Source organism: Zea mays, chromosome 5 (assembly GCF_902167145.1).
Source record: "Zea mays cultivar B73 chromosome 5, Zm-B73-REFERENCE-NAM-5.0, whole genome shotgun sequence".
NCBI lineage: Eukaryota > Viridiplantae > Streptophyta > Magnoliopsida > Poales > Poaceae > Zea > Zea mays.
Window position 1 is genome coordinate 9,121,887 of NC_050100.1, and position 58,109 is coordinate 9,179,995.

The window sequence follows — 58,109 nt, forward strand, 5'->3', positions numbered from 1 at the left end:
TCTTGTAATTGTGGATGATTATTCTCGCTTCACTTGGGTATTCTTTTTGCAGGAAAAATCTCATACCCAAGAAACCTTAAAGGGATTCTTGAGACGGGCTCAAAACGAGTTCGGCTTAAGGATCAAGAAAATTAGAAGCGACAACGGGACGGAGTTCAAGAACTCTCAAATTAAAGGCTTCCTTGAGGAGGAGGGCATCAAGCATGAGTTCTCTTCTCCCTACACCCCACAACAAAATGGTGTAGTGGAGAGGAAGAATAGAACTCTATTGGACATGGCAAGGACCATGCTTGATGAGTACAAGACTTCAGATCGGTTTTGGGCCGAGGCGGTCAACACCGCCTGTTACGCCATCAACCGGTTATATCTACACCGAATCCTCAAGAAGACATCTTATGAACTCCTAACCGGTAAAAAGCCCAACATTTCATACTTTAGAGTCTTTGGTAGCAAATGCTTTATTCTTGTTAAAAGAGGTAGAAAATCCAAATTTGCTCCTAAGACTGTAGAAGGCTTTTTACTAGGATATGATTCAAACACAAGGGCATATAGAGTCTTTAACAAGTCCTCTGGACAAGTTGAAGTTTCTTGTGACGTTGTGTTTGATGAGACTAACGGCTCTCAAGTAGAGCAAGTTTATCTTGATGAGATAGGTATTGAAGAGGCTCCGTGCATCGCGCTAAGGAACATGTCCATTGGGGATGTATGTCCTAAGGAATTCGAAGAGCCTCCAAATGCACAAGATCAACCATCCTCCTCCACGCAAGCATCTCCACCGACTCAAAATGAGGATGAAGCTCAAGTTGATGAAGTAGAAGATCAAGCAAATGAGCCACCTCAAGATAATGGCATCAATCAAGGGGGAGATGCAAATGATCAAGACAAGGAGGATGAAGAACAAAGGCCGCCACACCCAAGAGTCCACCAAGCAATCCAACGAGATCACCCCGTCGACACCATCCTAGGCGACATTCATAAGGGGGTAACTACTAGATCTCGTGTTGCCCATATTTGTGAGCATTACTCTTTTGTTTCCTCTATTGAGCCACACAGGGTAGAGGAAGCACTACAAGATTCGGATTGGGTGGTGGCGATGCAAGAGGAGCTCAACAACTTCACTAGGAATGAGGTATGACATTTAGTTCCACGTCCTAATCAAAATGTTGTAGGAACCAAATGGGTCTTCCGCAACAAGCAAGACAAGCATGGTGTGGTGACAAGGAACAAAGCTCGACTTGTGGCCAAGGGATACTCCCAAGTCGAAGGTTTGGATTTCGGTGAAACCTATGCACCCGTAACTAGGCTTGAGTCAATTCGCATATTATTGGCCTATGCTACTTACCATGGCTTTAAGCTTTACCAAATGGACGTGAAAAGTGCCTTCCTCAATGGACCAATCAAGGAAGAGTTCTATGTTGAGCAACCTCCCGGCTTTGAAGATAGTGAGTACCCTAACCATGTGTATAAACTCTCTAAGGCGCTTTATGGGCTTAAGAAAGCCCCAAGAGCATGGTATGAATGCCTTAGAGATTTTCTTATGGCAAATGGATTCAAAGTCGGAAAGGCCGATCCTACACTCTTCACTAAAACTCTTGAAAAAGACTTGTTCGTATGCCAAATTTATGTTGATGATATTATATTTGGGTCTACTAATGAGTCTACATGTGAAGAATTTAGTAGGATCATGACACAAAAGTTCGAGATGTCTATGATGGGGGAGTTTAAGTATTTCTTAGGATTTCAAGTAAAGCAACTCCAAGAGGGCACCTTCCTAAGCCAAACGAAGTATACTCAAGATATTCTAAGCAAGTTTGGAATGAAGGATGCCAAACCCATCAAGACACCCATGGGAACCAATGGGCATCTCGACCTCGACGAGGGAGGTAAATCCGTCGATCAAAAGGTATACCGGTCGATGATAGGTTCTTTACTCTACTTATGTGCATCCCGACCGGATATTATGCTTTCCGTATGCATGTGTGCAAGATTCCAAGCCGACCCTAAGGAAGCTCACCTTACGGTCGTAAAACAAATCTTGAGATATTTGGTTTATACTCCTAAGTTTGGGCTTTGGTATCCTAGGGGATCCACCTTTGATTTAATTGGCTATTCGGATGCCGATTGGGCGGGTTGTAAAATTAATAGAAAGAGCACATCGGGGACTTGTCAGTTCTTGGGAAGATCCTTGGTGTCTTGGGCTTCAAAGCAAAATTCGGTAGCTCTTTCTACCGCCGAAGCCGAGTACATTGCCGCAGGCCATTGTTGCGCGCAACTACTTTGGATGAGGCAAACCCTTAGGGACTACGGTTACAAATTAACCAAAGTCCCTCTTCTATGTGATAATGAGAGTGCAATCCGCATGGCGGATAATCCCGTTGAGCATAGCCGCACTAAACACATAGCCATTCAGTATCACTTTTTAAGGGATCACCAACAAAAGGGAGATATCGAGATTTCTTACATTAATACTAAAGATCAATTAGCCGATATCTTTACCAAGCCTCTTGATGAACAAACTTTTAACAAACTTAGGCATGAGCTAAATATTCTTGATTCTAGGAACTTCTTTTGTTGATTTGCACACATAGCTCTTCTATATACCTTTGATCATGTCTCTTTCATATGCTATGACTAATGTGTTTTTAAGTCTATTTCAAACCAAGTCATAGGTATATTGAAAGGGAATTGGAGTCTTCGGCGAAGACAAAAGGCTTCCACTCCGTAACTCATCCCTCGCTGTTGCTCCGCGCATCTCTCCATCTTTAGGGGGAGAGTTCAAAGCAAAAGGACTTCGTCTTTGGTACAATCCTCACTCATTTATTTATGACCAAAGGGGAAGAAAGTAATGTTAGGGCTCTAATGACTCCGTTTTTGGTGATTCATGCCAAAGGGGGAGAGAGTATGAGCCCAAAGCAAAAGGACCGCACCACCACCAATTGTAAAATTTAGTTTTTCAAAGAATATTTTTCAAATTGGTATCTTACTTGTGATATAATTTCAAATTGGTATACCCTCTTCAAAATTAATATCAAAACCCTCTTGATCACTAAGAGGAGGATTTCATTAAGGGGGAGTTTTGTTTAGTCAAAGGAAAAGCATTTGAAACAGGGGGAGAAAATTTCAAATCTTGAAAATGCTTTGCAAAATCTTATTCATTTACCTTTGACTATTTGCAAAAGGATTTACAAAAGAATTTGCAAAAACAAAACATGTGGTGCAAGCGTGGTCCAAAATGTTAAAAATTGAAGAAACAATCCATGCATATCTTATAAAGTATTTATATTGGCTCAATTCCAAGCAACCTTTGCACTTACATTATGCAAACTAGTTTAATTATGCACTTCTATACTTGCTTTGGTTTGTGTTGGCATCAATCACCAAAAAAGGGGAGATTGAAAGGGAATTAGGCTTACACCTAGCTCCTAATTAATTTTGGTGGTTGAATTGCCCAACACAAATAACTGGACTAACTAGTTTGCTCTAGTGTACACGTTATACAGGTACCAAAGGTTCACACTTAGCCAATAAAAAGATCAAGTATGGGGTTCAACAAAGAGAGCAAGGGATAACCGAAGGCACCTCTGGTCTGGCGCACCGGACAGTGTCCGGTGCACCAGAGGCCTCCAAGTCGAACTCGTCACCTTCGGGAAAATCCAGAGGCGCTCTGCTATAATTCACCGGACTGTCCGGTGTACACCGGATAGTGTCCGGTGCTCCAAGGAAGAGCGGCTCTGGAACTCGCCAGCTTCGGGAATTCGCAACGGCTAGTCCGCTATAATTCACCGGACATGTCCGGTGTACACCGGACTATCCGGTGTGACAACGAAGCAACGGATACTTCGGCGTCAACGGCTACCTACAGCGCATTAAATGCGCGCCAGAGCGCGCAGAAGTCAGGCACGCGCGCGCTGGCACACCGGACACTCTACAGTACATGTCTGGTGTGCCACCGAACATCCAGGCGGGCCCAGAAGACAGAGCTCCAACGGTCGGAACACAACGGCTTTGGTGACGTGGCTGGCGCACCGGACATGTCCGGTGTGCACCGGACTGTCCGGTGCACCATACAACAGACAGCCCCACCAAACGGCTAGTTTGGTGGTTGGGGCTATAAATACCCCCAACCACCCCACATTCAAGTCATCCAAGTTTTCCCACTTCAACTACTTACAAGAGCTATAGCATTCAATTCTAGACACATCCAAGTGATCAAATCCTCTCCAAACTCCACACAACGCTCTAGTGATTAGAGAGAGAGATTTGCTTGTGTTCTTTCGAGCTCTTGCGCTTGGATTGCTTTCTTCTTTCTTGATTCTTTATTGCGATCAAACTCACTTGTAATTGAGGCAAGAGACACCAATTGTGTGGTGGTCCTTGCGGGAAGTTTGATTCCCAAGTGATTTGAGAAGAGAAGCTCACTCGGTCCGAGGGATCGTTTGAGAGAGGGAAGGGGTTGAAAAAGACTCGGCCTTTGTGGCCTCCTCAACGGGGAGTAGGTTTGCGAGAATCGAACCTCAGTAAAACAAATCCGGGTGTCACACTCTTTATTTGCTTGCGATTTGTTTTGCACCCTCTCTCGCGGACTCGATTATATTTCTAACGCTAACCCGGCTTGTAGTTGTGATTATTTTTGAGAATTTCAGTTTCGTCCTATTCACCCCCCCCCCTCTAGGCGACTTTCAGCTAGCGGTGCGGCCCTGGGTCCTGCTGACGTTTCTTTGCCTTCGTAGAGAACTTAGAACAATCGACGTCATGGACGCATGCAGGGAACCATCATTACCTGTTGCCGGAGTAATCTAGATGTGACACCGGTCTTGTTCCTTCGTAGCCTGAGATGGCTAGCTAGAGGTAGGGTAATGATGTATCCCCTGTAGCGTAGTCGGTCCGAGGCCGAGGTCGGGCGAGGCGGTGACTTCTCCTGAGGCCGAGGCTGAGGTCGGGCGAGGCGGGGACCTTCTCCCGAGGCCGAGACTGAGGCCGAGGCCTGGAGTCGGGCGAGGCGGAGACCTTCTCCCGAGGCTGAGGCCGAGGCCTGGGGTCGGGCGAGGTGGAGTTCCCTGTTGCGCCCGAGGCTGAACTCGGGAGAGGCCGTGACTTACTGTTGTTAGTCTTACCCTGGTGGTTGGCACATTAGTCCGAACGGGGTGAATAGTGTTGTTTTCCTGTCAGAACGATCAGTAAAGGGGCGAAGTGACCGCGGTCATTTCGACCTTGCCGACTGAGGCGCGCGTGTCAGGATAAGGTGTCAGGCGATCCTCGCATTAAATGCGCATGCGATACGGTCGGTTGGTAAGGCGATTTGGCCGAGGTTGCTATACGACAAAGTTTGCCCGAGCTTAGCCTCGGGCGAGCCGGGGGTGCGCCCGTCGCCTGAGGATGCCCTCGGGCGAATCGTGAATCCGTCCGGGACTACTTGTTCTTACTCGAGGCCGGGCTCGGGCGAGACGAGATCGCGTCCCTTGGCAGACGAGGCTTTAACTTTGAACCACGCTTACCGGTCTTTACGGTCTGTTTTGAAGATGTTTTCCGGCCATGCTTAGGAGAATTGGGGGTACCCCTAATTACGGTACCGGACAGAGGAGATTAAATCTTTTAGGACATATACAATCTAGAGCCCTTGGAACGGGTTTCTAGATACAAAAGACATCTAAGAGATTGGACGATACAACACCAGGCCCTTAAATCATTAATATACTTACAGACAATATGTCACGTCTTTCGATTTTTTACTTAATTCTTTAAAAATTCCTTATTTAATGAGGATGTACATGCCCTTGAGCATCTCCAAGAGCTCCCTAGAAAATAACTCCTAAAAATATGTTTTAAGGGACATCTAAAAAAAGGGGGTAGATTTTAAGTCTTTCTCCAACAATTCCTTTAAAAGTGGTTCAAAAGTATTTTAAAATAGGCATGGTAAGTCTTAGGCCCACGTTTTAATATGTTTTATGAATGTATTTTTTTTTTCTTCCGTAGCTTCGATATTTGCCATCAAAGGTAGCTGGTGGTACACGGGCGACCATAACCGTCAACAGAGGAACAACGGTGAAGCCGAGCAACAACATAGGCATGACCGACAATGGAGGTTCAAAAGCCGGTCGTGCAACGGTAGATAGCAGAGGCATGCTGCCGGCAACGGACGACGAGGTTGTGCGGGCGATAGAGATGTCCAAACGGGCGGCCCGGTCCGGGCCCGGTGAAGCCCGGCCCGTTTTGGGCCCGGCCTGCCAGACATGATTAAAAAATCGGGCCGGTCCGGCTAAGCACGCGGGCTCAATTTCTTGTCCGAGCCCGGCCCGCAACGGGCCTAAACGGGCCGGGCCGGCCCGTTTAGCACGAAAAAAGCGGGCTATGCGGGCCGAAAAGCACGTTTTAGTGTAAAAAAAGCGGGCTTAACGGACTTAGAGCTAAACGGGTCATGTCGGGCTAGCCCACCGTGCCTAATTTCCTGTCCGAGCTCGGCCCGCTTATTCGTGCCGGGCTGGCCCGGGCCCGCATTTAACCGGACCGTGCCGGGCTCGGATCGGGCCCAAAAAACGGGCTTCGTGCCGGGCTCGCGGGCCTCGTGCTTATTGGACATCTATAGCGGGCGACGACGGATTGTGTTTCTAGGGAGCCAAAAAATCTCTTTTGAAGCTATAAATGAGTTTTAAGGGCTATAAAAAAATTAGAAGCACTTTAGAAAAACGGTTGGAGACATATTTTCATGTTTTTCTAAAAAACTTGATTTAGAGAAAACTATTAGATAGTTTATACTTTATAGAGACACTCTTTACTATTTTAAAATAAATTGAAGGAGATAGTTAGTCCTCCCCTCCAATCTGTACAAGCAAACATGGGTGTAGACTTTTCCGACCCGTGAGTAGGACTAGGCATTCGGTTCTTCGTTTCGGTTCGGTTCATTTTATCGATTCTGGTAGAAATTCGGTTCTTAAAAAACTAGAACCGAAATAGCAAGATAAAAAAACCAGAGCTGACTAGTTCGGTTCTTGGTTCTTCGGTTCGGTTCTCCGGTTCTAACCGAACTGTAACAGACACTCTAAAATTCTGAATAATGATAACTTTTGTTAGAAATTTCAGCAGCATCTCCCCATAAACAACCATAAGTGCACAATGCTCAGCATTTCATAGATAATACATGGATGATTAGAGATTCAACATAAGTCGATAAAACAATATCCGAAGTTATAAACACATGTAACAAATTGAATTAGTTACTTTTGATTCTTTCGGGTTTTTTAGTTTTTTGGAGTGTAGAACCGAAAATATCTTATTTACTAGGTCAGTACCCGTGCGTTGCAACGGGAACATATAATACCATGATAACTTATATACAAAATGTGTCTTATATTGTTATAAGAAAATATTTCATAATCCATTTGTGATCCTAGCCATACATAAATTTTGTTATTTTAATTTAGTTGGTTCACTACTACATTGCAACCATCAGTATCATGCAGACTTCGATATATGTCATGATTTGCATGGTCTCATTATTGGAGAGCACGTGCCACACCTGCCGGTAGAAGTTCCGTCGTACATCGTTAGTCATCAGGCACGCACCACCATACACGCTTGCTTAAACAAAAAATGCAAGTGTGTGTTTGCGAAGAGAATTAAAGGCAGGCCGGCACAAAAGGTACCCCGACGATGGCGAGTGGTCATTGTTGTCGGTCCACCTCTGCTCACCTCCGGTGTCGAGATGACGCCACAATCCTTGATATAATAGTCGTCGAACGCGCGCGATATGGTGAGTACCGATCACTCTTAGCTGGGCTGCCAAATGAAGTGCACCCCGGGCTCATCAGCGAGGTAGTACACCTGGTCGTTGCACCACCGGATGTGCTACTCCTCTACATACATCTTGTTCGAGGACACTCACACAACAACAACAATGGTCGTCATTCCAGCGCACAAGAATTCATGGCCGGTCAGTAGCGACTTACGTGGCAGGTTAGGCTTCAGGTGGATGATGAGCTAGACGGCGTGATGATGTCGTCGTAGGTTGCGATGCCCAGAACAACCCGAGAGTCGTCGACATTGGCGACGACCATGAGGTCCCCATGTTTGACGATGGACAGCGCGGTGCAGCCGCTCTGGACCACGTCCAAGCGGCGGCTGCGCCGGAGCTTGCCGTACACAGCGGCGCATGGGCCATGTAGGACTGCTTCCAGAGGTCGAACTGGCAGTCGCCAAGTTTCTTCTCGTCGTCGGTGAGCGACGCCAACGCGAGCGCCTCGTGCTAGTGGTGTTTGTTCGGGGTTTCCAAGTAAGAAACATGGATACATCTTTGGCATTGGTTTATGAAAATGATTTATAAGTTAGATCCATGGAAAAATATTACGGAGAATAAATGTTACACATGCAAAAAAAGTATTTAAGTTGAAAACATTATTCAAACAAAAGAAATTGCATGCAAGGCTCTTCTTTAAATACTACTCCCTCAATCCAAAAATATAATTTAATAATCTCAGTGATACTTATCTACTACTACACATTGTGCAAGGGTAGCAGGTGGGCTTCGGGAGAGATGTATTATATGTTTTTACTATAATAGATGTAGACATAAACATACATGTGGTGTAGTGGTAGCTACAAACACATTTATTTGAGAGGTCGGGGTTCGAATTCCCTTGGAGCCTATTTTTTTAATTTAATTTTAGCTAGGCGTGAGATGCACGTGGGAATGGGAATAGGCTTTGTGGGAGGGGGAATGAGAAAGACACGTGGAGGGAGAATGAGAAAGATAGACAGATGGGAATGACAGAACACGGAATGGGGCAGTCTATCTCTTATCGTCTTAATAGGTAGTAGAGATTTCGGTTCTAAAAAACAGAACCGAATTTTATAATGATTTCTTCAATCATTTAGTTTAGTTTCGGTTCTCGGTTATTTCTGTTTGGCTCATCGGATCCGGTTCATTTTGCCGTGAGGCCGTGACTGTTACTGTGACGCCGTGAGTCCCCGACTCCACAACAGCGGCCGGCACTCTTCCCCAACTCTGCCCAAAAATTTGAAATCCTTTTCGCTTCCATCTTCACCGACCCCCGAGCACCCTATCTAGATGGCGGATCCACCGCCTGTGCTCACGCTCCTGGTGAAGAAGGGACCCTGCGAGGGGAAGACCGTGCATCGCCGCGCCGGCGCCACGGCGCTCCGTGTCGGCCGCGTTGCCAAGGGCAACGACCTCTCCGTGGGCGACGCTGGCGCGTCGCAGAGGCATCTCTCCGTCAAGTTCCTCCCGCCGCCTGCGGCCCGGTGGTCCGTCACCGATTTATGCTCCTCCAACGGCACCCTCCTCAACGGTACGCCTCTCGTGGCCACTATCCCCGCCCCGCTCTCCGACGGGGACCTCATCAAGATCGGGGAGGCCACCGTGCTCGCCGTCTCCATATCGACCGAGGCAGGCCCGGTACCGGGCGCCGCCGCGACTAGGCGTTCCGCGCGCAACGCAGCAGCCGTGGCGACGGCGGCGGAGGAACAGGTGGCCGCTGTTTCTCGCAGGGTCGGACGGAGGAAGGCCGTTTCGGCTGAAGCCCCCGAAGCTGGGAATGAAGTGGAGGAGGAAGCTGCACTCCCGACTCGCCGAGGCGGGCGGAGGAAGGCCGTTGAGCCCGCTGGGGTGGAGACGGAAGAGGAAGACGAAGAGGAGGAAGCGGCAATACCGCGCCGTAGCAGGCCGAGGAAGGCTGCAGCGACGGTTGTCCTTCCGCCACAGCCGCAAAATATGAGGTCTACGAGGGCTGCTGCAAGGAGAGTTGAGGTTTTGGGGTGCGAAAACGATGAGGGAGAAGTGGTGAGGACCGGGTCCGGGAGGGGTCGAGGACGGGTTACAAGGGCAAATGCAAGGAATGGTACGGGTGTTACTCCCGGGGAGGAGGAAGACGAGAGTGAGGTGGCTCTGGCCAGAGATCGGGAAGGGACAGCTGCCGAGCGCAAGGGTGAAGTGGTGCCGGCGGCTGGGAGAGGACGATCAAAGAGGAGCAGAGGAGGCCGAGGCCGAGGAAGGGCTACGAGGGCAAGTACAAGGAAGCCTGAGGGTGCTATTGTTGGGAACGATGAAAATGAGCAAGAGGAAACGGATATAGTTGATGGCAGAGAACGATTGAGTGTGTTGACCGTAAATGATGGTTCTCAAGAAGATAAAGTGGCAAATGAGGTTGATAAGTTGGATGGAAACTCAAAGACACCCTTAGAGGATGAGAAGATGGTGGATGTGGAGCATGCGACATTGACAGAGAGGACGATAGAGGGGAGGGTCAATGCTCAGCATTCTCCTGCTGACAGTGGTGGTCTGGAAGAAGAGGAGGTGAAGAATTTGACCAAGGGAGGGGAAATCGAAGTAGAAAAGGAATTGAGGGAAAGAGTGTCACCAGAGTCAAAGCTGGATGGTGTTGGAGAAGTGGAAAAGAATGACAAGAGGGAAGTTATTGGTGCCGGTGGAGAGAAAGGCCATGTGTGGGAGCGCAAAGGAAGACACAGATTAGAGAATATGACATTGGGGGAGTGGTTTGTTCAAATCGAGAAATACCTTCTAGCAAAGAATGAAGAGGCTGCTGAAATGGCGATATCTGAAGTGCAAGAGAAACACCGGCGGTTTTGTGAACATGTTAAAACGTTCGAGCTCAAAAAGGGTACTGCTCCTTGAGATTCCATGGTACATTCAGCTATAACTAAAACATTATCCTATTATACTTTGGTTTATTTTTTAAGAATCAATTGCAATTTTGCAAGTGTCGCTAATATATTTGTTAAGCATGAATTTTGCTATACTGCGATGAAATGTTCTTGTGAGATGTTGAAATCTTGTGGTTAAGTCTTTCAAGTTTTTGTCTTATGGTGAATGTTGATTATAATTAGAATTTTTCTTGTAGCAAATAACATGTTTGCGAGTGGCAAGGGGTAGTGGTAGTATAGGCCTTGTTTGGCACAACTTGTAATTGTGCAGAATTTTATTTTTATGAGAAGCTGGTAAAAAGTGTATTTTGATTATTCAGTTAATTAGTCTGATTATTGACAAGCTGCTGCAAAGTCATGTTGTTTGGCACAGTTTCTGCTTAATCTGTGAAAAACTAAGAAACAAGTCCTGTCAAACAGGGCCATAGTTCTTGAGGGACCTTTTTCTGTTTGTCCATGCCTAGTTTTTCTTTCTCTTATTATACCACATACTTGAGCTATGCCATTGTGTTGCTGATAAATCTTATGGTCCTGTGTGCTGTGATTTCATGAAAGTCATGGTGCACAGTTCACCTGCAATATTTGCTTATGTCTAACCCTTTGCTACATTGAATATGTAACCAACAAGAATCATTTGCCTACAAGAATTTGGCGGGTTCTTTTAGGATATTAACCACTGTTTTATCACCTTTGATTCTCTGAATGAATCAATAAGGGCGCTTGATATTCTTTTTTTAGCTTTGTCAATTGCTTAAAGGGAAATTAAGATAAAATCTATTGCTTCAAAGTTTTATTTCAGTAACCCTGCCCAACTGAATTAGACTTTGTTACTTTTAATAACTAATAGATTACTCATTTGACTATTTTCCGCAAGTTGCAGGATAATCTGGAAATATTTTGGACAGCCTAGTGTTGGATAATTTGACACCATCAGATATCACAATGAAGACAATAACACTGAAGCGTTGCAAACTGTAGGTTTGTGATATAACCATCATTAGCAGGGTGGTGACATTGGAAATTGTTTATTCCAGACTTAGGCCTTGTTTGATAATCTTGCTATGGACATATGTATTGGAAACTGGATACATATGCTGTACAAGAAAATGTAGAGGTCAAAACTGTTTGTGAAAAGAATAGGGCACCATGAAAACCGGGCGGCTTTTTTTTGCATTATAGGCCCGTTCGGCTTTCACGGATTCATGGCCCGGAACGATGGCTAGTTCTTACTTCATAGACAGATTGATTATCTAATTTATATAAGATTTTTTATTAGATGTCAGAATGATTCCTGGAGTCCAGTCCTGAACAAACGAACAAGGTCGCTGAGCTGCCGGGGTGAGGCCACTGTTCAAGCCACTGGGGTGAAGACACTATGATCTTATCGCTGGAGATATAGCAGGGTGCTACATTTCACTAGCATTACCGTTTGTAATTTGATTCACCCTCCTTTGTACATAAGAATTCGTGATGTTAAAGGTCGGAACAATAAAGTTCCATTCGTTGTTTGGCCAAAGAATTGCACATATATCAGATAAAAGAAAGCAGAGTGATCTTCAAATATCTAAAGAATTTCATGTGCAATGCAACATGCCAACATGCTATACTATATATACAAATTTGTACGGTTTCATGACATTTTAATTGTTAGTACCCGAGATCCGGAAAATGACTGGAACCGACGCACCAATGGAAGCGTCTATGCTGGAGACCTGATGTAGTTGAAGTTATTTGAGAGCTTTTCAAGGTTTGACCATAGGAGGCTCCCAAGAGAAGGTCTGGGCTTCTCCTGAGGCTGCTGCCCGGCGACGGGTGGGGCTGGCACGCTGGTCTTCCTCACAGGCGGCCAGCCAGGGGCCTTGGTCTCCTTTACAACGTCGAGCGAGATGCCCATCTCGGCGACCCTCATCTGCACGGCGCGCAATGCCTCAGTGCGCACCTCGCCGCCGGTGTCCGTGTCGAGGTAAAATACGCCGAAGGCCTCGTCCCTGTGCCTCTTGAGCTCAACTCTCAGCAGCGACAGGCCGTGCTCCCGCAGCACTCTGGTGAAGTCCGATAGCAGCCCCGAGCGGTCGGCGGCGTGCACCTCCACTCTCACGCCCTGCGACGTGCAACACCGTGCGGTTAGTGAAACGAGGCGGTGTGGGTGGGCGGCGGCTGGGCGCCCAAAAACAACAAGGAAGAAGCACAGCGGAGAGGGAATGGTCGAGCGAGCCTGACATGAGTGGCCCTCCGCTCCACCGCGGCCACGAGGCACCGGGAGACCTTCTGCCGCTCGGCGCTGCTGTCGACCGTGCCCCCGTCCTTGTGCCGGATGTAATATTCCTGCGTTGATGATGCCAAGGACGACGACACAGTGTCAGTCTGTGCCGTGGGCGTATAATAGGGGTGATTAGTGCTGGGAATCTGGGCCGGGCTTTTCGGGCCAGCACGAGCACGGCCCGGCACGAAATAATATGGGCCGAGCTAGCACGGCCCGAAGGCGGGCCTGGGCCGGGCCTCAAATTTCGACCCGTCGGGCCCCCAGCACGGCACGCATAGATGGGCCGGGCTTGGGCCGGCACGGCCCAATTAAGCCCAATCTGTTTAATCTCTTTAATTTACTAAGATATTGACTTTATATTGTTGTTATATTTAGAGTTTATGTGGTTAAATGATGCTATAATTGTTTAATATCTTTAATTTAGTAAGATATGAACTTTACATGATTATAATATTTTGATTTTATGTGGTTAAATATACGGGCCGGGCTTGGGCCGGCACGGCCCAACGAAGGCACGGCGTGGTTTAGGGCCGGACTGGGCTACTGTTTTTATACTTCGGGCTGGCACGGCACGGCCCAAAAATTGTTTGGGCTTTCTTGGCCCGAACCCGTTTGGCACGAAGCACGATGGGCTTGAGCCGGGCCGGCCCGGCACGGCCCAATTCCCAGCACTAGGGGTGATCATGCAACATGAACCGCTAACACTAACGCACACGTGGTGATACTAAATACCTGAATGGCGAGAACCCCCTGGGACCCGACGGTAGCGTGGAAGACGACGTACTGCATGTCGGTGAGCGCGCACACCGTGTCGAAGAGCAGACTGGGTCGGTCCCTGCTCGTCATCTTGACGACGACGTAGCCCCGCTCCTCCCAGCTGTCGACGGACACCCGCGTCGCGGCGCGGGCGCGGCGGGCCGTCCGCGCGGTGGTCGCGGCCTTGTCGCCCACGCCGAAGAGCCCCTCGTCGACGGGGGTCGGCGCCGGGCCGGACTCGTAGTCCCGGTCGTCGCGCATGAGCTGGTGCAGGCGGCGCTCCGTGTGGACGCGGCCCCGCGCGGGCCCCGACACGCGCGTCCAGTGTCGCTCGCCGGCCACGTTCTCGCGCGCGCCCACCACGGCCTCCACCAGCCGCTCGACGCGCGCCCACCGGCTCGGGAGCGGCGGCGTGACGTACAGCACCCCGGCCGCGCGGCCGTTGTGCGTCCACGCCTGCCCCGACGCGACGTGGCAGCCGCTGTCGGCCAGCACGGACGTGATGGACGACAGCAGGCCCGGGCGGTCGTTCACCGTGAACTCGAGCGCGGCGCAGCCCGACACGTCGGGGCCGGCCGGCCCCACCACGTTGCCGAGGCACGTGGTGAACCTGGGCGACGCGCAGTTGACGGTCCGGTGGAACCGCACGAGCGCGCGCTGGATGAACTCGGGGAGCGACGGGTCCGTCAGCTTGCGCCCTGTCCGGTCCGTCACATGGAACACTGCATTGTGCAAAACAGAACAGTGGCATACATTCCGTCACAGCTTGCCATGGCATTCAAAAAAAAATTGACAAGAAACAGGAGGAGCAGGCAGTCCTTGCCATCCATGAGCCAGCCGCCGTCGGAGCAGATGTACGACTTGGAGATGACGAGGTCGAGGTCGGTGAGCAGCTGCACCATGTCCAGCAGCACGCCGTCCCGGTTCACGCTGTCGACCTGGGAACGCGAGACACACCAAATCAAGAACAGGAGGAGGAGGAGGCTATGCTCGGCTCTGTTCGTCGCGAGAGCAAACCTTGACGAGCGTGCAGTCCTCGCGCGTCTCGTTATCGACGACGACCCTGCAACCAGCCAGCCACGCGGAGATCGTCAAGAGCCGCCGCCCAGACGAGAAGAGGAAGACAGCGGAAGGGATGCGTACCCGGGGGTGCCGAGGCGGTCGAGGAGCGGGTCGAAGTCCGGCTCGAAGTACGCGCCGGAGACGCACTTCATCGCCACCGATCTTACTTGACAGGCACGAGAAACGCGCCCCGTGTTCACATGCGATGCGACGCCGCGGGTCGCCGGCGTGGCGGCGCAATGGCGGCACGCTCGCTGGGGACGCGGCAACGATCGCTTTTGCCGTTGGGGGGACACGGAGGCGACGAATCCAACGGATCAGGCCGGCGGTTATATAGGTGGACCGTGAGGAGGCGGAGATCACCTTACGTTTCTGGTTACGGCCGCTGCGCCACGTCGGACGGGCGCGCGGACACGTGGCGGAGGCACCCTGGTTGCTGGCGTATCCTTTGTCCGGTTCGTTGCTGAATCCTTCCGACTCCACGTTTCTTGTGTCTTTTTTTCTTCTAATAATCATAATTTAGATAAAAATAATTAAATTAATATATTGGTATATTATCTTAAATCATATAAGAGAGATAATTATATACTACACTTATACTATAGATAAGCAAGTATAAGAATGTGTTATAGGTTATACATTAGAAAAGTAACATGTAAATCTATAGAATCAATTTTTATTTCTCACCCTATAAATTTAAGATATGTTTATATATAAACTCCGGAAAGTTGTGGAATGCCATGTTCTAAAAAAAAATACTATACTCCACTAGTTAGATTCTAATTCCTCAAAATAGAGGAAAACAAACGGGTCCTTAGGTGGACTCCAACGGTCCACTACCCGCTCCCCCTATCGCCTCCGGGGTGGAGCTATGCTCCCCGGCCGACGCCCCCTAGGGGCCCTCCGTCGAGGGAGAGAGAAGATTTTCCCTCTATTGATGATAGGGATGACAATTTAACCAGTAAACCTGAAATCCGACGCGTACCTGACCTGATGGGTGCGAGTGCTGGCGAATATTTTGACCCGTGGGTGCAACCCGCACTCGATCTGAAGTTTCGCGGGTGTGAGTGCGAGTTTCTATTTTAACCCGCAGGGTGACCCACACCCAAACCAAAATGTTGTTCATTCTTTAGTTTGCGCAAAAATGTTCAAGATACAATGGTAATTATTTTGAATAAGTAACTTGGCTAATGATTCATAAAATGTTTTGTTGTTGCTCAACGTGAGAAAGCTTAAAATTCATAGATATAACTCACTTATTAACAATACTAAATTTCTTATAGCTAATCTATTGTTTAAAAGTGTACACAAAGTAAAAACCCGTAGGGTGACCCGAAACCCAACGAGTTCGGGTTTCGAATTGCATCCGCGGGTGTGAACTGGCGGGTTTAAGTAGACTTCACGGGTGTGGTCGTGGACGGGTTTTTGCTCCACCCGACCCATTCCCATCCCTAGTTGATGGAGTGAGATCTAATCTCCCCCATCCGTTAATTACTGCATTTAGTTACAAAATGAATTAGTTTAAAGCTCTATAATTTGATAACAATGTGTATTACGGTATTACAAATATGATATTATTTTTAAAAACTCCAAAAGTGATATATAAAAGGCAAATGACTCAGTTAAAGAGTAAATAGTGCTGGATACGGGGAATGGTTGGAGAGAAAGAGAAATATGGGAAAGAATAGTTGAGAGATGTATTTAAATATGAATAGAAAGTATGAATAAGGGGATTTGGGACGTGGAATGGTTAGTTTATTATGCTACCGTACCGATCCTTAGGCTTAGCACAATATACATTCACGCGTCAAACAGCATCGGCTGTTCAGTCCAATGTTCGTTTATATCGGATTGAATCCGATTGAGATCAGGAGCTATTCCAACTATTCAATGTTAATACAAAATAAACAAACCAATTCATTTGGAACGGTTCTGCCATTCCGATGTAAGCGAACGGGGCAAACGGTCAACGGGTTCCGGGCGGCTCGACTGGAGTGTGTGGAGTACGTAATATATTGTGTCTCACCACATCAGCAATGTACAGAAAATCCAAGTGTTCCGATCCCAGTCCACACAGTTAAGGCTTTGTTCGTTTATACCATTCTAGCTCTGGATTAACATGTATTAGAATTAAATCCATGTCACAATTTATACCCCAAAATAATCTAAGACTACTTTAATTTTTTTATTCGGTTAAAACCATTATAAAATATAACCTAAGGATTTAGAAATTTTTTAAATTATGGAAGACATGGATTATATCCATAGCTCATTAGTTATGGAACATATCCATGAAGATATTACACAAGTTTACATTAGAATTTATGGATCAAAAGAATAACTAGATTTGAGAGATATGGATTAGTTGATGGATTTAATCCCACCATGAAATTAGGTGTGAGATATAGATTCACACAATCCATATCTGGATTAAATCCATGATGAGATTTCATCCCATATAAGGCTTTGTTCGTTTACACCAATCCCGCTCTGGATTAGCATGGATTGGAATTAAATTCATGCCTCAATCCATGCCCCAAAATAATTCATGACTACTTAATTTTTTTTTATTCGGTTAAACCCATCATGGAATATAACTCAAAGGTTTGGGAATTTTTTAAACTATGGAAGACATGGATTCTATCCATAGCCCATTAGGTATGGAACAAATCCATGAGATATTGCACAAGTTTACATTAGAATCCATGGATCAAAAGAATAACTAGCTTTGAAAGTCACATGGATTTGTTGATGGATTTAATCCCACCATGGGATTGGGTGTGAGATATGGATTCACCCAATCCATATCCGGATTAAATCCATGATGGGATTATATCCCATGTAACCGAACAAGGCCTAACCGAATAAGTGCTAATTGGGAAGCCATGACATTGATATCGCCGTCGCGCCACTTGCACGAACCAACCAAGGGCGCCGCCTAGCTTATACCGGCAGTTTAGGATAAATAAATCTTACGATCTTGTTGACGCGATGCGTGCAATTGCAGACCAAACCATGGCGAATCCATGGTACTTGGTACGGGGTTTTGCCTTGAGCACGGGGCAACAGGAATGCCGTAGGCTGCGCCGCCGGCTGAGCGCTTCCGGCTGCTTCGCTTCGGTTTGATCCAAGGACAAGGAGACGTTTTTGTTTTGCCCTGCTGGCCTGGATGTTTTCAGGTAGGTTGTCCGTTACATGTCGATGCGCTTGTCAGATGATCGGGTTATACTTGCTCTCTTTTTTATTTGTCACATTTTAGTTCACAAATGAACTAGTCGACGACAAATAATCGTAAACCGATGTGCTATTAAACTACTCTATACTTGTACGGATGCACGGGCAGTTCGTTCATTTTCCACGTGTATTGGGAGCGACAGGAAGCTTGTTTAGGGCTAGTTTAGTAACTCCAATTTCCAAAAGATCCCTAATTTCTCAAGTGAAAATAAACTAATTCACCTTGAAAAAAATTGAAATAAAACAAATAGGGTTCCTAAACCCGCCCTTAACAAGAAAACCACTCCAAGCGTGTGATTGTTGTATACAGCTAGCAATGAATCTTGAGTTTTTAGAACATCTAATCTCCAGCCTAGCCAGCTAGGGGTGGTAATGAATCGTGCTCCAGATGCTTCTTCACAAAATGTTAAGATCCTATATAAATTTTAATTCACAAATGAAATAGAGGTCGATCCTAATTCGATTTCGACCCTTAAATCTTATCGTGTAAAATTTAGATTCATTGTCATCCCTAATCATGGCAGCATGTGTCAGTATTACCGACAGCACAGGGTATGGCTGCTTTATGGTGTGCTTTTACTGTTTTCCATCAAAAGCGACGGTGAGAGTTGAAGGCTGTGGATACAAAAAAAAATGTGATTCAACCAACACACTAAGAGGGGTGTTTGGTTTGAGGAATCACTTCATCCAAATTGAGGTGGTGCATTATGAGTTCATTTCTCAAATTTGGTGGGATAACCCAATTCCTCATATTAGTACTAACTAACAAACTTTGAGGAATGATATGGTGATGGATTAACTCATTTCATTCTACAAACCAAACAAAAATAGTGATGAGTGAGAAAATGATGGACTAACTCATTTCTCAAACCAAACGCCCCATAAGGGCTAGTTTGGGAACCACAATTTCCAAAGGAATTTCTATTTTCCTAAGTAAAATTAATTCATTTTCCCATGAGAAAATAGAAATCCTTTGAGAAATTGAGGTTTCCAAACTAGCCCTAAGATAACATAACTCAAACAAAACATCGTGTATTGAGATGCTCATCGTCCATGCTGGTCAAGCCCAAGACCAAGCTCTTACTGAAATGCGTTCTGAGATCCAATGGAATAATTACCCATGGTTTTGGTTACTGAATCCAACTAGATCCTGAATGGTATTTCATGGTACTAATCACCTGAAAGAGGACTAGTATACCATAAAGATGACTGAGAGAACTGTCCTTAGATTACCTGCATTGCTGTCTTTACCGGTGTTTAGCATCTGACCAGAGCATGAGAGCAGATAGGAGGGATATCGTGGCTGTCTCAACCCGTAGCCTGCATGGACCAAGACCAACAGGGGCCGCACCTGCTGATTTCAGTGAATGTACCTCCTCTGCTGTGAAGTCTGAGAAATATGGATGGTCATATTGGATCCACTAACATAACAATAAGACATCATGCATGATTTTCTTTGGAGACGAGGTTCTTTCTTTTGAAGTTAAAAATACTCCCTTAATCAGCGGTACTATAAAGTTTAACATAAGCAAAATCTAATGTAACCCCATATGATGCTTAGCACTCGGCTAGCTTCTCCTGCCTGATTGTCTAAATCTACATTTGTAAATCCTTACTTTATAACTGTTTAGTTTAAAAATGTTGAGATTTGCTTTCCGTTATATAAAACATTTTTAACCTCTAGTGCAACCTGCAGTTAACGAACAAAAAGAATATCATGTGATAAATAAGCAAGGAATAATAAGCAGTTCGTGGAAAAAAAATGAGTTTATATTGACCCGTGTTGCTCTTATTTAATTTATTAGATTTCTAAGACATTCAAATAGTTAAATATGAATTAACTCTGGATTTGCATTACCTCCTTCAGGCCCAATAATCAGAAGCCCACTTTGTTCAATGCTGGATTCTGGCAGAACACTAAAAAGAGGAGGCGCTTCCGCTGATGCTAAGAAAGCAAGCTTTGACTGTGATACCTGATGGCAGAAAAGGTCAGCAGTAGATAAAGGATTCAGATAAATTTGTTAAGTCAATACACAGACAGTCTAGAAGTCACAGGTGTAGCTGCACTGCTGCAGTTATAATGATTCTAAATGAACGTGTAGAGATCCAAAAAAATCACTCAAACCATGATATTATGTTACTTTCACACCCAATTAATAATGGCTGTTAGTTTAAACTGAAATATTATTATCTTAACTGTTTTCTTAACAATGAACCATGGTCTGAACAATATAATTGTTGCTCTAAAAAAAAGAAAATGTTACTTGACCACAGCAGCCTTATTGGTCAATGTAATAAAATTGAGACATTTAATGGCGAAGATAAGGTTGTTTGGTTATTGGGTAACCATGGTTTCTCTGTTAAAAACTTTTACAGGGAAAACAAGTGCTCTCAGATTCCAGTGCCCTCCAGTTTTTTATAGAAAACCAGATTACCCCACAAAATCAAAGTTTTTTTTGTGGCTTGTTCTGCACAATAAGATCTTAACAAAAGATAATCTGAGCAAAAGAAATTGGAAGGGCCCTTTAAATTGTGTTTTTTGTGGATTACCAGAGTCCATAGATCATCTTTTCTTCCAATGTTCTGTTGCTCGGTTTATATGGAGAATCATTCAAACAGCTCTGAACTTTAACTCTATTCCCAATAATGTTGAAAATCTCTTTGGATCCTGGATTAACAGTTTTTGCAAAACTGAAAAGAGTCTGGTTCTTTTCGGTTGTGGTGCAGTCATCTGAGCGATTTGGCGCTCTCGGAATGATTGTTGTTTTAATGATAGTTTGATTGCTGATCCGACTAATGTGATCTTCTTGTGTTGTTTCTGGATTGATGCTTGGACAATTCGACAGAAAGAGAGGGGGAAAAACTGGTGGAGCAAGGAAACCTTAGAATCCGAAAGACAACAAGTGAAATCTTAAAAAAAAACTCATGGATGGAAGCCGGTTGATAGACGCATTCAATGAATATTGCGTGTTAGTTTGTCCTTTTGGTAAAACTTTGCTGGGAACTTTAATCATGTGGATGTTCTGTCTGTAAACATGTTAGGTCCTTAGTTTGCTCGGTCATGTTCATGACGCTACGGTTGGCTCTTTATTCTCTGCTTTTGGTCGGTTCTGTTAGATGGGTTGTGGTTCTTTGGTGGAAGGCTTACCCCGTGTCGTGTTTTCTTCAGCCGATAGTCGCATGGGTTTTGTCGGCTTTTCTTTTCTGGTGGCCTCTGTGGTCATGTATGAACTATGTTTCTGTCTATTTCGTAATGAAATAGGGGGTGTTCCCCTTTGTCAAAAAAAAAACTTGACCACAGCAGCCAAGGCACTCAGTACTGAGTTCAGTAATTAGAGATTTCTCGCAATATGTCATGCATGGTGCATTGATAACAGAAGCATAGGAGGGTACTTACAACAGGTAGAAGGTGCCTTATCTGAATTGGGGATTTCAGCGACATTTCATGTATCCTCTGGCCTACAACAGATATTAGAGTAATGAGATTAGTCTGTTTTAGGTCACTAAGAGGGCAGGTGCAATTTAGTATTTATAAAATCTTAGTTACTCGGAATTGCATATAGAACATGCTAATAACATATTTAACAGGCCAAGAACGGAAGTGATACCCAAACTCCATACATTGTTTAACTGCAGCCAGCACAAGGCGTTGCAACCTATCCACCCGATTTTCCGCTATTGTGTGACATCGTTCTGTCAGGAGAGGGGTAACACTAGAAGCTCCAAGTTCCTACATAGGAAAACAAAACAGACTTAGAAGTAGACAATGAATAAGAAGACCCAAAATGTGTGTAACATACAGTACATTTCTCTATAAGCCAATCCGCACGTCCGCCTTTCAGTGTCCCTGAGGATTAGAAATAATAAAGTGATTACAGGATGGAATAAAAAAATCTCCTGGTTTACATAGTACATCAGTTTCACAAGACTCACCAAACGCAGCAAAGACATGCCATTGGATGCCTTGAGGAGCTATGATCCTAGCATCCTCTAATAACTCAACACCTGAGCCACCTTTGTCAACTTTATGTATGAATCCTTCAGCTAAACTGCCCACCCCATTGAATAGTTCAACCCTATGAAAGCAAGTTGGTGAGAGAAATTTCATGATGTAACTGATAAGCTCCAGGAACATAAAACGCAGGTCGAAAATGGCACTCACCAAGACCACAAGAACAGTTTTCTCTATATGAACAGTAAGGTCTCCTACAAAATGTATCATTATGTTTATCTAATATCCATGACCTTAGCAGTTAAAGTATTTCATGGATGGTCATTAACTCATTCCGTGGATGTTGAAAATGCCTTACAAGTTAAAACTTAAAAGTTATAAGCTTCACATATCAAACTTGTTGGAGGCTTGGAGCACACCACATAATCTACCAAGGCTACCTGCTTAAGCAGCGACAGCAACTAATTTGCAAGCCATGTACTTCCATGACCAACTGTGTACGGAGAATCGAATGCATAACGAAGTCTAAAACTTAGAGAACCACACTTGAACTCAATAGCAAACAGTGCACCCATTGATACAAGAGCTAATTACATTCTCATGAGGAAATGTCATGTTCTAAGAAAGAAGAAAAGCAGCGGTACAAACTTGTCGTTAACGCCAAGGCGCAAAACCCGCGTCATGTGCCAGAACTCGTCTCCTTGGATGCGAATCACCTCACCCTGCAATGTAACATCCATCTCAGTCACAGGCGATATGTTTCCACGGAACTACACATGATGAAATGAATAACCTAATGCACGGCACCACAGCTCAACAAAATGCCACGACAATGAGGCAAGAGGCAACGGTTGTCTCAAATAATAATAAAAAAACACAATGATGCAAAGGGGAAGTATACGACGTTTCATGCAACCACATCCAAATCCACCCCTCGACAATTCAGTGCACAAACAAGGTGGATGATATTTCTGTACGAAACACACGATCTACCAGGATAGTGCAAACGAAGACCACCGCGCGCTCAACAGGAAGGAGCACACACAGGGGCGCTCGACGAAATGCCTAGGCGGCCGACGGCTGCTGGCGCGGGGCTGTAACAAACACGCCTACCTTGGACGAAGGGAGAGACGGGGCGTGGAACCTCGGAAGGCCACCGCGGGCGCGGCTCGCCGCGCCGCCGTGCGCGCGCGCGGGAGGGGCCAGGAGCAGGTGCCGGGTCCGCAGCGGGGCTCCGCGCAGCAGCGGTGAGGAGGAGAAGGCGGCGGACGACAGCATCTCTCCGCGTCTCCTGGCCTATTATCGCGCGGCGACGGCCGTCGGCCGAGCAGGAGCGCCGGCGAACCTCTCGAGCTCGTCCCGCAGCAGAGGGTGGAAGCGTGGAGCGGCGGTGGTCTAGTCTAACTGGTCTTTCTGAGGATGTCGGTCGGAGTAGCAGAGAGGGAGCTTTGCTTTTGGGCCGTACGTAGCCCGCCGGCCCGTCCAGTCCAGTTGCTAAGAAGATGGAAGCAATTTGCGAACCTGCTTGCGGAAATTGTTTTGCAGCCCACCATTGATGCTCAGCAGACAGATACTGGCTTTTCCTTATCTTTAAAGCAGGACGGAAACCACGCCTATGACACTATCCACGTCAGCCCAAATAATTCTAGGCATTGGATTTCCGATAAACGGCCACGCCACAGTCATCGCTACACTCGTTCGTTCTCTACACCTCTCGATCCTTCTCGCCGATACTTTTCACGATACTTCCGGACTATTTGGCGACCTCTTCTCCCTCCTAGGCTTCTGCTACTTGCCGCCGCTATGCTTCACCCCGTGCCCATGCTTGTCGCGGCTCCAGGCACCCTCTCGCGGCCTCATCTCTCTCCCTTCCTCCTCCCAACGTATCTCAGTCTATCTGAAAGTTGCCTAGAAGGGGGTGAATAGGCAAGTTAAAACTTTTTCAACAAAAACTAGAAGCAAACTAGGTAAAACTGAATTGATCTCGAAATTCACCCAGTTAGCTTTGGAAATGAGATATTCTAAATGATCCACAGGGTTCAAAGTAGTAGATCTGAGAAGGGCACTTCTCAAAATCCACACACCAAAAAGATATAAACAAATCTTTCACGGAATGGTGAGAGAACGAAGAACACAAATAAGCACAATAAACAAGAACACAAGAGACACAAGATTTATCCCGAGGTTCGGTCACACCACCAAGGTGCCCTACTTCCTCGTTGAGGCGCCCACAAAGAGCCGGGTCTCTTTCAACCCTAATCCTCCCTTTGCCGACCACAAAGGTCAAGCCCACACAATAATCTTTGCTCAAACGAGCGGGTAATACAAACTTTCTTATGGTCTTCCACAAGATTTGGAGACTCACAAGAGACACCTAGTCGTCTAGGAGCTAGAAGCTCCAAGAGTAATGAATCCACAAAGAACTCGATGTAGTACCAAAGCTCGAATCAAGAAGAGCAAGAGAGATTTGGAGATGAAGCACAAAAACCGCAGCTCTCAAACTCACTCAAAGATTTCTCTCCAAAGATTTGAAATGGGAGAGGCAAGAGATGTGTGAGAGAGAGTGGGAGGTGTTCTTCAAGTTAGAAATGGAGTTTGGGTCGTGCTCTTGTGTGTGGGGAGAGAGGTAGGAGTGAGTATATATAGGTGGAGCTCAAAACTAGCCGTTGGGCAGATTTTTCTGTCTGAGACCGGTTGAACCGCCCCCTAGGGCGGTTGAACCGCCCCTGGCAGGTCAGGCAGACTGTCTGCCAGTCTGACTGTCAGACTGACCTGCAGACTGGTCAAGTTGACCAAGACCGGTTGAACCGCCCCTAAGACCGGTTCAACCGCCTGGGGCAGGCTGACAGACAGACTGGCAGACTGCAAGTCATACTGCAAAAACAGGTCCTGACACCGGTTGAACCGCCCCTAGGGCCGGTTCAACCGCCTGGGGGTCAGACTGGCAGTCAGTCTGCTAGTCAGGAGGTTAGACCGGTCAGGTGACCCTGACACCGGTTGAACCTCCCCTAGGACCGGTTCAACCGGTTTTGACCAGTGAGGTTCGGGGAAAATACCCCGGCTGAACTTTCCCAGGACACCGGTTGAACCTCTCTGGACCCCGGTTGAACTTGCCCTGGACCCCGGTTGAACCTCTCTGGACCCCGGTTGAAGTTGAAGTTCAGCTGGAGTTGAGAAAGCTCAACTCAGCTGAAGTTCAGCTCAGCTAAAAAGCTCAGCTACAGCTGAAGAAGCTCAGCTCAGCTGAAGTTCAGCTCAGCTGAAAAGCTCAGCTGCAGTTTAAGAAGTTCAGCTGCTTTTCAACAAGAACACTCTAGGTTTCTCAAACCTAACCACGGTCAACCATAGAATTTTAAAGAGATTTTTGGTTTTCAAAAAATAGCTTTTGAATATAGAGGCTTGAGCTTTGGCAAACACCTACCTTCTTTTTGGATCCCTCTTTATAGTACGACGATTCCTATACTCAAGTTAAATAAAATATAATTAAGTAAACTCCTTGATTCATTGGTGTCTCATGTGTGATTTCTCCATGGCGTTGCTTCATAAGGATCACAAACATCTTTGTCTCACCTTTTGAAGCAAACATAAATCAAACCATGTGACTTGTACCATATCACCATATGTGAGTTCAAATCATGGCTTCAAGTCACTGTACTGATGCATCAACATGTTATAACTCTTCATAGCTGATTAGTTCATCGACTTAGTGCAAGTACTCCCTTCTTCACCTTAGCCATGGTATCTCGGTCCACAAGCCGTCGCTTGGCCTTCACCTTCGCTTAGTTCCTCGAAGCCCTTTCCTTGCTATCTTCACCCTATCAAGCCATTCTTGAGTCACATCATATTGAGCATCCATTGAGAGAATCATTTCTTCAATATTGTGAACCTTGCTTGAATGTCTTCTAGATATAACCGTTAAGATCAATCAAGCTCTAGTTTGATTCCCATAGAAGCATATATGGACTGATAGTAATATGGTCAAGCCAATTCACGATTCCTCATATCTTATTCACTTTGGCTTGACCTATCCTCTTAATCACTTCATCCTCTATTTTGATCATATGTATGTAGTGATTTCTTGGGTCTTGTCCATATATTCAAACCAATATAGAGATCATATAATATCCATTTGCATTGTCTCATTGGTTATTTAACCTCGTGTTGAACCTTCGTTCACTGATCATTATACACTATTCAAGTATGTTCATCATACTGAATTTCCTGTTCAACACTTAGCAAACTCGTTAGACCTTTAAATGTGTTGTTATCCAAATCACCAAAACTCACAAAAGGGATGAATGCACTTTCAATCTCCCCCTTTTGGTGATTGATGACAACACATTTAAAGCTTACATAAGATTTGATAAATAAGATTTTGAATCCTATGATATAGTTTCCTCCCCCTAAATATGTGCATTTCAGAAAATAACACTTTTGTACTCAAATGCCAAAAGCACATATTTGGGTCAAAGTATGGAGACAACTTATATCATACTATTCATGAGGTGTAGTGTGTCATAAAATAAACGTGATGCTCATGACATAGTATGCACTCATCAATTTTCTACATCTTATGTTTTTCTTATGATTCTCCCCCTTTTGTCAATTATTTCTCCCCTTTTCAAAATTCTTCTAACACTTAGTTACATAGGACTAGAGGTAAGCTTTAATGCACAATTTCTCCCCCTTTGTCATAAATCTCCAAAAAGGATACAAAGGATATAAAGGGAAGAAATTTTGATTAAGCAAGATTTAAACACACTATCATGAAAAGGGTCCTTAGATGGCACAAAGATAATGTAGAAGTGACATGAAGTGATGTACCTTTGCATTTTACCTTTTCAAGGGGAGTTCCAAACTTGTGTTGGATTTAGAATTCATTTGCAATCTCTTGTTGGCATAATTGTGACATAGGTCCAAGATATCAAATGAAGATTGACATACTAAATCGAAGGTGAATCTTGATACCTGGAGTCTAGATGTCATCTAGCATTTTTGTAGCATCCCAAAAATTCAAATCCTGAAATTTTCTCAAACTCACCCTAAATTCAAAATGAATTTCAAGTTTCATTTCAAAATGTTTGTTTGCGAGTTGATATCAACAAATAAAATATAGTGGTCTATATTATCTCCAAAATCCTCCTCAAAATATCCTACAAATATTTTCTGAGTGATCCCCCTCAAATTCTTTCCAGAAATACTGCCCAGATATTTCCCTAGTGATCCCCTTCAAGTTCTTTCCAGAAATATTGCCCAAATATTCCACCGATATATCTCCAAGTATTTTCCTCTTGAGAAATACCTTCAGAATCATTTTTCAAGTCCCTACAAATATTTTCTTCATAACTTTCCTCATGCCCATACGTATACGTATGCCTCCAGTGTCATACGGTGAGCTCTACAAGATAATTACACTTATACAAGACAAATACATGCTAACCTCCCACTAATCCTCTCATCCCTCCCCCTAATCCCCCACCATGGCTATAAATAGAGGGGCAAGGGCCTCCTCTCATCCCACCCCAAGCCATTTCATGGCAACTCTCTCCCCCCCACACACACCCACTCCATGTTCCACACAAGCACACACTAGCATAAGGATCGTTCGATCGTTCTTCGATCGTTCGTCCCCTGTTCTTAGTTTGTTCGTTCGTTCGTCCGATCGTTCGATCGTTCGTCCGATCGTTCATGGTTCGTTCGTCCGTTCGTCCGATCGTTCGATCGTTCGTCCAAATAATCTTTTTCCTACCGTTATGCTGCCGAAATTCCGATCGTTCGTTCGATCATTCGATCGTTCATCGTTCGTTCATAGTTCCTATTCATCGTTCATCGTTCGTTCATAGTCCCTATTCATCGTTCTTCCAGATAATCTTTGTCCTGCCGTTATGCTGCCGAAATTCTGATCGTTCGTTCGTTCGATCATTCGATCGTTCATCGTTCGTTCATAGTCCCTATTCATCGTTCATCGTTCGTTCATAGTCCCTATTCATCGTTCTTCCAGATAATCTTTGTCCTGTCGTTATGCTGCCGAAATTCCGATCGTTCGTTCGTACGATCATTCGATCGTTCGTCCGTTCGTTCGTCCAAATAATCTTTTCCTGCCGTTATGCTGCCGAAATTCCGATCGTTCGTTCGTCCGATCATTCGATCGTTCGTCCGTTCGTTCATAGTTCCTATTCATCGTTCGTTCATACGACTATTCACTATCACTATTCACCATTACTATTCACCATTACTATTCATCGTTACTATTCACATACACTATTCATCATCGTTACTATTTATCATTACTATTCATCGTCGTTGCTATTCATCGATGATATCTATAATTACTTTTCCATCGCCACTATTCATCGTTACTAATCATCGTTACTATTCATCGGTCATCTAGTCATCCCAAATTTCAACTACTCATCCATCATGCTGTCCAGTCCACCTAAGACCAGCCAGACCCATATTCCAGTCATACGAACTCCGGTGACTGTGATTTTCCTTCCAGTGGGAACTTCCCATCTGGTCACCCATCCCAGGTTTCTCCAAGTTGAGCACGCTTAACTTTGAGATTCCTTCGAACCAGGCTCCCAAACTCAGATTCCAATAATTCTCGTTTCTAAATTCTTATCAAACTATTCCCTATCCAACCATGTCATCCCTTAAGCATGGCCCATATTCCAGAAAACTCCCAAAACACTCTTGTCCCATATTCTGCCTATAACTCTCCTGTTCATACTAAGTCTGTCACACCCGGTTTTAGAAGGCAAACCGAATGCGAACCATGTACGTGCCAGGATCAGTTATTCACGTACACAGCAGTTACATAATATGGACATCATCACACAGTGCTCAAAATAGTATTAATAAGGGAAATAGTCGATTACATCATAAGTCTGAGACGTCCATATAGTTCTTACAATAAATCAAAGTGCGGAAAAGAAACGTAGATAACCGCGGCCTTCACAGGCAGCCGACTGGGGGTTGCCGCTAACCCACACCTAGAACTCGTCGTAGTCTTGGAACTCCTGGAAGTCTCCTTCCACAGCTTCATCTTCGCCTGAGCAGTGGTTGCAATGCTGACAACCTGGGGGGGGTTTGGTGTGTAGAGCAAGGGTGAGTACACATCAACATACTCAGCAAGTATCCTGTTTGGCTGTAGTGGACTAGCTTTATGTGGGGATAAGTCAAGCAGTTGCTTTTAGTTGGTCAGATTATTATTTGCTAGTAGAAAGCCAAGTTTTAGCATTAACCCAAGTTATTAACCCGATGTACCCTTTCCAAACGGAAAGAATACCACTTACCAGCACCATAGTCATAACCAGAACCATCGATCTCATAACCACCTGTACCACAATGTCTCTGATCAAGTACCACTAATCACTGGAGCTCCCTTGGCCGCTCATAACCGCGAGCACGGCTGATATATCAGTTTCATAACACTCTGCAGAGGTTGTGCACTTTACCCACAAGCCGTGATTCCCTCTTGCCTCGGGCCGATCAAACCCTTAAACACTACCAAGGTGAATAGGCAGGGTTTCACTACGTAGCCTTTACAAAGATTCCCCGGGGCTGTAGCCACCCGTTAGGTTTCCTAAATGCACCGCACTCCTCCCCAAGGGGCGAACCCAAACTTGGCAGAGCGAGCCGCATACACCGAGCCCCATTGACGGCACGACGGCTAAGTGAACTACATCCCGGATCCTCTAATTATTCAGCTAAGGGCACCCCATTCCACCCTCATGGTTGCACTGTTTTCCCGGGCGGTCATCCATAGAACAGGTCCTTACGGAGAGGCACTCGAGAAACCGCTCGAGTCCCCTTAAAGGTCACAAGTATAACATCATAATAAGAGAAGGGAAAACAGCGTATCATAGATAATCTCATCATGTTCATTGATTAGAGTTGAGCAATAGCATAAAGCTAAACAGTAATAATCCAACCCAAATAGGTAAACAAGGACATGGATAACAAAAGCTAGTCAATCCTTAGGTATAAAGGTGTAATGCGGGAGGTGAATTAAATAATGAATAGGACAGAGATAGGTCAAAGGACACTTGCCTCCACCAACCGACTGCTGCTCAGGGGCTTCTCCTGCGAATTCCTCGGGCTCTTCGACCGGATCGTTCTCTATGCGAGCGCAAACATACATACATCCATCCACATATTTAATACAAAAGAACAGTACACCATACAAGGGAACAAATAAAGTGAGTATGCATCAAGTATGTCATTCGATATCGCAGTTGTTATGGTTAGAAAGAAACGGGAAAGGGGTCTCGCAGGGGGGTTAAATCTTACGCACTAACGGTCAATTACAATTGGTTCTTAACAAAAGAATTCCGTTATATGCACTAGTGGGAACCTAATCATTTTAAGTTGATCAACATCGCACGAGATAAACAATTAACTACATGAATCAATTAGCATAACGGAATTTTAAATTAAACTTCCTATTTCAATGTCATGAACAATGATTAGCCTATCTAAAATAAAGTAGCTATGATCACAGAAAGTAAATAAAATAAAATAAAAAAAATAAAAAAAACAGAGGGGGGCGGTTGAACCGGCCCTAGGGGCGGTTGAACCGGCCGGCTGGGCGGCCGAGCACGCAGGGCGGGGACGCGGCCGGGCGGGCGGCCAGGGCGCGGCTGGGGGCGGCCAGGGCGCGGCTGGGGGCGCGGCCGGGGCCGGCTGGGGGCGCGGCCGGGGCCGGCTGGGGGCGCGGCCGGGGCCGGCTGGGGGCGCGGCCGGGGGCCAGGGCGAGCCGGGCGGCCAGGGCGAGCCGGCCATGGCGGCGGCCATGGCGCCGAGCGGCGAGGGGAAAGGGGAGGGGGGGGATGGGGGAGGGAGGAGAGGGGGAGGGGGCCTCACCGGGGACGGGGACGGGGCGGGGCGGCCGAGCGGGGCGGCTGATCGGCGACGGGGAGGGGCGGCGCTAGGGCAGGGGGTAGGGGCGGCGGCGGCTTAGGGTGAGGGAGAGAAAATGAGAGAAAATGAGAGGGAGGGAGAAAGAATTTGGGGAAAAAGGGGAGGTGGGGGGGGGGCGGTTGGGCCTTTTGGGCCCAAGGGGGGGGGGGGGCGCCCGGGGCGGCTGGGCCGGCCGGGGTCGGCCCACGGCGCGGGAGAGAGAGAAAAAGAAAGAAAAGATCTTCTCCTCATTTTCGAAATCCGGTCCTTCTACATGAATGCATTTGCACTTTCAAAGCAATCAAAAGAAATGCAAGGTTCAGCATGGTGCATCAAACAACATAAAGTATTTAGGGTTTTTCTTACACGGGAATTCCAAACCGAATCCCGCTAGAACTTTGGAAAAGGCCAAGGTTTAGCGAAGGGAAAAAGAAAAAAAGAAAAGGTAACGCCCGAATTTTGGCGAGTAAAGAAAAGAAAAAATTCAACTGCAAAAATTCGGGGCGTTACAAACCTATCCCCCTTAAAAGAATCTCGCCCTCGAGATTCAGGGCTGGCTAGCAAAGAGCTCTGGGTACTTGGCCACTAGATCATCTTCACGCTCCCAGGTTGCTTCTTCCTCAGAGTGGTGATTCCATCTGACTTTGCACATTCTGATGGTCTTCCTTCGGGTGACTCGGTCTGCAACCTCAAGGATCTGAGCTGGCTTCTCAACGTAGGTCAAGTCCTCCTGGACCTCAAGACCTTCCACTGGCAACTGCTCTTCTGGCACACGCAAGCACTTCTTCAACTAAGACACATGAAAGACATTATGCACAGCAGACAAACTCTCTGGCAAACTGAGCTGATAGGCCACTTCTCCTCGCGAATTATTCAGAAATCCGAGACTCAACCTGTCGAACTCCTTGGCCAACTCATAAGGCATCGGACGAGCAACCATCAGATTGACTTGGCTCTTTCTGCTTAAAGCATCTGCCACTACGTTTGCTTTGCCTGGATGGTAATGAATCTCCAACTCATAATCTTTGATCAACTCTAACCATCTTTGTTGCCTCATGTTCAACTCTGACTGAGTGAATATGTACTTCAGACTCTTGTGATCTGTGTAAACATCGCATTTCTGTCCATACAGATAGTGCCTCCATGTCTTCAGTGCGTGAACCACTGCTGCCAACTCTAGATCATGGATTGGGTAATTCTTCTCATGAACCTTCAGCTGTCGGGACGAGTAAGCCACAACTCTTCCCTCTTGCATCAACACACATCCCAAACCTGTGTAGCAAGCATCGCAATACACCGAGAAGGGCTTGTGCACATCAGGCAAGACTAGGACAGGCGCTATAGTCAACTTCTCTTTCAGCGCTTCAAAGGCCTCTTGGCATTTCTAGGTCCACTTGAACTCAACTTTGTTGCCTAGCAACGCTGTCATTGGTTTCGCAATCTTCGAAAACCCTTCAATGAATCGCCGATAATATCCGGCCATTCCAATGAAACTCTTGATTCCTCTAGCATCTGTTGGCGCTTTCCAGTTCAGAATGTCTGCCACTTTCTTCGGATCCACAGCCAATCCTTCCTTGTTGATTATGTGACCCAAGAACAGGACTTCACTGATCCAGAACTCACATTTACTCAACTTTGCATACAACTGGTGCTCTCGCAATCTCTGCAACACCATCCTCAAATGATCTGCGTGCTCTTCTTCGCTTTGAGAATAAATCAGAATGTCATCAATGAATACCACCACAAACTTATCGAGATAATCCATGAATACACTGTTCATCAAGTTCATAAAGAATGCTGGCGCATTGGTCAAACCAAAAGACATCACTGTGAACTCATACAACCCATACTTGGAAATGAATGCCGTCTTCGGAATGTCCGAAGGTCGGATCCTGAGCTGGTGATAACCTGACCTCAGATCAATCTTGGAGAACACACTGGCTCTTCTCAACTGGTCGAACAGATCTTCTATTCTGGGCAAGGGATACTTGTTCTTGATCGTGACCTCATTCAAAGCTCGGTAATCAATACACATCCTTTTGGTGCCATCTTTCTTTTCCACAAATAGGACAGGGGCGGCCCAAGGCGAGGTGCTTGGCCGAATGTAACCTTTTTCTGACAGCTCATCACTTTGCTTCTTAAGTTCATCCAACTCTGGTCCAGATATTCTGTAAGCTCTCTTAAAGATAGGGGCGGTTCCAGGAAGAAGCTCTATAACGAATTCAACTTTCCGCTCTGGTGGCATACCCGGTAAATCCTTTGGAAACACATCTGGGAATTCAGACACAACCTTGATACTCTCAATTGGGTCTGCTTCACTGCTATCGACAGCCATCTGATAACAACTTCCTTTCTTTGGCTCAGGCGGGACTAACTCGGTCACCACTTCCTCTCCTAGTGGGGACACCAACTTGATTGTCCTTTTATCACAACTGATAGCTGCCTGATACTTATCTAGCCAATTCATCCCTAGGATGACATCTATTCCCTGAGTACCCATTACTATAAGGTTGGCGGGAAACGCTATCCCCCTTATTTTCACACTTATATTCAAACAAATGCTATCGGCTCGAATTCTACCACCGGCTGAGTCAATTTGAATGGGGGTTGACATGGTGGTAATTGGAAGATTATGTGCTTCTACCCATGATGCAGTAATGAAAGAATGCGTTGCTCCAGTATCAAATAACACTTCTGCAATATGGGAGTCGACTGGGAACATACCTACTATCATGCCGGGGGTCTCCTGAACTGCTTCCGCCTCCAAGTGGTTCAATCTTCCATGATTATAGCGCTGCTGAGGGCGGTTGCCTGCTCCAGGCTGAGGCACATTCTGCTTCGCTGGGGCATTGGGGCCTGACTGCTGCTGGGCTGCCTTCTTCGGACATTGCATCACCCAGTGGCCTTGCTCTCCACAGTGGAAACACGCCCTGTTTCCAACCTGAGCTGGTGCTGCCTGACTGTTCTGCTGGTTTGCTGGGGCAGGAAGACGGGGTGCCTGCTGATTCTGCTTCTGAAACTGACCTCCTGACTGATTGCTCTGACGGTTCTGGTACTGGTTCTGAGGGTACTGCCTTTGGAACTGCTGATGCTGAGGTGGACGCTGGTTCTGCCTGAACTGCTGAGGTTGATTGCCTGAGAAACGAGGACGGCTGCTGCTTCCAGGCTGGGGTCCACTGATCTTGCGCTTACGATCTTCCATCTCCTTGCGCTTCCTCTCTGTCATGATTGCTCTATCAATCAGGTGCTGGAATGTCGGGAAGGTGTGATTCATCAGCTGATACTGCAGAGGGTCAACCAAGCCTCTCAGGAAACGGTACTGCCGCTTGGCGTCAGTGTTGACATCTTCAGGAGCATAGCGAGACAACTGCAGAAACTTGTCCCGGTACTCACTGACAGACAATGGCCCTTGCTTGAGGGCCAGGAACTCCTCCTTCTTCACTGTCATCAGACCTGCAGGAACATGGTACTGACGAAAGCTACTCCTGAATTCTTCCCAAGTGATGGTGTCAGGATGGGCATGGGTGGCGAGGTAAGACTCCCACCATGACTGGGCTGCTCCTCTCAACAGACGGGGACCATACAGAACTTTCTCCCTATCATCGCACTGAGCGGTATGCAACTCCCGCTCCAGAGTGCGCAGCCAATCTTCAGCATCCATGGGGTCAGAAGAGTGAGCGAACGTTGGGGGATGACCTCTCATGAATTCAGCACGCTTGTCTCTGGGCATCTGAGGCATCTGAGGCTGAGGTGGTGCTTGCTGCTGCTGCTGCTGCTGAATGGCGGCCAAAGTCTGACCGATGGCTTGAACTGCCTGAGTCTGCATCAGAAACATCTGCTCGATGGACATCGGGGGCGGGGGCGGCAGCTGCTGCTGCTGGGGCGCCTCCTCCTGTTGACCGGCTTGCTCCTGCTGAGCACGCCTTCCTCCTCTACGCCTGTTCTCTGACATCTGCAGAATGCAACCACACATCAGAACTGACTTGGCAAATCTTGCAGCATAAGAGAAGAGAAGAGAATTCTTCAACAGCACTGAACAGGTGAGCATCTTCACTGATCTCCAACACAGACCACACAGCTTCTCAGATAAAGAGGAAAGTGGAATAATGGGTTTCCCAACTATATAACTAACTTTATTACCATAATAGGTAAACCAAAATGCAGGGGATACCCACACTCTGGTGACAATCATTACAAAGATCCAAACCAATCATAGTTCATCATGACAAACATAAATGCACAGGATATAGCAAACTACCCTGTCTAACTAAGACTAACTAAGACCGAGACTAACGCTAAGACTGAAGCTTCTATGTATATATATTTCGTATTAATTACAAGATCCAACTCTAGCGATCTATGGTTCTAGAGTTATCTTGGTCTTGCAGGCGGGATTGCCATAAGACTGGTGTCCACGCTGAGGTGAGCGGTACGGGTGCTGAGTCCCAACGGGAGCGGGGGAACCACCATCCAAATAACGACGTTCCGCGCGCTCAACCCGCAACTGGGCGATCTCAGCACGAGCCCTACTCAGCTCGTCTAATGCATGGTCCAGCTCCGTGTTTAGCACGGCGGCTAGGTTGGCTGTGCTACTCAACCTAGGATTGCCCTCACCGACAGGTGAGACAATCACGCCTCCTGTGCTGCCAGATGGACGGCGGGGGTAATACTTCAGGTCAAGACCGTCAGCTGCCCCACCGAAAACCGAGCAGTAGTGCGAAAGCGCACGCCGTGCAGCATCTTGCATGGCTGCCTCAGCTGAGTCCCGTTCAGAGATAGAATAGTGCTCTGAGCAGGCCTCTGCACCCTGGAGACTGTTCTCCGGGCAGCGCACCAAGCAAGTCGCCTCCCAGCGGTCCGGGTAGACCCCGCGACTATGCTGGTAGACCACACAGCGATACTCGATGGACCAAGTATGCCGGTCAAATGCCCGACGTAGCAGGGTGTCGAGCGCATCATGGAAGTGACACCCGCGAGCAGCGTCGCGAGTGATGGGTCGAGCAACCCATCCTTCCGGCTCGAGGTTAGCAGAGAAGTCGGTGTCGTGGCTCGAGCTGTCGTCGCCATCTCCGTCGTCTGGGTCTCCTCCAGCAGCTACTCCAGAAGCTGGGGCGCCCAGTGGTGGTGCAGGGGGCGGCTCCAAAGGAAGCACAGGGGAGCAGCTCCTCACAGACTCTATCTCCTGGTGGAGCGAGAAGGAAGAGCTCTGCTGCTCCTGTCGTCGATGCTCCTGCTCCTCACGCAGGCGGTGGTGTAGTCTCTCCAAGTGGCTGGACTGTTCGGCCACGGGACGGCGAAGCGGACGCTCAGCAAGGCGGGAGGGTAAGAAGGGGATGACTGACTTTCGTGCAGTGTGTCTAAGTCGAGCCATCTACAAAGACATCGCAAGCAAAAGGGTGAGAACAGAATCAATATGACCAGCAAATAATGAATCATAAGTGAATGAAGGATTAGAATAAAACATAATTTTCAGCAAGGTATTATATATAGTAGAACATAGGTTTGGTCGGTATGACCAACTTTTGAAGGGATATCAAAGTCAAGGCAGAGACAGAGGTCTATAGTCCTTAGAACGACCATTCTACTCTAGGTTAGCGGTCCTACAGTCAGCACGGCTTTGATACCACTTATGTCACACCCGGTTTTAGAAGGCAAACCGAATGCGAACCATGTACGTGCCAGGATCAGTTATTCACGTACACAGCAGTTACATAATATGGACATCATCACACAGTGCTCAAAATAGTATTAATAAGGGAAATAGTCGATTACATCATACGTCTGAGACGTCCATATAGTTCTTACAATAAATCAAAGTGCGGAAAAGAAACGTAGATAACCGCGGCCTTCACAGGCAGCCGACTGGGGGTTATCGCTAACCCACACCTAGAACTCGTCGTAGTCTTGGAACTCCTGGAAGTCTCCTTCCACAGCTTCATCTTCGCCTGAGCAGTGGTTGCAATGCTGACAACCTGGGGGGGGTTGGTGTGTAGAGCAAGGGTGAGTACACATCAACATACTCAGCAAGTATCCTGTTTGGCTGTAGTGGACTAGCTTTATGTGGGGATAAGTCAAGCAGTTGCTTTTAGTTGGTCAGATTATTATTTGCTAGTAGAAAGCCAAGTTTTAGCATTAACCCAAGTTATTAACCCGATGTACCCTTTCCAAACGGAAAGAATACCACTTACCAGCACCATAGTCATAACCAGAACCATCGATCTCATAACCACCTGTACCACAATGTCTCTGATCAAGTACCACTAATCACTGGAGCTCCCTTGGCCGCTCATAACCGCGAGCACGGCTGATATATCAGTTTCATAACACTCTGCAGAGGTTGTGCACTTTACCCACAAGCCGTGATTCCCTCTTGCCTCGGGCCGATCAAACCCTTAAACACTACCAAGGTGAATAGGCAGGGTTTCACTACGTAGCCTTTACAAAGATTCCCCGGGGCTGTAGCCACCCGTTAGGTTTCCTAAATGCACCGCACTCCTCCCCAAGGGGCGAACCCAAACTTGGCAGAGCGAGCCGCATACACCGAGCCCCATTGACGGCACGACGGCTAAGTGAACTACATCCCGGATCCTCTAATTATTCAGCTAAGGGCACCCCATTCCACCCTCATGGTTGCACTGTTTTCCCGGGCGGTCATCCATAGAACAGGTCCTTACGGAGAGGCACTCGAGAAACCGCTCGAGTCCCCTTAAAGGTCACAAGTATAACATCATAATAAGAGAAGGGAAAACAGCGTATCATAGATAATCTCATCATGTTCATTGATTAGAGTTGAGCAATAGCATAAAGCTAAACAGTAATAATCCAACCCAAATAGGTAAACAAGGACATGGATAACAAAAGCTAGTCAATCCTTAGGTATAAAGGTGTAATGCGGGAGGTGAATTAAATAATGAATAGGACAGAGATAGGTCAAAGGACACTTGCCTCCACCAACCGACTGCTGCTCAGGGGCTTCTCCTGCGAATTCCTCGGGCTCTTCGACCGGATCGTTCTCTATGCGAGCGCAAACATACATACATCCATCCACATATTTAATACAAAAGAACAGTACACCATACAAGGGAACAAATAAAGTGAGTATGCATCAAGTATGTCATTCGATATCGCAGTTGTTATGGTTAGAAAGAAACGGGAAAGGGGTCTCGCAGGGGGGGTTAAATCTTACGCACTAACGGTCAATTACAATTGGTTCTTAACAAAAGAATTCCGTTATATGCACTAGTGGGAACCTAATCATTTTAAGTTGATCAACATCGCACGAGATAAACAATTAACTACATGAATCAATTAGCATAACGGAATTTTAAATTAAACTTCCTATTTCAATGTCATGAACAATGATTAGCCTATCTAAAATAAAGTAGCTATGATCACAGAAAGTAAATAAAATAAAATAAAAAAAATAAAAAAAACAGAGGGGGGCGGTTGAACCGGCCCTAGGGGCGGTTGAACCGGCCGGCTGGGCGGCCGAGCACGCAGGGCGGGGACGCGGCCGGGCGGGCGGCCAGGGCGCGGCTGGGGGCGCGGCCGGGGCCGGCTGGGGGCGCGGCCGGGGCCGGCTGGGGGCGCGGCCGGGGCCGGCTGGGGGCGCGGCCGGGGGCCAGGGCGAGCCGGGCGGCCAGGGCGAGCCGGCCATGGCGGCGGCCATGGCGCCGAGCGGCGAGGGGAACGGGGAGGGGGGATGGGGGAGGGAGGAGAGGGGGAGGGGGCCTCACCGGGGACGGGGACGGGGCGGGGCGGCCGAGCGGGGCGGCCGATCGGCGACGGGGAGGGGCGGCGCTAGGGCAGGGGGTAGGGGCGGCGGCGGCTTAGGGTGAGGGAGAGAAAATGAGAGAAAATGAGAGGGAGGGAGAAAGAAGAATTTGGGGAAAAAGGGGAGGTGGGGGGGGCGGTTGGGCCTTTTGGGCCCAAGGGGGGGGCGCCCGGGGCGACTGGGCCGGCCGGGGTCGGCCCACGGCGCGGGAGAGAGAGAAAAAGAAAGAAAAGATCTTCTCCTCATTTTCGAAATCCGGTCCTTCTACATGAATGCATTTGCACTTTCAAAGCAATCAAAAGAAATGCAAGGTTCGGCATGGTGCATCAAACAACATAAAGTATTTAGGGTTTTTCTTACACGGGAATTCCAAACCGAATCCCGCTAGAACTTTGGAAAAGGCCAAGGTTTAGCGAAGGGAAAAAGAAAAAAAGAAAAGGTAACGCCCGAATTTTGGCGAGTAAAGAAAAGAAAAAATTCAACTGCAAAAATTCGGGGCGTTACAAAGTCAGACGATTCATTCGTCACTATTCTCACCAACAGTGAATTTCACTGTGCTACACCACATACACCTAGCTATAAATACACCCAGCTACCCTCTCCCTCTCCACACACACTCAACACCCTCAGCCAAGGCAAACACCCCACCCACTCAGTTACTCTGCTCTGCCGGCTACACGCATAGTGTCGCTTCGCCTCCAGTCCACCCTCCTGGTAAGCACCTCCGCTCCACCACCAGTAATATCACAACACCACATGACACAGATTCTACTCAAGACTCTACCCATCCATATATCACTATTCTGACCACTATACTAAATATTTGTTGCTATACTTGTTGGTTTGTATGTTTGCTTGTTCATGTTGCATAGTTATCGGAGCGTTCGTGCCGTCTCGTGGAGGCCAGATCTGCAAGTCTACGCCAGGCGGTGGAGCCAGAAGCCAGTTCCGCGAGCTCTCCTTCCCCTTCGCCGAATAAGCACGGCAAGCTCACTGGATCCCTTTGATGCATAAATTACCTATGATTTTTCAACCACAACCCTCAGCCTGTTATTTTATGCATGATATGATTTTGAGACAAGTTATTATGGCCACCCAGCCGCTTGCCGCAATCTATCCCTGATATATATGTTCTAAATGATTTGAGAACAGGTGTGAGTTTTCAAAAGAAAATGTTTTTCAAAATGTGTGTGATGAAGGGTTTTCACCCTTATCACCTTGTGAGCGGGATAATCAGGGACTCCCTGGTTTAGGGGAGGGTCTAAGGTGATGGCTCAGTTGGTTTAGGCGTGAGCAGAAGGATTGTCCCCTCATATAAGGACCGGTTTGTCATCTTCACTACCTGTACTCTTTAATAGTGCAACCACTCGAGACTGTGTGGGCAGTCACTCAATCTGAACTCGTGCGGTCCGACCCTAGGGTTATGAAGGCTGGGGAGCACCGGGAGGATAAGGAGGGGGAAAGTTTTGTCCGGTTTGGACATGGTGGTGGCCTGACTCCTTCCGGATAACCGTTAAGGTTAGGACGTGCGGGGAAAGAAAGAGATTCGGATTCGGGTTTCACTAGCTATGAGATCGCAGAGCCGGACTAGTGGGTAAAGTGTACACCTCTGCGCAGAGTTCAAACCTATTCGAATAGTCTGTGTCCACAGGAATGGACGAGTCTGGTATGGTATGGCAATTAATGTTTTGTTTTCCAAAAAAAAGAAGATGCTTTTGAAAAGTGGTTTTTAAAAGGTCCGGCGGTTGAGCCGTGAGCTATGGTGGACGGGAAGTCCGATAGCTGTTTTTGAAAATGAAAACCAGTGGGAAACTGCTGAGATACCTGGATGGTTTAGTCCAGAGGATTTTGTTCTATACAAAAAAAACTTCCTACTCCGTTTGGAGAGGATGCGCTTTGCAAAATACAAAATGTTTTTCAAAACAACCCTGCATAAAATATTGCTGTTTATGCAAAATATCCTGAGCTCCACATATTCCATGCATTATATCTGATTTCCCCATTCCGCGGGTGAAGGTGGGCTGCTGAGTACGTTTGTACTCACCCTTGCTTATTTGTTGTTTTTCAGAAAAAGGAGATCGGGTAAGAGTTACAACTGTTCCCAACCTTGCCTGTGGCTATTGGACCGCTGAATTGCTTCACTGCGTATATCGGGCTGATTCAGTCCCACTCTGATGATATGTCCCGAGTTGTGGACCAACTCTTAAAGTTGTTCGCCACCTTTATAGGTTTGTCTCGTTTAAGCAGATCTGGAATCATCTGATGTATAAATGTGTTTACTAGCCTCCTGGGACTAGTAATTGTATCACATTTGAGTCCCAGAGGATTGGGACGCTTCAGGTGGTATCAGAGCTGTTAGGTTGGCCGCAGGACGTAACCCTTAGCCTGATCAAAAGGTTTTGAGTCAAAACTATTTTCTTAAAAAATTCTTGCTCTCATCCCTTCATTTCAAAAATGTTTTCCCCCTTTCCTTCTCTCAGAAGTCAGATGGAGGTTCAGTGCCAAACCAGCTTCTGCCAGGATGAAGATGGTTTCCCCAAGTTGCTGAGAGCATGCACAGTCCGCCTCGGAATCAGGAGCCAGCCAGAGTATGATGGTCGTGAATTCATCGAGCATGGCACAGAGAAGTGTGTCGTGACTGTATACATTGGATCCAGTCCGCACCATGTGGAATGGAGTGTCACTACTGTTGGGCACAGATTCAAAGACACCAGCCAAGTCGTCGCTCACAAGGCATTGAGGACCATGTGTCAACTTTATGAAGAAGAAGTGGCCGACACCCCGCTCAGATTCTTTCCGCCCTTTCAGAGAGACCGTCCTGCTTGGATGGCCAGGATGTGTGCATTGGAAGAGCAGCAGCTGCTTGAGGACGACCCCATAGTCGTGTACCTCACTGCATACCTGCTCACCCTGGATGCGCAGTATGATTTCTTGGCTCGGCACCACCGTCAGATGATTGCCCGAGCAGAAGATGCAGAGAAGCTCAACCGTAAGCTCCATGTGGATCTCACCACAGCTTAAGCCCGTGCAACTGCCTTGGAGAGTCGCGAAGTCATTGCTGTTGAAGCCCTGAAGCAAGCCAAGGATGAGCATGTCCAGAAGTTGATGGAGGCCTACTTGGTAACCCATAACCAACGTAGAGCCCTGCGGATCCAAGAGCCCGCTCCATCCAACCCTGTTCAACCCATCAGAGCTGAAGACCCCCAGATTCTTGAAGGTCACCCGGTATCTATCAGAGGAGAGAAGAAGGCTTGGGAACCCACGGAAGGAGCCATAGTCTTGGAAGGAATTCCAGTCTCCCCTAAGGCTATGGATAAGCAAGAGCACCCTGAATCCTCCCAAGATCCCCCGCCAGAGTTGCTTGAGCCCCTCACCATGAAGAAGATTCCAGCACCGTCCCTTGAGGTCAAGGAAGAAGCTGCAAGCACCCCGCCAGCACCGCCACCCTCAGAGGAGCTACAAGAGCCAGTCCCGCTTGAAGAAGAGTTCGACCCCGTGTTGCCATCTCAGTCGCTGCCAGAAGAAATCATCAACATCAGCTCCCTGTTGACCCATCCAGGAGATGTCTCAGATTGAAGTTGTGTGCAAGCCTTGCCAGAAGAGAGATGCCAGATCTGAGTTAGTTATGCCCAGTCCTCTGCATGCATTGGGTAGTGAAGTTTTTCTTCACTTTGGCTAGAGCCCTGCATGTATGAAAGGTAATCGTGTAGACTCGTGTTTTGCAAAACTCTAATTGTGGCCCCCTAGGGCATTTCAAAATGAATTTCGCTTGATGTTTTCTCCTCTTTTGAGTGCATATGTGATGCTTTAACGTTAGTGCTCATAAGTCCTGGTTAGCATAGTCCTCAATTCAGGAGCTGAGCAGTAGTAGTTATGCTTAGCCCCCGAATCTGAGTAGTCCGTGCTTTGGAAAAACTCTATTCTTCCCTTATTCAAAACATTTGATTTGTTTGTGCTTATCATTGCTGAGCTTGTGTGTTTTCTTTTTGTTTTTCTTAAAAAGGTTTTCTCTAAAAACATAGATCACAAATTAGAGCTAATCCTTACCTTATGCTTCCATTCTCATCTTAACCCATCTGAAGAGAAAAGTGTCTTACCCAAGAAGATATCGGGAAGCTTACCCTTGAAGCCTAGAATAAGCTACAGAGGAACCTATCCAGTCGCTCAGTCAAAAGGACCGACCGTGAGAATCAAAGCACTGCCCCTGAGTCAAAGTAAACAGAAAAAGAGGACAGAAGGAGTTATTACCATACAGAGAGGCAAAGATTCTTGGAACCAGAGACCACAAACATCAGGGTCATTGACCCCACCACTCACCCGTGCCCCCCCGCACTCATGCCTCGCCTCCATGCGCACTACCACCGCCACCCACCGCCCCCTTTGCAGCGCACTACCGCCGCCCACGCCCCTTTGCAGCGCACCCACCGCCATCGTCGCCGACAACAGGCCCCCCTTCCCCCTTGTTGCATCTGCTGTCGCGTGTCCCCTGCTCCATCACTACCACTCCACCCCCCCCCCCCCCCCGAGCACCCCCGCTCGCCTATAAAACCCCCCACCAGCTCCCTCAACTCCCAACTCGCTCAAAGCACACTCCAGATAAATCCCCTCTGCCAAATCGCAAGCAACTCCATTTTCCACTCCCTCGCCCCTAAGATCACAATGCTTGGTGATTCTTGGGTTGAAGACTGTTGTATATGGTTCAACATCTTTGGTTTCCTCCTCTGTGTGATGGTAATACTCTTTGATAGAATCCTCCAGTGGGAAGAGCAAAGAGAAAGAAAGGAGCAGTAAGAAGAGAAAAGAAAATAGTGAAGAGAAGATGAGAAGAAGGTTCTCCCAGAATCAACCCTGTGTCAGTCATCTCTCTGCAGTCTGCCCAAGTAGCAACAGCAGAAGAAGGCCCCGTAAGACCTTTGTTATGAGGTACTTCAAGGAGTTCAAATTCCCAAGATTCAAGAGTCCTACCCTCATTCATTTTAAGTGGGGTAGTGTTCCAGTAAGGTTGTTGCTATGGAGAAAGAGAAGAAGGCCTGTAGCAAGCTTGTGGAGGACCAAATCATCGAAGCTTATAAGTTTCTGGATGAGAAGTGGTCACCCAAGTTTTGTTGATGAAGCACCAGAAGACCAATCAAGGAAGGAATCCATGTGGGAGTTCGCAAGAGAAAGGTTTGCGCATTGGCATCGATGCTTCCTCAATAAGCTAGCTGACAAGCGAAAGCCAGAAGCCTGAAGATGATCTTTGAGTAGCCAGAATCAGTGTTTGCAATCAGCAACTAGATGCCCCTCAAAGGCCAGATTTTATTGAAGTTCCATCTCCTCGAAGAGTTGCAAAGTGAAGATATGTAGCTGAAGTAAAGCTATACCCATAACCCTTCTAAGCCGAATCTCGAGGACGAGATTCCTTTTAAGTGGGGTAGATTTGTAGCATCCCAAAAATTCAAATCCTGAAATTTTCTCAAACTCACCCTAAATTCAAAATGAATTTCAAGTTTCATTTCAAAATGTTTGTTTGCGAGTTGATATCAACAAATAAAATATAGTGGTCTATATTATCTCCAAAATCCTCCTCAAAATATCCTACAAATATTTTCTGAGTGATCCCCCTCAAATTCTTTCCAGAAATACTGCCCAGATATTTCCCTAGTGATCCCCTTCAAGTTCTTTCCAGAAATATTGCCCAAATATTCCACCGATATATCTCCAAGTATTTTCCTCTTGAGAAATACCTTCAGAATCATTTTTCAAGTCCCTACAAATATTTTCTTCATAACTTTCCTCATGCCCATACGTATACGTATGCCTCCAGTGTCATACGGTGAGCTCTACAAGATAATTACACTTATACAAGACAAATACATGCTAACCTCCCACTAATCCTCTCATCCCTCCCCCTAATCCCCCACCATGGCTATAAATAGAGGGGCAAGGGCCTCCTCTCATCCCACCCCAAGCCATTTCATGGCAACTCTCTCCCCCCCACACACACCCACTCCATGTTCCACACAAGCACACACTAGCACAAGGATCGTTCGATCGTTCTTCGATCGTTCGTCCCCTGTTCTTAGTTTGTTCGTTCGTTCGTCCGATCGTTCGATCGTTCGTCCGATCGTTCATGGTTCGTTCGTCCGTTCGTCCGATCGTTCGATCGTTCGTCCGTTCGTTCGTGAAAGGGAAATGTGCCCTTGGGCCATTTCTAAGTATTTTGGTGATTGAGTGCCAACACAAGTGCTTAAATGTGAATTTATGCTCATGAATGGACAAAGTGCAAATCAAGAGTAAAGGTATGTTTCTAAGCCTTAGTACATTGGTTTTGTGTACTAATATACTTGTCTAAGTGTTAGAAACAGAAAGAAGAAGAAAAGAGAAGAGTTGGCTGTGTACAGCCAAAAGGCTGTTCCGGTCTGGGGCACCGGACTATCCGGTGGTGCACCGGACAGTGTCCGGTGCGCCAGGCTGCCTCGGGCGAAGTGGCCGCTCTCGGGAATTCGCCGACGGCGTACGACTAAAATTCACCGGACTGTCCGGTGTGCACCGGACTGTCCGGTGAGCCAACGGTCGGCCGGGCCAACGGTCGGCCGCAGAATCCGCGCGCGACACGTGGCCGAGCCAACGGTCGGAAGGGGGCACCGGACTGTCCGGTGTGCACCGGACATGTCCGGTGCGCCAACGGCTCCCAGATCTGCAACGGTCGGCTGCACCATTTTGGGAAGGAGATCGGGCACCGGACAGTGTCCGGTGTGCACTGGACTGTCCGGTGCGCCCGATGACAGAAGGCAAGATCAGCCTTCCAGAATTGCTCTCAACGGCTCCTAGCTGCCTTGGGGCTATAAAAGGGACCCCTAGGCGCATGGAGGAGTACACCAAGCAACCTTAGAGCATTCTTGATCATCCACACTCAGTCTTTGCGCATCCGTTTGTCATTCTCAGTGATTCGAGCTCCGTTCTAGTGAGAACTTTGAGATAGTCTTTTGAGCTTGATTCTTGGCCGTGTGTGTGCGCATTTTGCTGTGGATTTGTGTGTGTTGCTTCCCTCCCTTACTCCGTATTTCTTTGTGAATCTCAAGTGTAAGGGCGAGAGACTCCAAGTTGTGGAGATTCCTCGCAAACGGGATATTGAAAGGCAAAGCAAAACACCGTGGTATTCAAGTTGGTCTTTGGACCACTTGAGAGGGGTTGATTGCAACCCTCGTCCGTTGGGACGCCACAACGTGGAGTAGGCAAGCGTTGGTCTTGGTCGAACCACGGGATAAACCACTGTGTCACCTCTGTGTTTGATCTCTTGTGGTATTGTGTTTTGTTGAGACTCCTCTCTAGCCACTTGGCGATTATTGTGCTAACACTTAACAAGTTTTTGTGGCTATAAGTTTAAGTTTCCCAGGATCACCTATTCACCCCCCTCTAGGTGCTCTCAATTGGTACAGAGCCGTTCTCTTCAAGAAAGGGACTAACCGCCCGAAGAGATGGATCCTAAAGGCAAGGGGATGGTGATCAACGACAAGGAGAAGGAGTCCTTCGTCAACGAGCCCAATGATGACAAGCCCACCGACTCAGGCTCGGGCCACAAAAGAAAAGACGGGAGGAAGAAGAAGACAAGGCGCATCAAGGAAATTGTCTACTACGACAGCGACGAATCTTCCTCCTCCCAAAAGGACGACGACGACTACGATAGACGAAAGACGGTTAACTCAAACTTTTCTTTCGATTATTCGCGCATCCCGCATAGTTCAAATGCTCAATTGCTCCCCATTCCACTTGGCAAGCCCCCTCACTTTGATGGAGAGGATTACGGATTTTGGAGCCACAAAATGCGTACTCACCTGTTTTCTCTCCATCCAAGCATTTGGGAGATTGTGGAAAGTGGAATGAAATTTGATAGCTCAGATAGCCCTATGTTTATTAATGAACAGATTCATAAAAATGCACAAGCTACTACTGTGTTGCTAGCTTCTTTGTGCAGGGACGAGTATCACAAGGTGAGCGGCTTGGACAATGCCAAGCAGATCTGGGACACCCTCAAGATCTCTCATGAGGGAAACGACGTCACCTTGCTCACCAAAATGGAGTTGGTGGAGGGCGAGCTTGGACGGTTCGCGATGATAAGGGGCGAGGAGCCAACACAAACATACAACCGGCTCAAGACCCTTATCAACAAAATAAGGAGCTACGGGAGCACGCGATGGACGGACCACGACGTCGTCCGCCTAATGCTAAGGTCATTTACCGTTCTTGATCCTCATTTGGTGAACAATATTCGTGAAAATCCTAGGTACACCAAGATGTCGCCCGAAGAAGTTCTTGGGAAGTTCGTAAGCGGGCGAATGATGATCAAGGAGGCGAGATACGTGGACGACGCGTTGAACGGTCCTAGTCATGAGCCTCAACCTATTGCTCTCAAGGCAACGAGGAGCAAGGAGACGCTACCGAGCAAGGTGGCGCAAGTTGAGGCAGCCGGGCTAAACAATGAGTAGATGGCCCTCATCATTAAGCGCTTCAAGACGGCGCTTAAAGGTCGCAAGGGACAGCCAAGCAAGACCAAGACAAAGGAGAAGCGCTCGTGCTTCAAATGTGGTAAGATTGGTCATCTCATTGCTAACTGTCCCGATAATGAAAGTGACCAGGAAAAGGGGAACAAAAGGGAGAAGAAGAAGCATTACAAGAAGGCCAAGGGCGAGGCACATATCGGAAAGGAGTGGGATTCGGATTGCTCCTCCTCCGACTCCGACAATGAAGGACTCGCCGCCACCGCCTTCAACAAGTCATCTCTCTTCCCCAACGAGCATCACACTTGCCTCATGGCAAGGGAGAAGAAAGTAAGCACTCATGATACTAGTACCTATGCTTCTTCAAGTGAGGATGAGTCTAGTGATGATGATGAGATAGATTACTCATGCTTATTCAAGGGACTAGATAGATCTAAGATTAATAAGATTAATGAGTTGATTGATGCTTTGAATGACAAGAATAGATTACTAGAAAAACAAGAGGATCTTCTTTATGAAGAGCATGACAAATTTGTAGAAGCACAAAAATCTCATGCTTTAGAAGTTAAGAGAAATGAAATGCTTTCTTGTGAATTATCTTCTTGCCATGAGACAATTTCTAGCTTAAAGAGCATAAATGATGATTTAAATGCTAAGCTAGAAAAATCTAGTAAATTAACATCTTGTGTAGAACATGTTGTGATTTGCACTAGGTGTAAAGACTTTAATGTTGATGCTTGTAGTGAACACCTAGAGTGCATTTCTAAATTAAATGATGAAGTAGCTAGTCTTAATGCCCAACTTAAGACTAGCAAGAGTAATTTTGATAAGCTAAAATTTGCAAGAGATGCCTACACAATTGGTAGACATCCCTCAATTAAGGATGGACTTGGCTTCAAGAGGGAAGCCAAGAACTTAACAAGCCATAAGGCTCCCATTCCCGCCAAGGAGAAAGGGAAGGCCCCTATGGCTGGTAGTGCTAAAAAGAACCATGCTTTTATGTATCATGATAGGAGACATACTAGAAATGCGTATAGGAGTTGTAATGCATATAATGTCTTTGATTCTCATGCCATGTTTGCGTCTAGTTCTTCTTATGTGCATGATAGAAATGTTGGTAGGAGAAATGTTGTTCATAATATGCCTAGGAGAAATGTTGTTAATGTTCCTAGGAAAGTTAATGAGCCTTCTACAATATATCATGCTTTGAATGCTTCCTTTGCAATTTGTAGAAAGGATAGAAAGGTGATTGCTAGGAAGTTAGGGGCAAAATGCAAGGGTGATAAAACTTGCATTTGGATCCCTAAGGAAATTGTGACTAACCTTGTAGGACCCAACAAGAGTTGGGTACCTAAGTCCCAAGCCTAAATTTGCCTTGCAGGTTTATGCATCCGGGGGTTCAAGCTGGATTATCGACAGCGGATGCACAAACCATATGACGGGGGAGAAGAAGATGTTCACCTCCTACGTCAAGAATAAGGATTCCCAAGATTCAATTATATTCGGTGATGGGAATCAAGGCAAGGTAAAGGGGTTAGGTAAAATTGCAATCTCCAATGAGCATTCTATTTCTAATGTGTTTTTAGTAGAGTCGCTTGGATATAATTTGCTATCTGTTAGTCAATTATGCAATATGGGATATAACTGTTTGTTTACAAATGTAGATGTGTCTGTCTTTAGAAGATGTGATGGTTCACTAGCTTTTAAGGGTGTACTAGACGGCAAGCTTTACTTAGTCGATTTTGCAAAAGAAGAAACCGATCTAGATGCATGCTTAATGGCTAAGACTTGCATGGGCTGGCTGTGGCATCGCCGCTTGGCACATGTGGGGATGAAGAACCTCCACAAGCTTCTAAAGGGAGAACACGTGATAGGTCTAACCAATGTTCATTTCGAAAAAGATAGACCTTGTGCAGCTTGTCAAGCAGGGAAATAGGTAGGAGGATCTCATCACACCAAAAATGTGATGACAACATCAAGACCCCTGGAGCTGCTACATATGGACCTCTTCGGACCCGTCGCCTATCTGAGTATAAAAGGAAGTAAGTATGGTCTAGTTATTGTTGATGACTTTTCCCGCTTCACTTGGGTGTTCTTTTTGCAGGATAAGTCTGAAACCCAAGGGACCCTCAAGCGCTTCCTCAGGAGAGCTCAAAATGAGTTTGAGCTCAAGGTAAAGAAGATAAGGAGCGACAACGGGTCCGAGTTCAAGAACCTTCAAGTGGAGGAGTTCCTTGAGGAGGAAGGGATCAAGCACGAGTTCTCCGCTCCCTACACACCACAGCAAAATGGTGTGGTAGAGAGGAAGAACAGGACGCTAATCGATATGGCAAGGACGATGTTTGGAGAGTTCAAGACCCCCGAGTGCTTTTGGTCGGAAGCTGTGAACACGGCTTGCCACGCCATCAACAGGGTCTACCTTCATCGCCTCCTCAAGAAGACTTCGTATGAGCTACTAACCGGTAACAAACCCAATGTATCTTACTTTCGTGTATTTGGGAGCAAGTGCTACATTCTAGTGAAGAAGGGTAGAAATTCTAAGTTTGCTCCCAAAGCTGTAGAAGGGTTTTTGTTAGGTTATGATTCAAATACAAAGGCGTATAGGGTCTTCAACAAATCATCGGGTTTAGTTGAAGTCTCTAGCGACGTTGTATTTGATGAGACTAATGGCTCTCCAAGAGAGCAAGTTGTTGATTGTGATGATGTAGATGAAGAAGATGTTCCGACGGCCGCTATACGAACCATGGCGATTGGAGAGGTGCGGCCACAGGAAGTCAGGAACAAGATGAACGAGATCAACCGTCTTCCTCAACGATGGTGCTTCCCCCAACTCAAGACGATGAACAGGTTCATCAACAGGAGGCGTGTGATCAAGGGGGAGCACAAGATGATCATGTGATGGAGGAAGAAGCGCAACCGGCACCTCCAACCCAAGTTCGAGCGGTGATTCAAAGGGATCATCCCGTCGACCAAATTTTGGGTGACATTAGTAAGGGAGTAACTACTCGATCTCGATTAGTTAATTTTTGTGAGCATTACTCCTTTGTCTCTTCTATTGAGCCTTTTAGGGTAGAGGAGGCCTTGCTAGATCCAGATTGGGTATTGGCCATGCAGGAGGAACTCAACAACTTCAAGCGCAATGAAGTTTGGACACTGGTGCCTCGTCCCAAGCAAAATGTTGTGGGAACCAAGTGGGTGTTCTGTAACAAACAGGACGAGCACGAGGTGGTGACGAGGAATAAGGCTCGACTTGTGGCAAAAGGTTATGCCCAAGTCGCAGGTTTGGACTTTGAGGAGACTTTTGCTCCTGTGGCGAGGCTAGAATCAATTCGTATCTTGCTAGCATATGACGCTCACCATTCTTTCAGGTTGTACAAATGGATGTGAAGAGCGCTTTCCTCAACGGGTCGATCAAGGAGGAGGTGTACGTGGAGCAACCCCCTGGCTTCGAGGATGAACGGTACCCCGACCACGTGTGTAAGCTCTCTAAGGCGCTCTATGGACTTAAGCAAGCCCCAAGAGCATGGTATGACTGCCTTAGAGACTTTCTAATTGTTAATGCTTTCAAGGTTGGGAAAGCCGATCCAACACTCTTTACTAAGACATGTGATGGTGATTTGTTTGTGTGCCAAATTTATGTCGATGACATAATATTTGGTTCTACTAACCAAAAGTCTTGTGAAGAGTTTAGCAGGGTGATGACGCAGAAATTCGAGATGTCGATGATGGGCGAGTTGAACTACTTCCTTGGGTTCCAAGTGAAGCAACTCAAAGACGGCACCTTCATCTCCCAAACGAAGTACACGCAAGATCTGCTAAAGCGGTTTGGGATGAAGGACGCCAAGCCCGCAGAGACTCCGATGGGGACCGACGGACACACCGACCTCAACAAAGGAGGTAAGTCCGTTGATCAAAAAGCATACCGGTCAATGATAGGGTCTCTACTTTATTTATGTGCTAGTAGACCGGATATTATGCTTAGCGTATGCATGTGTGCTAGATTTCAATCCGATCCTAAGGAGTGTCACTTAGTGGCGGTGAAGCGAATTCTTAGATATTTGGTTGCTACGCCCTGCTTCGGGCTCTGGTATCCAAAAGGGTCTACCTTTGACTTGGTTGGATACTCAGATTCCGACTATGCTGGATGTAAGGTCGATAGGAAGAGTACATCAGGGACGTGCCAATTCTTAGGAAGGTCCCTGGTGTCGTGGAACTCTAAGAAACAAACCTCCGTTGCCCTATCCACCGCTGAGGCCGAGTATGTTGCCGCAGGACAGTGTTGCGCGCAACTACTTTGGATGAGGCAAACCCTCCGGGACTTTGGCTACAATCTGAGCAAAGTCCCACTCCTATGTGATAATGAGAGTGCTATCCGCATGGCGGAAAATCCTGTTGAACACAGCCGCACAAAGCACATAGACATCCGGCATCACTTTTTGAGAGACCACCAGCAAAAGGGAGATATCGAAGTGTTTCATGTTAGCACCGAGAACCAGCTAGCCGATATCTTTACCAAGCCTCTAGATGAGAAGACCTTTTGCAGGCTGCGTAGTGAGCTAAACGTCTTAGATTCGCGGAACCTGGATTGATTTATAGCATACATGTGTTTATGCCTTTGATCATGTTCCTTTTTGCATTTTGTTGTTTAGTATGGTGCTCAAGTTGTACAAACACTCCCTGGACCTCACAAGTCCGTTGCAAAGTGATGTACAGTTTTAGGGGGAGATGTGTTACAACTTGACCCTTTGAGACTAACCATATGCTTGAGTTTGATTGCTTTAGTCTCAAAGAAAGTTTGAAAGGGAAAGGTGGACTTGGACCGTGAAAGACTTCCACTGCACTCCGATGAGAGGGTAACTTATTACAAGTTCATCTTTAAACTCTTATTGCCTATTTGCTCTTAATTGAAGATTTTGGTGAGGCAATGGGGTTAAAGGGCCAAGATTGATCCCGTTTTGGTGCTTGATGCCAAAGGGGGAGAAAATAAAGGCCAAAGCGATAAATGGATCAGCTACCACTTGAGAGATTTTGAAAACAGTAGAATAGAGCTTTTGGTTTGTCAAAACTCTTTTGTTGTCTCTCTTGTCAAAAGTGGCTTCTTGTGGGGAGAAGTGTTGATTATGGGAAATAGGGGGAGTTTTTGAAATCTTTGATCAATCTCTTTTGGAATGACTCTCTTTATGCTTCAACATGTGTGTTTGACTTAGAGATAGAGATTTGAGTTTGATTTGCAAAAACAAACCAAGTGGTGGCAAAGGATGATCCATATATGCCAAAAATGAATCAAAATAAATTTGAGTTTTATTCGAAGTGATTTTGCACTTATTCTAGTTGCTTTATGTTGTGTTGGCATAAATCACCAAAAAGGGGGAGATTGAAAGGGAAATGTGCCCTTGGGCCATTTCTAAGTATTTTGGTGATTGAGTGCCAACACAAGTGCTTAAATGTGAATTTATGCTCATGGATGGACAAAGTGCAAATCAAGAGTAAAGGTATGTTTCTAAGCCTTAGTACATTGGTTTTGTGTACTAATATACTTGTCTAAGTGTTAGAAACAGAAAGAAGAACAAAAGAGAAGAGTTGGCTGTGTACAGCCAAAAGGCTGTTTCGGTCTGGGGCACCGGACTGTCCGGTGGTGCACCGGACAGTGTCCGGTGCGCCAGGCTGCCTCGGGCGAAGTGGCCGCTCTCGGGAATTCGCCGACGGCGTACGACTAAAATTCACCGGACTGTCCGGTGTGCACCGGACTGTCCGGTGAGCCAACGGTCGGCCGGGCCAACGGTCGGCCGCGGAATCCACGCGCGACACGTGGCCGAGCCAACGGTCGGAAGGGGGCACCGGACTGTCCGGTGTGCACCGGACATGTCCGGTGCGCCAACGGCTCCCAGATCTGCAACGGTCGGCTGCACCATTTTGGGAAGGAGATCAGGCACCGGACAGTGTCCGGTGTGCACTGGACTGTCCGGTGCGCCCGATGACAGAAGGCAAGATCAACCTTCCAGAATTGCTCTCAACGGCTCCTAGCTGCCTTGGGGCTATAAAAGGGACCCCTAGGCGCATGGAGGAGTACACCAAGCAACCTTAGAGCATTCTTGATCATCCACACTCAGTCTTTGCGCATCCGTTTGTCATTCTCAGTGATTCGAGCTCCGTTCTAGTGAGAACTTTGAGATAGTCTTTTGAGCTCGATTCTTGGCCGTGTGTGTGCGCATTTTGCTGTGGATTTGTGTGTGTTGCTTCCCTCCCTTACTCCGTATTTCTTTGTGAATCTCAAGTGTAAGGGCGAGAGACTCCAAGTTGTGGAGATTCCTCGCAAACGGGATATTGAAAGGCAAAGCAAAACACCGTGGTATTCAAGTTGGTCTTTGGACCACTTGAGAGGGGTTGATTGCAACCCTCGTCCGTTGGGACGCCACAACGTGGAGTAGGCAAGCGTTGGTCTTGGCCGAACCACGGGATAAACCACTGTGTCACCTCTGTGTTTGATCTCTTGTGGTATTGTGTTTTGTTGAGACTCCTCTCTAGCCACTTGGCGATTATTGTGCTAACACTTAACAAGTTTTTGTGGCTATAAGTTTAAGTTTCCCAGGATCACCTATTCACCCCCCCCTCTAGGTGCTCTCAGTTCGTCCAAATAATCTTTTTCCTACCGTTATGCTGCCGAAATTCCGATCGTTCGTTCGTTCGATCACTCGATCGTTCATCGTTCGTTCATAGTTCCTATTCATCGTTCATCGTTCGTTCATAGTCCCTATTCATCGTTCTTCCAGATAATCTTTGTCCTGCCGTTATGCTGCCGAAATTCTGATCGTTCGTTCGTTCGATCATTCGATCGTTCATCGTTCGTTCATAGTCCCTATTCATCGTTCATCGTTCGTTCATAGTCCCTATTCATCGTTCTTCCAGATAATCTTTGTCCTGCCGTTATGCTGCCGAAATTCTGATCGTTCGTTCGTACGATCATTCGATCGTTCGTCCGTTCGTTCGTCCAAATAATCTTTTCCTGCCGTTATGCTGCCGAAATTCCTATCGTTCGTTCGTCCGATCATTCGATCGTTCGTCCTTTCGTTCATAGTTCCTATTCATCGTTCGTTCATACGAACTATTCACTATCACTATTCACCATTACTATTCACCATTACTATTCATCGTTACTATTCACATACACTATTCATCATCGTTACTATTTATCATTACTATTCATCGTCGTTGCTATTCATCGATGATATCTATAATTACTTTTCCATCGCCACTATTCATCGTTACTAATCATCGTTACTATTCATCGGTCATCTAGTCATCCCAAATTTCAACTACTCATCCATCATGCTGTCCAGTCCACCTAAGACCAGCCAGACCCATATTCCAGTCATACGAACTCCGGTGACTGTGATTTTCCTTCCAGTGGGAACTTCCCATCTGGTCACCCATCCCAGGTTTCTCCAAGTTGAGCACGCTTAACTTTGAGATTCCTTCGAACCAGGCTCCCAAACTCAGATTCCAATAATTCTCGTTTCTAAATTCTTATCAAACTATTCCCTATCCAACCATGTCATCCCTTAAGCATGGCCCATATTCCAGAAAACTCCCAAAATACTCTTGTCCCATATTCTGCCTATAACTCTCCTGTTCATACTAAGTCAGACGATTCATTCGTCACTATTCTCACCAACAGTGAATTTCACTGTGCTACACCACATACACCCAGCTATAAATACACCCAGCTACCCTCTCCCTCTCCACACACACTCAACACCCTCAGCCAAGGCAAACACCCCACCCACTCAGTTACTCTGCTCTGCCGGCTACACGCATAGTGTCGCTTCGCCTCCAGTCCACCCTCCTGGTAAGCACCTCCGCTCCACCACCAGTAATATCACAACACCACATGACACAGATTCTACTCAAGACTCTACCCATCCATATATCACTATTCTGACCACTATACTAAATATTTGTTGCTATACTTGTTGGTTTGTATGTTTGCTTGTTCATGTTGCATAGTTATCGGAGCGTTCGTGCCGTCTCGTGGAGGCCAGATCTGCAAGTCTACGCCAGGCGGTGGAGCCAGAAGCCAGTTCCGCGAGCTCTCCTTCCCCCTTCGCCGAATAAGCACGGCAAGCTCACTGGATCCCTTTGATGCATAAATTACCTATGATTTTTCAACCACAACCCTCAGCCTGTTATTTTATGCATGATATGATTTTGAGACAAGTTATTATGGCCACCCAGCCACTTGCCGCAATCTATCCCTGATATATATGTTCTAAATGATTTGAGAACAGGTGTGAGTTTTCAAAAGAAAATGATTTTCAAAATGTGTGTGATGAAGGGTTTTCACCCTTATCACCTTGTGAGTGGGATAATCAGGGACTCCCTGGTTTAGGAGAGGGTCTAAGGTGATGGCTCAGCTGGTTTAGGCGTGAGCAGAAGGATTGTCCCCTCATATAAGGACCGGTTTGTCATCTTCACTACCTGTACTCTTTAATAGTGCAACCACTCGAGACTGTGTGGGCAGTCACTCAATCTGAACTCGTGCGGTCCGACCCCAGGGTTATGAAGGCTGGGGAGCACCGGGAGGATAAGGAGGGGGAAAGTTTTGTCCGGTTTGGACATGGTGGTGGCCTGACTCCTTCCGGATAACCGTTAAGGTTAGGACGTGCGGGGAAAGAAAGAGATTCGGATTCGGGTTTCACTAGCTATGAGATCGCAGAGCCGGACTAGTGGGTAAAGTGTACACCTCTGCGCAGAGTTCAAACCTATTCGAATAGTCTGTGTCCACAGGAATGGACGAGTCTGGTATGGTATGGCAATTAATGTTTTGTTTTCCAAAAAAAGAAGATGCTTTTGAAAAGTGGTTTTTAAAAGGTCCGGCGGTTGAGCCGTGAGCTATGGTGGACGGGAAGTCCGGTAGCTGTTTTTGAAAATGAAAACCAGTGGGAAACTGCTGAGATACCTGGATGGTTTAGTCCAGAGGATTTTGTTCTATACAAAAAAAACTTCCTGCTCCGTTTGGAGAGGATGCGCTTTGCAAAATACAAAATGTTTTTCAAAACAACCCTGCATAAAATATTGCTGTTTATGCAAAATATCCTGAGCTCCACATATTCCATGCATTATATCTGATTTCCCCATTCCGCGGGTGAAGGTGGGCTGCTGAGTACGTTTGTACTCACCCTTGCTTATTTGTTGTTTTTCAGAAAAAGGAGATCGGGTAAGAGTTACGACTGTTCCCAACCTTGCCTGTGGCTGTTGGACCGCTGAATTGCTTCACTGCGTATATCGGGCTGATTCAGCCCCACTCTGATGATATGTCCTGAGTTGTGGACCAACTCTTAAAGTTGTTCGCCACCTTTATAGGTTTGTCTCGTTTAAGCAGATCTGGAATCATCTGATGTATAAATGTGTTTACTAGCCTCCTGGGACTAGTAATTGTATCACATTTGAGTCCCAGAGGATTGGGACGCTTCAATTTTCATTTTTAGAAGATGTTGGAGTAGCATATAAAAGAGAAACTCATTCCCTTGTGAAATGTATAAAAGATACATTTATTGGAGCAAAGAATCTTTGATACCCATCAAAATTTGCAGTGGAAGCGATTGTCTTTGCCCGAAGATTCCTTTTTAATTCAAGACTACACACATAATAGACTTGGAAATGAAGTTAGTCTCAAAGATTCAAATTATAGACTATTCTCCCCCTAAATGTGTGCATACAAGTGATGAATACTTGTTTAGCTTATGCACTTGCACTTGTGAGGCTAGGGGATTAAGTTCTACAATTTGAACCTTGGTACAAATAAAGTATGAAAATATGAAATTGCACCAATTTAAGGAATTACTCATAATCAAACGGTATACTAATAGACATGATATGCAATATTTTAAGCCAAGATTCAAGTGCAACCTTATGATGTGACTTAAGATATTGCATATACATGCATACACTAACTTGTAAGAGCCTACATACACAAATGTAATACAATAGTTCATGGAGTGACACACCTTTGTTCCATGCCATATGGTCTTTATTATAATCATGAATTTCTATCTTAGCTTTTGATAGGCTTGACATTTCAAAGAGAAACTTATCCTCTTTAAACTATCAAGAGAAACTCATTCTCTTCAAAGAACTACACAAATTCACTAAAAGAAAATGTTAGTCTTTAAGGATACAAGATATAGAATGAGCTCCCCCTAAATGTATGCATCAAGTACTCGAATTACTTGTAACATGCACTTGATTTAATTAAGATTCTTAGAGGAGTTCATCATATATCTTGGTCAAGGCATAATATATTTGAAACAATTGAATTTATGCTGGAGAACACAAATTGTTCCCCAATAGAACTAATCCATGGGGTGACATGTGGTAAATATTTGATCATTTCCTTGGAACCACTCATCCTCATTTGATGTTCTCCAAGATGTGAGACTACAAAACATGAACTTGAAGAAATCATTAGCCTCACAAGATATAGGCTAAACTCTCCCTCAATTTGTGCATGCAAGAGTACATAGAGTACACTTATGCACATCAACAATACAAGGTTAAAGGAGATGTTTGCACTGTATCTTGGCTTAACATAACATGCTTTATATAGATGATGAAAATTAAACCAATTGAAGATTTAAGAACTGAAAGTATATCAATTGAAATCCTGAAGGGTAAAGCATGCTAATATGAACCTCAAACCTCATAATGAAGGATATCATATAAATAAGTCACTACATCTTCATCATTTGGTTGGCAGGATAGTTCAACTTCCTTCTTGATTCACTGTGATTTCTTTTCTCATTATGATTTCATCCAACCAAGTGATCTTGAACTTCATTCATCTTTTCTTGATTCGATCATACTTGATATGAGGTTAATTGAAACTCAATGATTGAAAGAACCAAGACTCTTATATTTGTAGATTCTAAATCCATCTTCAAAGAACTTGGAAGGACCTTGTTGAAACACTTAGAAAAGAGAGCATTAAAAACACAAGAGAGAGTTTCACATATGATG

At 46.4% G+C, this 58,109-nt stretch overlaps 3 protein-coding genes across 8 annotated transcripts; 1 reads left to right on the forward strand and 2 right to left on the reverse strand.

The window, feature by feature from the left end:
* The first annotated feature begins 8,927 nt into the window (after positions 1 to 8,927).
* LOC100281140 (uncharacterized) lies at positions 8,928 to 12,186 on the forward strand. Of its 5 annotated transcripts, none has more exons than XR_004549399.2 (3): positions 8,936 to 10,654; positions 11,555 to 11,648; positions 11,951 to 12,183. XR_004549399.2 is itself a non-coding variant. In XM_034059917.2 (2 exons), exons 1-2 carry the CDS (start codon positions 9,062 to 9,064, stop codon positions 11,980 to 11,982), a joined length of 1,602 nt encoding a protein of 533 aa, XP_033915808.1. In that variant the 5' UTR covers positions 8,928 to 9,061; the 3' UTR covers positions 11,983 to 12,183. The 5 variants fall into 5 exon arrangements, 3 of the variants coding, with proteins under 3 accessions (XP_033915808.1, XP_033915809.1, XP_035814836.1); XR_004849347.1 differs by having other exon boundaries at positions 8,936 to 10,631; XM_034059917.2 differs by lacking the exon at positions 11,555 to 11,648 and having other exon boundaries at positions 8,928 to 10,631.
* Positions 12,187 to 12,225: 39 nt separating this feature from the next.
* LOC100279264 (uncharacterized) lies at positions 12,226 to 15,043 on the reverse strand. The gene is made up of 6 exons (NM_001152285.1): positions 14,837 to 15,043; positions 14,711 to 14,756; positions 14,517 to 14,631; positions 13,670 to 14,415; positions 12,895 to 12,999; positions 12,226 to 12,775 (listed from the first exon to the last, which is right to left on the reverse strand). Exons 1-6 carry the CDS (start codon positions 14,905 to 14,907, stop codon positions 12,374 to 12,376), a joined length of 1,485 nt encoding a protein of 494 aa, NP_001145757.1. The 5' UTR covers positions 14,908 to 15,043; the 3' UTR covers positions 12,226 to 12,373.
* Positions 15,044 to 19,005: 3,962 nt separating this feature from the next.
* LOC100279709 (uncharacterized) lies at positions 19,006 to 23,486 on the reverse strand. Of its 2 annotated transcripts, none has more exons than NM_001360990.1 (8): positions 23,055 to 23,352; positions 22,590 to 22,663; positions 21,923 to 22,065; positions 21,790 to 21,836; positions 21,611 to 21,719; positions 21,387 to 21,448; positions 19,848 to 19,962; positions 19,006 to 19,379 (listed from the first exon to the last, which is right to left on the reverse strand). In NM_001360990.1, the coding sequence occupies exons 1-8, from the start codon at positions 23,217 to 23,219 to the stop codon at positions 19,237 to 19,239; spliced, it is 858 nt and encodes a 285-aa protein (NP_001347919.1). In that variant the 5' UTR covers positions 23,220 to 23,352; the 3' UTR covers positions 19,006 to 19,236. The 2 variants fall into 2 exon arrangements, with proteins under 2 accessions (NP_001347919.1, XP_020408865.1); XM_020553276.1 differs by lacking the exon at positions 19,006 to 19,379 and adding an exon at positions 19,461 to 19,679 and having other exon boundaries at positions 23,055 to 23,486.
* Positions 23,487 to 58,109: the final 34,623 nt, after the last annotated feature.

Coding starts and splice junctions, on each gene's coding strand:
- LOC100281140 (XM_034059917.2), top strand. CDS start 9,062: ATGGCGGATCCACCGCCTGTGCTCACGCTCCTGGTGAAGAAGGGACCC. Junction 10,632..11,950: donor AACGTTCGAGCTCAAAAAGG/GTACTGCTCCTT, acceptor ATTTTTTATTAG/ATGTCAGAATGATTCCTGGA.
- LOC100279264 (NM_001152285.1), bottom strand. CDS start 14,907: ATGAAGTGCGTCTCCGGCGCGTACTTCGAGCCGGACTTCGACCCGCTC. Junction 14,757..14,836: donor GACCGCCTCGGCACCCCCGG/GTACGCATCCCT, acceptor GGCTGGTTGCAG/GGTCGTCGTCGATAACGAGA. Junction 13,000..13,669: donor AGGGGGTTCTCGCCATTCAG/GTATTTAGTATC, acceptor TCATCAACGCAG/GAATATTACATCCGGCACAA.
- LOC100279709 (NM_001360990.1), bottom strand. CDS start 23,219: ATGCTGTCGTCCGCCGCCTTCTCCTCCTCACCGCTGCTGCGCGGAGCC. Junction 21,449..21,610: donor GCTGGCTGCAGTTAAACAAT/GTATGGAGTTTG, acceptor TATCTGTTGTAG/GCCAGAGGATACATGAAATG. Junction 19,380..19,847: donor GATTATTGGGCCTGAAGGAG/GTAATGCAAATC, acceptor CATATTTCTCAG/ACTTCACAGCAGAGGAGGTA.